At 39.2% G+C, this 72,089-nt stretch overlaps 2 protein-coding genes across 4 annotated transcripts; both read right to left on the minus strand.

The window, feature by feature from the left end:
* Window positions 1-29,202: 29,202 nt before the first annotated feature.
* LOC133778071 (uncharacterized) lies at window positions 29,203-32,330 on the minus strand. Of its 3 annotated transcripts, none has more exons than XM_062217896.1 (4): window positions 32,094-32,330; window positions 31,700-31,859; window positions 30,439-30,549; window positions 29,203-29,861 (listed from the first exon to the last, which is right to left on the minus strand). In XM_062217896.1, exons 2-4 carry the CDS (start codon window positions 31,814-31,816, stop codon window positions 29,622-29,624), a joined length of 468 nt encoding a protein of 155 aa, XP_062073880.1. In that variant the 5' UTR covers window positions 31,817-31,859; window positions 32,094-32,330; the 3' UTR covers window positions 29,203-29,621. The 3 variants fall into 3 exon arrangements, with proteins under 3 accessions (XP_062073880.1, XP_062073878.1, XP_062073879.1); XM_062217894.1 differs by having other exon boundaries at window positions 31,700-31,911; XM_062217895.1 differs by having other exon boundaries at window positions 31,700-31,834; window positions 32,094-32,329.
* A 3,292-nt stretch (window positions 32,331-35,622) lies between these two features.
* LOC133778072 (bax inhibitor 1-like) lies at window positions 35,623-37,879 on the minus strand. The gene is made up of 6 exons (XM_062217897.1): window positions 37,649-37,879; window positions 36,881-37,024; window positions 36,682-36,773; window positions 36,211-36,397; window positions 35,967-36,122; window positions 35,623-35,883 (listed from the first exon to the last, which is right to left on the minus strand). The coding sequence occupies exons 1-6, from the start codon at window positions 37,763-37,765 to the stop codon at window positions 35,833-35,835; spliced, it is 747 nt and encodes a 248-aa protein (XP_062073881.1). The 5' UTR covers window positions 37,766-37,879; the 3' UTR covers window positions 35,623-35,832.
* Between the last annotated feature and the right edge of the window lie 34,210 nt (window positions 37,880-72,089).

Genomic DNA, 72,089 nt, shown 5'->3' on the forward strand with positions numbered 1-72,089 from the left:
AGATATACTAGATTTATTCTGGGTTCAAAATTTTCCCAAAATATTTCATATACTGTAGAAATTCGGTCGGAAATACGAGAATAAAAATGTATCACAAAAATCTTTTTTACTTCACAAAACAAATCATATATTCTAAACAAGGAAAGATACCATTCTTTAAAGAAAATATTTCTAAAAATAATATCATCAAAAAATACTTGTCACATAATTATAATAAGTTATTTAAAGAAAAAAAATCTTAATAAATTAATATTACTAGACTCGTCAATCTGAACACAATATTTGAACTTCATAATCCACAATTTCTTTTTTGAGTTACAAAATATTTTGTCTATTTAACAATAAAGTTTTTTTTTTTTTTTGCTAAATTTTTTAGGCAGCCCTCGTTTTTGTTAGTCACTTTTCTTGTAAAGTAGCTAATAAATTGAGTTGCATACTCTTTGGTTATACAATAAACTTGTTAGATGAAAATGTTTTCTCTATTTTTTCTTTCTATAATGATTCAATTACCTTTACAAAAATAATCGGAAATTAAAGATGTGTAAAAAAAAATTAATATTTTGTCAATTAATTTATTATAATAATAAATTTAATAACACTTAACTAAATAATTAAAAATAGGTAAAAAGAGAGGGGGAGAGATAGAAAGTCTATAGATCCACTCTTTTTAAATGTTATATGGGAACTGTTTAGTAAGGGCACTACTTTTGTTCCTACCGGTAGGAGTGTCTTTATATTTCACACATAAAAAAATTATAATTTATTTTTTTTATCTGATGATGTACATTGTAGTTATAGCAGGTATCCACCAGTTTTTGAAAAATTCCGAATAATTTACAGTATTAAAAACATAGTTCAAATAGTCAGCTGCAAGCGTGTCTGTTTTTTATATCCACGTGTAACTTATTATTTTGAACTCTATTTTCGATATTGTAAATTATTCAGAATTTTCTGAAAAATTGGTAGAATGCCTACTATAACTACAGAGTATACCATCATATAAAAAAAATTGGGTTATAATTTCTCTAAGTTCCAAAAACAATGATGCCCCTACTGATATGGGTAAAAATGGCACCCGACTATAAAATTTCCCTATATATATTATTGGCAAATTTTAGAGTTCACTCCAAAAAGGGACACACCAGTACACCCCTTTGTGTTTTCGACATACGAATAGTTATAATCTCAATTTTTATATGATGATATATATATTATAGTTATTTAAGACATCCTGTAATTTTTTTAGAAATTCTGAATAATTTATAGTGTCGAAGACATAATTCAACAAGTTTGTTATACATGTGTATGTTTCTTTTCATACGCGTGTGAAACAGTATGGTTGGAACATATTTTCGGCATCGTAAATTATTTAAAATTTATCAAAAATTTACAAAATGCACACCATCATATAAAAATTTGGGATTATAAATTTACAAGATGTCCTAAATAATTAAAATACACACCATCACATCAAAATTTGGGACTATAATTATCTTGGTGTTGAAAACAAGTGGCACCGATATGTCTTTTTTGGGTGCACTCTAGAAACCCCTATATAATATATACATATATTTATATTTTCAAACTTAATTTGTAAGTAAAGGAAACGATTAATATGAAAGGTTGATAGATGTAGGTTTTACTTTAAAGTAGGGACTACGGAGCCATATTTTAGTTGACGTTTGCCTTGTTGCTAGGGAGCCATATATCCCTATTGGAAATTGCATTTTTGTCCAATGAAAAACAAATAAGTAAAGCCTTACGTGTATACTTCTTACATCATATTATAATAAGATGTCATCATACTAAAAGATAATTTTAGAATTAAAGATTTTTCCAACAGAAAATAATAGATTGGACTAGTTTTAATCAATAAGAAAAATCTAAAACTATAAAGAGATTATCTTATATAAAAGTGTCAATAATTTGAGCTTCATCCTATTGACTTTTTTAATCTTTTTATTAGTTAACATATTATATCATTTTAGTAATTTTGATTCTATTTTTTTTAGGGGTGTACATGGTTTGGTTTGGTGCGGTTTAGAAGAATTTTGAAACCAGACCGCTCATGCGGTTTTTTCAAAATGAAAAACCAAACTAACCCATTAAAATAAAAAAACCAAACCAAACCATAAATAAACGGTTTGGTGCGGTTTGGTTTGGTTTTAACCATATAACTAAATTATTAAAATTTTAAACTTTTTTTATTATAAAATAATTAACTAAATAATTGTATTTAAATAATAATAATTTTAGCTTTACTTTTAAGACCATAAAAGTCTACAAGAAGCTTATTTTCTTTGTTGTTGTGAGTGTAAATATTTTGAATCATTTTATAGAAGTAGGAAAAAGAAATGTTTACTTTCTAAACAATGTGGGACTTTACATTTCTCTTTTTTTAGTTTTGGAAACTTGTGCATGTATTAAATACTACTAAAAACATATCTTAAACAACTAAATTGTGTTGGCTTGGATGGTTTGGTAGATTTTATATTAACTTAAGTGTAGGGGTTCAAATCTTTGAACCATCATTTCTAAAAATTATTTTTTTTTAGAAAAAATCACGGTCCGGTTAAAACCGAACCATCAAAAACGGTTTCACCGGTTATGATTTTTGGCGGTTTGGTGCGATGCGGTTTGGTTCCAAACCACAGTTTGCGGTTTATATGAACACCCCTAATTTTTTTAATAGAAGACAAAATATATAAATCTTTTACTTTTAAAAAATAATAATTTAAGTGAATGATGCAATCTCTTCTTTATTTTTTTGAACGAACTTTTTATTTGATAAATTATAATGTATACAAGGATGAAGGCAGAGTTTAGATTAAGAAAGTTGGTAAAGAAAATTGAGGACCAAAACATTTTTTTTTTTTTAATTATCAAAATTTATGGATCCTCCCCTCAATGTATATAGTCAATATATATTTATACTAATAATCATATAACGAATATAAATAATAATAATTTTATAAATAAGGGCATACAAATACTAATAGTAGTTATGATAAATAGGGACAACACAAATGTGATATATGTATAAACATAAATAATATTTCAAAATTTTAATTTTAAGAAATAATTAATAGTATTATGTCATGAATAAAAGATAATACCAATAATAATTATGTTAAAAATGATAATGTTATTTTGGTTTTTTGCTATTATATATTAATTTACCATTATAATCATTTTGTATTAGTTATTTTATGGTGTTAGTTTGACAATCTACTATCTCACATTTAGTTAATGAATAATAATTATCATACTCAAAAATCATGGGATGATTGCTAAATAATGAACCAGACATAAAGTATTACGAATTTCCTGCACAAATAAAAGTCAATTATTTTCTAGATTATTAATCAAGAACCTAGCAAAACTTAGAGTGGTCAAATAGAATAGATCTTTAGTTGTCATCTCTTGAATTTCAAGCCATTAACTTATTCAATTTCTCTCCATGAGAGAGCAACATCCTTTGAGGGTTTAATCTTGGAGTTGTAGTTGGCTTGTGAGCCACAACATTAGTTGGAACATGAGGTACAACAAAGGTAGTGCCAATTGTGACATTTTCCACTAGTCAATTTAAAAAAGTGTAATTTCAGAAGGCCAAAAATATTATATTTTCACAGATACCAAAATATGTTATTTTTCTAAAATTGTTAAAAATTATGCTAAATTATATCGCAAAAATATGTTAACTTTCCTAACACAGTAGGGAAAAATCCTACTCTCCCAACAACTTGATAGCACTCTACTAATAATTTCCAAAGAAAACTGGAAAGGCTTGTGTCCTCAAGTTTGGTCTTCTTGAAAATATTCAGTTCCCAAATTGGCTAGAGAGGTGACAAATGGTCCAACTTAAAACTTTGCCTCGTAGATAAAATTTCTTTATATTGTAACTTCCACTATCCAATATTTTGAATTTTTTTGAAAGAATATTATTTTCCACAAAAGTAATATTAGTTTGAAAATCCGGTACATCTCCTACGTCCTTTGAGATGATTTATTTTAATTAGTTATAAATTTGAAAGAAAAAAAATCCAAAGAATTAACTATAGAACTTTTTGAGAGAGATGAGAGAAAATTAGAGAGAATAGAGACCCTAACTCCTATAATGATCATGGAGAACAGTACTTAAACATCATCTTAAAACCCAAAAACATTTTGTAAGTTACAAATTTAATAAAGGTGTTACAAACTTAAAAATTGTAACAACAATACTTTTAATATGAGTGTTGCAAGCTTAAAAATTTGTAACTACAAAACCTTTACAATTTCATAAGGCTGACATATTCTATGCAAAATAAGTAAATGTTGAATTTCAGAAGGCGAATTGATTTGTTACTCAAAATTAAAATGAATATTGGCGGCGATAATATCTAAAAAATTTCAAAAATTACACTTTAATAGCCAATTTCTTTTTGCGATAATAATACATAAATCTACAATTTTTGTGCAACTGTTAGTACTCTTTGTTAACTGTCTGTTAAGTATCTACGTGATACATTTTTATTAGTCTAATTGGCGACGAAAATACTCAAATATTTTCAAAAGTTACACTTTAATACCCTTTTTTTTTGCAATAATATCTAAATCTACAATTTTTGTGCAACCGTTAGTATTCACCATTAACTGTGTGTTAATTATCCACGTGGCACATATGGATATTGGTATGATTTTAGAATAAATTCTTTAAATATTATAAAAATCATTTAAAATTTTAAAAAATCTAAAAGATTATTAAAATCTAATTAACAAAAATAAAATTTTCAAATTCAAAACAACCCAAATTAAAATTGAAACTCAAAATCATCCCAAAATTCATATTATTAATTAATTTTTAATAATATTCTTTAGATTTTTTAAATTTTGAAATGATTTTTATAATATTTAAAGAATTTAGGAAAATTGGCAGTGATAATACCCAAATCGTTTCAAAAGTTACACTCTAATACCTAAATTTACGAGTATAAAAATGTGTCACGTAGATACTTAAAGGGCATTTAACGGTGAGTACTAATGATTGCACAAAAATTGTAGATTTATGTATTATTACTGCAAAAAAAAAATTGGGTATTAAAGTGTAACTTTTGAAAAAATTTAAGTATTATCGCCGCCAATATCCCAAATTAAAATTTCAGAAAACAAACAAACAACTCATAATATATAATAGGGATATTTGCAGCGAAATTTCCCAAGTTATTCAAAATGTTACACTTAAGTACCCAAGTTATTTTTTTTATGGCAAAAGTATATAAGTTTAACTTTTACTTGTATTGTTAGTACCTGTCATTACTATTTAACGACAAAGTTAACTGTCAGTACTAACAGTGCAAGTAAGAGTTGAACTTTGGTACTTTTGCTGCAAAAAAAAAAGGTACTTAAATGCAAATTCAAACAACTTGGGTACTTTCACCGCAAATATTATTTTTTTCATTAACTATTATTATAAACTTATAAATTCATAATCTCAAATTGAATAAACAAACCATTAAAATCAAAAGAAATGTGTTCTTTTTTTATTTAAAATAAAGTTAAATTTTAATGTATTAATCCTAAAAATTAATAAATATTTAATCATTTTTACCAATTTTCTAAAACAAAGTTAATTTTTTTTTACAATGAAAGATTACATAGATTAAGAGGCAAATCCTCAATTACCCAATGGGTATTACAAACAATAATTCACATCTAGTGACATTGACGATGACTCATCTCGAGTATAAAGCATCTCAAAGTCAATGCTTTGTCAAAGAAATGGGCCACATGATCCCTAGACAGGAATCAAATGACAAGGATCACAAGGACTTCCAATCATCATGACAAAGCGACGGAACCCACACCATCAAAATAGAATGGGACGAAAACATCACCAAACATAGTGGTTTATACCCGCCCACATCAGGGGACATTATTAACTGAAAATAAAAGAAACCAAAACAAAACACACTAAAAAACTAAAAAGAAAATAGTAAGGCAACCCCTTAACAACACCCGATCCGTAAGAGCGGCACAACCATGAGCATAACTCTCTCTTCCTGAGCCCACACACCAAAACACCCACAAATGGGATCCGAGCCCAACCAACGAATTTGACCCATATCCCAAACGAAGCCCCACCCCCATGACCGCCCCCCACCAGCCGAGGAAGTCCTTGCATACCCCCTTACGTCTGCATCTGGACCGTTTCCACCAAGCTCAACCCCTCCCAGTGACGGAGAAGAGAAAGAACCAATGCGTGTCACCCACCTCACCACCACCAGGCACAACCAGGACTACCCCAACCCATCGGACGACCTCTCTTGGCTAAGGCACAACGAGACGACGACCAAGTCCGACGTCAACCCTAGCCAAGAGAAGGGGAAAAAACGCACACAGAACCAAGGGTTCTAGGGCCGGCACACCACACGTTAGAGAGAGAGAAACAAAATCTAAAATATTAATTTAATACAAGATCAAAATAATTAATAGGAAAGAAAATAACCTAGCTTTCACTACTTTCCTAATTTATACATATTTGACAACTAATAATATATATTGTTTACCGAGTTTTTTGGAAACTATAAATATATCAAGAAATAAGAGCTGGTAAGAAAGGAAGGAAATAAAAAAGATCAAGGTTTTTTACGTGGTTAGGGTGTTAATGAGGCTTAGTCCACGAGTCACTTGTATTGAGTTTTAGGGAGTTTATCAATGGAGGTTTTTAGCAAGTTCTGTAGCGTTTTTGCATGCATGAAAAGTCAGATCCCTGCTACAGTGCACTAATGACCCTTTTTATTGGTGGTCATGTAGCTTGGGCTGGACTAATCCGGGCTCAATAAGGATATAAACATAACTAGTGGAGCTATAGTACAAATTTATAACATGATTACATGTTGTTTAGTCTAGGCCCACTGGGCCCGCTTAAGTGTGGTAGAGTCTTACAGCTGCCCTTTGTATGTTAATACGGACTGATGTGTGTGGGCTATTAGGGGGATTCTGGGGACATGATCTGTTAGAGTAGTGGCAGTACCGATCCCTAGGAACATTGTACATTTCGTGAGTATCCCTTTTCCAGGTTAGTTCAGGAGACCAACTATTGGATTTCTTGAGGACACACCATTCGGGTGAAGAGTTGGTCTTGTTCCACTAGGACGTATGGTCCGGATTTATTTACCAAGGTCCAGATCCATTTACCAAGACGGACATCAGTTAGTGATGACGGATCGAAGGATGTATCCTGATAGTGTGTTGAAATGCGAGGATGGATCCAAAAGCGCTATCCGGAGCCACATGGTGAGATCTGGCTCTTAGACTGGGACATCCACCGCAATAATCTACTTCCCAGAGGATGGAGGTTGCGGGCACTCATGAAGTTGGTCTAGACCTTCATCTCTGTTATGGGTTCTCGTTACACTTGGATTATTTCCTAGTCATTGGACCTAGGACGGGTCTGGGCCTTCAGGCCTCTAGTTGCTCAGTGTTCGCTGGGCCCTGGCCTCTCTTGAGAATTCATGAGGCCCACTTGACAATGCCACGTATTCTTGGTGGAAAATATGGACAACATCTACAAATATACAAAATATTTTCTATAATAAATACAAATTTTATTTTTCTACACTCCCCCTCAAGCTAGTTAGAAAACATCATTCATAGTCAACTTGCCTACTAAGAAATCAAATTGTCCTTTTGGTAGGCCATTTGTGAATCCGCAACTTGATCTCTAGTGGGCACATAGATCATGCATACTAAGCCTCCTTCTATTTTTTCTTTAATAAAGTACTTACCCACTTCAACATGTTTTGTATGATCATGGAGAACTAGATTATGAGCAATAGAAATGACTGCTTTGTTGTCACATTACATCTTCATAGGGAGTGTGTCTTCAACTTTCAATTCCTGCATAATTCTTTTGATCCATAATACCTCACAAATACCAAGAGAAATTGCTCTGAATTCAGCCTCAACACTACTCCTAGCAACAATATTTTATTTTTTCCTACGCCATGTAACTAAATTCCCACCAACATAGGTGCAGTACCCTGTGGTTGATCTTTTGTCCACTATACTTCCAGCTCAGTCTACATCTGTGTAAGTGATAACTCTACAAAATAAAGTTATTTGACCACTTTTTATGTACTAATTGTTGCTTAATTCTTGAGTTTTTAATTGATTTATTAAGTTTCAAAGTAATTTTGAATTTATTGGGTTTATTTTGATTTTATATATTTTTGTGTGTTTTTATAATTATTTTGTTGTAAAATTTGTAGTTAATTAGTTGAATTATTATTATTTATTTTGAGGTAAAAAAATGTTGTATTATTGAACTTAAATGTTAAATATAAATTAAGTTATAAGTAATATTATTTTATAATTGAAAATATTTTATCATGACTTAATTTATATTATTATGTGTAGGTAATATGTTGCATTTTTGTGCTTGAAGAAGAAGAAATGAAAGAGAGCTTAAAAAGAAGGAAAATTGGCATTTTTGAAAATCAAAAGCTAAAAGTGCCCTTGCCCAGCTCCCACGAGCCCAGCCCGTGCACCACCAGCTGAAGCCCAGCTGCTGCTCCTGGGCCCCTGACCAACTAGACCCCTTCGGTCCTCCTCCCCGCCAGCATCAGCCCATCACCTGCACCGTGGGCCTGTCCCTTCAATTCAGCCCAGCTTCCTCTCCAACCGAAGCCTTCCTTCAGCCAAGTGTCTCCAGCCAGCTGCAAAGGCCCACCGCATCAGCCCACAGCCAGCTTGCTCCAGCCGCCTGCTCTAGCAGTCCACACGGCCCAAGCCCCCAATTCCCATCTGTCACAGCCACAAAGCCATTTTTTCTTGAGCCCATAAACTTGCCCAATGTCTCATTGTCCTCTTTGTCCAAAAATACCATTTTTTTACCCAAACTTTTCTACATTTTTCACCACAACAACATCATTACACCCTATAATTTACCTCTACATACCATATTTATTTTATTTAATTAATTTAATCAATTTACTTAATTTAAGTTGATTATTTTAATGTTCTCATTTTGGCTATAAATATGGAGTTTCAAGACCATTTTAGTGTGCTTATTTTTTAGAGAGGTTACACTACACAAGTTCTACACTTTCAAGACCTCTCTATTAAGAATCTTTTTCTTATTTTTGGTCATTTTTTCTATGAGTTTTTAGAGGAAAATTTTGGGGGTTTTTCCTCCAAATTATCCTATCTATGTTTGTAATTTTTTTGTTTGTAATTTCTATTCTAGTTATGTGCTTCTAATCTTTTTCATAAGATTATTAAGATCATGATGAAGCAACTTGTAACTAGATAATATTTATGTTGTATATTGATTTCCCTTGTAATGCAACAAAAGTTTATGGATTTTTCTTCTTTATATATGTCTTTCATCTTTAATATCTCATATTTTGGATTGTTAGATAATATTGCACTTTGTTCTTCATTTTGCAAAAACATAATATTCTTTGTGTAAGATGTGTCATTAAATTGTACACATCCATGCTTAGAACAAAAATATTATGTTTTGCCTTATAAATAATATTCATTGATTTACTTGTTATTTCATTAGATTGATTTACATTAAATACTTTGAAATTATAATTATAAAAAGTGAAGATAGATCCTATATTTTTATAAAAACTTGTGCTTAAAAAGTGAATAAGTGATGGTTTGATTAATTTCTACTATTACTAAAACTTGGGAATCAATGTACTTTTAAATATTATTGAACTTATATTTTGTGGATTCTATTATCTTAATAATCTTTATTTTACCATCTTGATTTCTAATATTAATTTATTTTTATTTATTGTCTTAAATTTCTTTATTATTGTCTCTTATTAGATTTTATTGTCACAAATTCTCATCAATCTTTGGAACTATATTAGAATTTATTAATTTTGGTTTAAAATAGTTGTCTTTTCGATTTTAGACAACTCATTTGGGTTCGACATCCTTGCTTACATGATCACTATTCTATATGAACGATTCGTGCGCTTGCGATTTATAAATATTTAAAACATACTCGTTTTGGGTCTATCAATAAGCTTCAATCTGAAGATGTCGTTGGGATTTGAAGAGGAGTCATTTACCTAGAGTTCTCTTTAGGTATCTAAGAATTTTGTAAATAGCTTCAAAATGTTCAGGACTTGGTGAGTGGATGAACTGGCTGACTGCAAGCTATATCTGGACGAGTGTGCAAGAGATAAATGAGTCTCCCAACAAGTCTTTGGTATCGCTCTGTGTCTTCTACATCTTCAATCTTGTCTGGTTGTAACTTTACATTCGGCTCCATGGGAGTTTCTGCAGGTTTACAGTCTAACATACATGTTTCTCCAAGTAAATCAAATATATACTTTCGGTGGTTAACAATAATTCCTTCCTTGGACCTTGCAAACTCCATTCCAAGAAAATAATTTAACACTCCCAGATCTTTAATCTCAAATTCTTTAGCTAAATTTTCTTTTAATCTATCAATTTCACTATAACTATCTCCTGTCAAGATGATGTCATCAGCATACACAATCAAGATAGCAATTTTACCTTCTTTTGAGTGCTTGTAAAACATGGCGTGATCCACTTGGCTTTGTGTAAATCCATACCTCTTTACCACCTTGCCAAAGTGATCAAACTACGCTCTAGGTGACTGTTTAAGGCCGTATAGGGCCTTTTTTAGTCTACATACTTTTCCAATCCCAAGTTCTACCTCAAAACCTGGTGGTGAGCTCATAAACACTTCTTCTTCTAGGTCACCATTGAGGAAAGCATTATTTACATCAAGCTGAAACAGAGGCCAATTAGAATTTACAACAAGTGTTAACAAGACTCGAATTCTATTTATCTTAGCTACTGGAGCAAAAGTTTCTTGGTAGTCTATTCCATAAGTTTGAGTAAATTCATTTGCTACTAATCTAGCTTTGAACCTCTCTATACTACCATCAGCGTTTATTTTACTGTAAATACCCATTTGCACCCTACAACCTTTTTCTCATTGGGTAGTTTGACCATCTCCCACATGCCATTCTTTTTCAATGCCTCCATTTCTTCAAACACAGTTAACTTCCACTTGGGTTCATCTAAAGCCTCCTTAATATTTCTCAGCACCATAGGTTAATCTTTGTAGTAAAGGCTCTATATTTGGCTTAAAGGTTTTTGTAAGATATGTATTTGGAAAGGGGATGTCTAGTACAATTTCTGGTTCCTTTTCTTAAGGTTATGGGAAGTTTCAGGTCAATTTCTTGGGTAGAAATGTCAGACATAGGTTCATGAATAATGGTTTCACTAAAATTTTGAATAGAATATGAAGGATTAGGATTACCTGATGCACTCGGATGGTCTTGGCTCAAGGATTCCTCATGGTTGTGTGTTGATTGAAGCAAGGCATCCTTGTTTCTTTCGAGAATATTTTTTCTAGAATAAACCACAAACTCAAGATTAGATCTGTTTTTTTTTCATTCGTAGTATTTCTATATCTGATTGACCAATGTCAATAAAAGGGTTGGTTTTACATATTTAGTAATGCTAGTTACTTTACCAATTTGAGTATATAAAAAAATGTAGTAAAGATTCAGTTTCTCAAAAATTTGATTCTCTTGATTTCTCCCCCTGGATTAAAGTTTTGGAGAAAAAAATGAGATTTTTTCCAAAAAAGTTGCATTCATAGTGATGTAAACTTTCCTATTTGAGGGATTAAAAAATTTAGGGATAATGGCGGCGATAATACTCAAATTTATTCAAAAGTTACACTTTATTACCCAAATTTTTTTTTTGGCGATAATAATACATAAATCTATAATTTTGGTGCATCCATTAGTATTCACCATTAAGTATACACGTGACACATTTTTATTAATCTAATTGGCGGCACTAATACCCAAATCTTTTCAAAAGTTACACTTTAATACCCAATTTGTTTTTTTTTTTTTTTTTGCAATAATATCTATGTTATCCAATAAATTAGCATTTGTGACGTGGCGAATAATCTCTTGACACGTGCCTGACACCTGGAGCGTCTGCTAGAGTATCGACCAGGAGACACACCAGAAGCAGGACAGACCTGTTTTTACCACGACCAGACTGGTCGGTGGTTCCGCTGGCAAAGCAACATTTATGGAAAGATCTTATGTATCCCGAATTTATTTCATGCAATCTTCTGAATATCCCATGATTCAGGGGATAATATCTGTAACAATATTGGGCAACCCTCCATGGGCCTATAAAAAGCAAGAGATGGCTCATGGGAAGGGACCTTTTTGCAGCTAAAAAACCATAGAAATATAGAAATCATCTGTGAAAACTAGTATTGTTTATGAGGAGTGTTGAAACTCATTGAGCCCAAGCTCTCTGATCACACTTTTGTTCCCATATCAATATCATTCTAAGTGGATGTAGGTCATTACCAGATTCTGGGGCCGAACCACTATAAATTACTGTGTTTTCTTTACTTTTGTCATTACGTTATTATCTATACATATTCGCCTATATCATTCATATTTTGACTCCGTGTCAGTTGGCTAAAACGAGGGTCAACATTCTGGTGCTTTCATTGAGAGGGCGACTCATCATTGTTGATAAAACTAATGGCGAAAGCAGGGAAGAAAGCTGCTCAGACCGCCGCCGCTGCACCGTCGAATCCGCCACCTCCTCCTCCCCCAGCAAGCATGGCGGAAGATGAACCGCAACTAGATTTTGAAGAGGAGGAAATGGACGATGCGACTTTGAGGAGCACCTTGGGCACGTTGCAGGAAGAGCTGGCTAGTCTGAGAGCCAATCAAGAGACTGCCGCAGAAGCTATGGCGAGGCAGCAGCAGGAACTTGATAGTCAGAGGGCGGAGTTGAGCGAGAGACAGGCAGAGGTGGATCGCCGCCAGACTGAGGCCATGGCAGCCCTTGAAGCGGCCTTGCTGTTGGCCAGAAATCAGGCCGCGCCTGCCTCGCAGCCTAATCAACCTGAAACTGGGCCACCCCAGGGAGGTCCCAATCCTAGCCCACCAGTCCATCCTTCAAGTCCGCAAAGGCCTGAACAGCCCCAGATGCCCCATGACGACGTCCCACTGGACCCCGAGGCAGATCCACCATCCCACGCTGCTCGAGGTAATCCCCCGCAGCAAAGGCAGAATAGGGCCGAGCGACAGCCTCGTAGTCCTAGACGCCGCGAGAATGATGGGCCACACCAAGCGAACAGGGGTCACTACCCTCCTGGTAACAGGAGAGACTCGGAGTTAGGCTCTGCGGTCCGTGGATCCCAGCAGCATGATAATGCACGGGGACATCGCGACCAGCGCAGGCCACCCCCTAACGCTCGAGGTGTTTCTGCCAGAGACGGGAATAGAGGGAACAACCAGTCTTACCATAGCCAGTCAAAGTTCAAAGATGGCCACGGCTACAACGAGGCTGACTCAGGCAAGAACAATGCTGATGGGAGGAACGGAAATAAAGGTAGGAGCAGGAGCCAAATACCTCAAGATGATCAGCCAAATAGACAAGATGCTGGGGGGCAACCCCGGCAAAATAATGTCTTCAACCGGCTCGGAGGTAGCGAGCAACGGAGAAGAGAGGAAGATCTAAGAGACATACTCAATGATCGTCGAGAGAAGCATGGTGAGAACATCCCCCCAGCAGCGGAGAACGTAACTATTCCTACTGCCTTGCAAGCCCAGATAGACGCACTAAATCAGGCTGTGCAACAATTGGTCGGAGGAAGAACCTCTTATATTGACCACGATAGAAGAAAGGGCACTCCATTTATCCAAAGAATAGCCAACGCAGAGACTCCCGGCAAGTTCAAGATGCCCACGCTCCCGAACTTTGATGGATACGGAGATCCCGTCTCGCATGTGAATAAGTTTGAAATCCAGATGGACATTCAGAAGGTATCCGAAGACGCTCGGTGCAGGATCTTTCCTGCAACACTTTCTGAAGCCGCGCAGGAATGGTTCTTTAAGTTCCCACCTGCAAGCATAGTTTCCTGGGAAATGTTCGTAAGGGAGTTCTACGGACAGTTCTACGCAGGTCGTGTCCACCCGACCGAAGCAAATCAACTGGTTGAGATCCGCCAACAAGATGGAGAATCACTAAAAGATTACATCCAGCGCTTTATGCGAGCGGCAGCCGGAGCAAAGACAGTCGGGGACGAAGGAAAGATGATGGCTATAACCGCGGGAGTGAGACGCCGTTCGCCCCTATGGAAAATTCTTCGTAAGGATGGGGTCAGAACCACCCAGGAATTCTTAGACCGAGCTGATCGATATATCAAACTCGAAGAAGCCATTGCCGATGATGGAAAATCCTCGAACAAGGGCAAGAAGGCTGCCAAACCCGCCAAACCCGCCAATGGCACCAAACCAAATGGCAACGGCAAGGGCAACGGAAACGGCAACGGTAATGGCAAGAATGGTGGAAAACGGCAACCCAATGAGCCTTCCACCTCCGACAATAAGCGAGCCAAGAGTAATCGTTATGAACCTAGGTTCACTAACTACACTGCCCTCGTTGAGTCTCGAGGAGAGGTATACCAGGCCACAAGCTCTAGCGTGCCCTACAAGAAGCCTGGGCCCATTCGAAAAGACATTTCGAAAAGAGACACTACCAAATTCTGTCGTTATCATAACGACTATGGACATGACACTAATGAATGCAACCAGCTAAAAGATGAAATCGAGTTCCTCATTAGACAAGGACACTTGAGAAGGTACGTACGGGCCTCGGGAACTTCCCAACGAGAAGCTCCAGGTGGCAACGAGCAGACGTCCACACGCCAACGCTCGCCACCATTACAGCCTGCCCCCGTAGCCGGAACACTTTTAACCATCTGTGGAGGCCCACACCTCGCTGGAAATAGCGGAAAGGCTAGAGAACGATATGCTCGAACTCTGCGCCACGAGCAGGACATCGAGATGATGACTGTAGAGGACCGAGCGCCGAAAAAGGCCCGCTCAGAGGAGTGCGGGATAACCTTCTCTGAAGGCGATGCCCAACACGTCCGGTTCCCACATTCCGATCCGCTGGTCGTGGATATCCAAATGGCCAATATGATGGTAAAAAGAATACTGGTCGATACAGGAAGTTCAGTGAACATCCTCTATAAATCAACGCTGGAACGCATGAAGCTGTGCGTGAAGGACTTGGAGCCCTGCAATCAAACCATATACGGCTTCTCTGGAGAAGGACTCGCTACAGCCGGAATGATCAAACTCCCAGTGACAACGGGTACAGCGCCTGCTTCAAGGACATTACTCGCCACTTTTGTAGTGGTCGATTGTCCTTCAGCGTATAACGCCGTTATTGGAAGACCCATACTGGTTGAACTGAGGGCCATCATCTCCATGTGGCACCTAGCCATGAAATTCCCAACGGACGCAGGGGTAGGATGCGTTTTGGGAAACCAAAGGGAAGCCAGGGAGTGCTATAACGCCTCGATCACAAAGGCAAAAAGTGGAACATCAAGGAGCGCTACCCCAGAACGATTGCAGATGACGGAAGACAGCAAAACCCAATCAGGTGGAAAAGTCACCAAATAGGGTGTTGCCCAAAGTGAGGATATAGATTTGGATCCTTGCTTTGGGGATTTTGAAGAAAATGTTGGACCCGTCGAGGACCTGGAGGAGGTCCATCTCGATGAAAAAGACCCGACTCGAATCGTAAAGATTGGGAAGAATTTAGAACCTACCGCGAAACAGGCGCTGGTGGAATTCTTGCAAGGGAACCAGGGAGTTTTCGCCTGGTCACATAAAGACATGGTCGGAATAGATCCTGCGGTGATCAGCCATGTCCTGAACATAAACAAAGTCTTTCCACCGGTGCAACAAAAAAGAAGGCTGCTCGATAAAGACAGATCAAGAGCCTTGAAAGAAGAAGTCGAAAGACTTAAAGAAAATGGGTTCATCAGGGTGGCGTTTTATCCATCATGGGTCTCCAATCCAGTGTTGGTCCCCAAGCCTAACGGCAAATGGCGGACCTGTGTGGATTTTACAGACCTCAATAAGGCCTGCCCAAAATACTGCTTCCCACTCCCAAGGATCGACCAGCTAGTCGATGCAACCGCTGGGCATGAGACCCTTTCGTTCATGGATGCGTATTCAGGCTACAATCAGATCAGCATGCATCCCCCTGATGAGGATCATACCAGCTTTCGGACCGATACGGGCTTATATTGTTACAAAGTAATGCCCTTTGGACTGAAGAACGCAGGTGCAACTTACCAACGATTGGTCAACCACATGTTCAAGGAGCTGATCGGAGTAAGCATGGAAGTATACGTAGATGACATGCTGGTAAAGTCCAAGAAGGCTGAAGGACATGTGAAGGATTTGCAAAGGTGCTTTGATGTGTTAAATAAGTACCATATGAAGTTGAATCCCCTCAAATGTTCCTTCGGAGTCGGGTCAGGAAAGTTTTTGGGATTTATAGTGAATTCAAGGGGAATCGAGGCCAACCCCGACAAGATAAAAGCCCTGATCGATATGAAGTCGCCAGAAAAGATCAAGGATGTCCAAAGCCTGACCGGAAGGATAGCTGCCCTTAGTAGATTCATCTCAAAATCAACTGACAAGTGCGTTCCATTCTTCAATCTACTTAGGGGAAATAAAAAGTTTGAATGGACGGAAGACTGCGAGCAAGCATTCCAGACAGTAAAGGCTCATATGTCGCAACCTCCTGTCCTATCAAAACCAATGGAAGGAGAGACTTTGTACATTTATCTGGCGATTACCGAAGTTGCTGCTAGTGCGGTACTGATACGGGAAGAAGAAGGCGTGCAGAAAGCTGTTTACTACGTCAGCAAAAGGCTGATCGGTGCAGAATTAAAATACCCACCGATCGAAAGATTAGCGTATTGCCTAATTCTAGCCTCCCGAAAGTTGCGACCATACTTCCAAGCCCATCCTATCACGGTTTTGACCGACCAGCCCCTTCGGCAGGTCCTCCAAAAACCTGAGGCAGCTGGACGACTGTTAAAATGGGCGGTCGAATTAGGACAGTTCGACGTGACTTATTCACCGCGAGCAGCAATAAAAGGGCAAGCCTTAGCCGATTTTATTGCGGAGTTCACCGAACTCCCCAGCAACGAGTTGTGCGAGAAACCTGAGGCGCCCATGCCTCAAGACAAGACTCCTTCGTGGAAACTATTCACTGATGGATCATCTAATGAATCTCACGCTGGAGCAGGAGTGATATTGATAACGCCCGATGGGCATCGATTTCACTGCGCAATCAGGTTTGATTTCGCAGCGTCAAACAATGAAACGGAATACGAAGCACTCCTCGCTGGACTGAAAATGGCCAGGGAGATGAACATAAAAGCGCTCGATATTTTCAGCGACTCTCAGCTGGTCGTGAATCAAGTCCTGGGAGAATATCAAGCACGAGGGTTAAAAATGATGGCCTACCTTAATAAAACAAAAGATTTGCTAGCACAGTTTACAAAATACACCCTCCAGCAAATTTCGCGAGACCAAAATTCGAATGCAGACGCCTTGGCCAAACTTGCAAGTGCCAAAGATGCTGACACCTTGAACATAGTCCCAGTAGAGAGATTAAGTGAACCGAGCATTGATGCAGCCGAAGCCAGCATGGAAATTCGAGTAGAAGATACATGGATGGCACCTTACCTGGAGTATCTGACAAATGGGACATTGCCAGTAGATAGAAACAAAGCCAGAACTCTACAAAGACAAGCTGCTAGGTACATACTGCTCGATGGTGTTATGTACCGAAGAGGATATTCAATGCCACTGCTCAGGTGCATTACAACAGAAAAGGCCAAGGAACTCATGAAAGAGGTGCATGAGGGCTTCTGCGGAGATCACGCTGGGGGGCAGAGTTTGGCGAAAAAAATTCTTCGACAAGGCTATTTTTGGCCAACGATGAACGAGGATTCAATGGAGTACGTACGAAGGTGTGATAAATGTCAGAGGTTCTCCAAAATCCCACGAGCAGCTCCAAACGAGCTAAAGCAGATGCAAAGCCCGTGGCCTTTCGCAATATGGGGAATAGATTTAATTGGATCACTACCGACAGGAAAAGGAGGAGTAAAGTACGCAGTTGTGGCAGTCGATTACTTTACAAAATGGGTCGAAGCTGAACCACTCGCAACCATAACGACCAAGAAAGTTCTCGACTTTGTCATCAAGAACATTGTGTGCCGGTATGGTTTGCCCAGAAAGATAGTTTCAGACAACGGAACCCAATTTGACAGCGACCTGTTCACCGATTTCTGCAAAAGGCATGGGGTAATCAAGAGCTTTTCTTCAGTCGCACACCCCCAAGCTAATGGGCAAGTCGAAGCTGTAAACAAAACCCTCAAAGACACCCTGAAGAAAAGACTTGAAGAAGCGAAAGGAGCATGGCCAGAACAACTACCGGAAGTCCTCTGGTCATATAGAACATCTCATCGAACAGCCACAGGGCGTACCCCATTTTCCTTAGCCTATGGGTATGAGGCCATGATACCCGTCGAGATAGATCCCCCCTCACACCGGCGTTTAACGTATGATCAAGAGAAAAACAGCCAGCTAATACTGGAGTCTTTAGACTCAATTGATGAGATACGAGAAAAGTCTCAACTCCGAGTTGCTGCTTATCAACAAAAAGTCGCCTGGTACTTTAACTCCAAAGTTAAAGAAAGAAGATTCAACGTCGGAGACTTGGTGTTACGACGAGTCTTCTTGAATACCCGCGACCCCACTGTCGGCGTGCTCGGACCTAACTGGGAAGGACCTTACCAGATTGAAGAAGTCCTTCACCCAGGCACCTACAAACTTGCACGCTTAAACGGAGATCTCGTTCCACGTTACTGGAATGGAGAACACCTGCGCAAGTATTATCAATAAACAGCCCTTCTTAAAGGGCTGGCTTGTTCAAATTTTCCCCATTAATTTTTACAAGTTTTGCAAAGAGGGTTAGCCACGGTGTATGGCTAACTGCTCGTATATGTAAGATTCTGTTTCAGAATCATTCGTAAAGACATGATTAGTCCATTTTTAATACGAAATTATAAGGGACTGTGCTCAGCCAGTCGTTCTTGCCAAACTTTGTGAATTTACATTTACAAGTATTTGTTCATTACGTGTGTTGTTTTGCTGTATTACAAGTATCATTTTTCCGCTCGAACAGTAATGTTCGAACAGGCCATGGTCAAGGCAAGTGACCAAGGACCTAAGAGCTCCTCGATCACTTGGGGGGCATATAAGGCACATCGATAGCAAAGCATACTCTCAAGGTATGTAAACACATGAACAAAATGAGTGAAAGCATGCTTCAAGTACTTAGGGTATTTTTTCAAAATATATGATGCCAAAGTACTATGCTAAGTTCGGTCATACGGACAAACGTTATAATAGGTAAAAATATTATAACACCAAGAGTTAAGCTTTTACACCGCAAGCATTGCTGCTTGGATGTAATTGTTCAAACAAAAAGATTTACTGCCCGTGCAGCAAAGTTTAAAAAGAAATTATTGTCTTTACACTGCGACCCGTGGGTCGCGTGTTTAAAAAGAAAGAAGAACAGCTAAATAAATTAAGAGGCATGGGGGGCAGGAGGATCCTGGGCAACAACCTGGTCAGTCTCTTCCTCGATGGTTTCTTCGTCCAAACCAACGACGCTTGGGGTTGCAGGAGTCGCAGCTCTCGCCTCCTCTTCAGCCAGTTGAGCAGCGCACCGAGCCAACTCCGCAACTCTGACCTCCTCTGAAAGGTAGCTAAAGTCAGCACCCCGATTATGTTTCCAAAAGTTATAGAAACATCGGAGTGTCGCCCTCTTATACTTTTCCAGATTCTTGGAGTTGTCGAGCTCCGACTGCTGCAGCTTGCCCTCGAGAGTGGCAATAGTCTCGTCCTTAGACTTGACTACCCCCTCCAGATGCTTGATCTCGCGGAGATGAGTTTTATTGTACGACCAGTACTCTTCCCTCAGCTTAACCGCTGCATCTTTAGCAGCTTCAGCCGCAGACAGTTTGGTCACCGCTGCATCCCGCTCTTGGACCACTGTCCCCAACTCCTTAGCATGTTTGGCTTCAGCAGCCGAAAGCTCCTCAGCCGCCTTCACCTGATGTTTCTCGAGAACTTTAACCTCAATCTGCTCAAAGTAGGCCTGGGCTCGGGTACGAGCAGTAATGGCAGAAAGTAAGGCCTGTAAACGAAAAAGAAGTCAAGACTCATCACGAGAACTGAAAAAACAAAGACTCGAGAAACAAAGAAATACTTACGCTGGAGATCTCGTTCAGAGTCCTGTTCAGGATCTGATCGACTGGTAGCTCTACTGCTTGGATCATGGCAGCCCCAACACGCTCACCTCTGCCAATCCGTTCAATTCGATCCTTAGCGGATCGAATGGTATGGCTCACGAGCCTGGCCTCATGAGCCTCTTCGCGAGAAAGATGCTCCCTAGCAGGCGCAGGTGGAGGATTAGATCGAGCAGGGGTGTTTTGCTGTGCAGAAGGAGCTGGAGGAGGGGTAGGAGTTCGCCCGGTTGGCGCAGGACTTTGCCCGGTTGGAGTACCCTGAGGAGGGTCTTCTGGTCGACTCTTCTTGGCTGAAGGGCCTCGACTGGTTTCACCAGTTCGTTTCTTTGACCTCCGTTGAAGTTGAGGGACTTCCTCTTCCTCTTCGGCCTGGTACATGTCAAAGATATTGGGAGTCGACATATCTGCATGAAAATAAACACAAAAGGTTAATAAGGGAAGAAAAAGGTGGAAAAAAGTAATACAACAGAAAGAAGATAATAAAGTGAATACCCGAGCTACAACTACTGGTCGCTATACTATTGACTCTATTAATCATATACTCATTTTCTGGCATGAAGAAGTTTGGCCCTAGATTTGGAGCATATGTAAAGTTGCCATCCCCGTCGAACATGTGACAGGGGATTGGCAGACCATTTAAAAGCGAAATAACGTTACCATTGTCATCAGAAGACTCTTCCAAGTCAACAACTGGTTCTTTGGCCTTTTCTTTCCCCTTGCCTTGGGGAGCAGAAGGCCTTTCTGCAGAAGGGCTGCCCGTGGGTTCCCTGATCGTAACTCCTGTTGGCCTCCTCCTTGGAGAGGGCACAGGAAATTGCTGCTCGGGAACCCCCCCAGCAGTGGGTTCGTCCGTTTCGGACCCTCTATTGTCATGGCGAGGAGCCAGAAGGCCAGACGACCTCAAATTATTTTCTTGTGTCAAGGTCTTGACACATTTGGTAGCGGCAGACATCTTGGCCAGAGTGTCAGACCTCGACACCATGTCTGGTGTTGGGGTCAGGCGCAACCAGGGGCCTGAAAAGCAAGTCGAGTTTGAGAAATGACGAAGAGAAATACTCTATGATAAAGTATCGACCAGGGCAAAGACAAAATTGTACCTCCTCTCGCGAAAGCCAAGTTGTTGCTGGATATATCCGGAGTAAAGAAGTACTCCTTGTTGTAATGTCCCACGTTTGATATGTGGGTGGTGCCACTCAAAAACGTCCGGCCAGTTTCCTGATGGCAGAAGTGGAAAAAGCCCGTCCCGTTGTGTTGAGGATTGGACTTAAGATCAAAGAGGTAATTAACCTCATGAGGTGAAGGTTCTGGCCACTTGTTAAGTTTGTACAGGACATAGAGTGCAGCCAACATCCTATATCCATTAGGGGTTATTTGAAAGGGAGACACGCCGAAATAATTGGCCACCCCCACAAAGAAAGGATGAAGAGGGAGATAAGCCCCCGCTTCAATGTGATACCGGGACCAGGCGCTGTTTGCCCCTCCTGGACGGTTAGCCCTCTGCTCCGCAGTAGGACGTGTAATGGTTACCCCCGTTAGGGGGTATTTTCTGAAGCAGTTCGCGACCATCCGAAGGGTCATCGAACTGGCTGGAGGAGTGTACCACTCGACATCAGGCGGATTGCGATGACGAGGACGAGCCCTAGTTTGGATATTGGGGTCAGGAGTAAGATTTTCTCGACCACTGGTCGAGGGAGCCCCCGCCTGTGAGTCAGGCTGGGCAGAAGGAGATGGGTTACTTTCGGATTCGGGCCTTTTCTTGCCAGAGGATTTTGAACGAGCCATAGAAGGAGAAGGGTGCGGTCTGGAAGAGGCTCGTGAGAAGGGTATCTGGTGGATGCGATCGGATATTTGTTCTTCTCCCTCGAGCAGTTGGGCAAGGAGGTCGTCGTCGATGGGTCTCTCACCTCCCCACAAATCTGGCATTAAAATCTGCAAACAGAAGAATGGGGAGGCGAAGTCAGAGGGATCTAGGAGATTCTTAAAGTAACGCTGGTTGAAGTATAAAAGCTAAGCCTTTATATAACAGTATTCTAACTAAGTCTCTCTGCGCAAACAGTTTAAAAAGCGGACCAAAAGGGTGAGAGTGAAAAGTTTTCCTGAAAAGCTTTTTCGACTCCCCTCGCAACGGGAAGAAATTATTTCCAACCGGATTAAAAAATCGAAATGCTACTTTGATCCTACGTCCTAAAAAGTGCTAATCCTGGGTTTTAAACCTACTCAAAAGCATACTTTGACGACAAAAAACATCTTATCTACAGGCGTTCAAAAAACCAGAAACCAAGAGATTCAAACAGTAGACCACTTAAAAGCATGCACCACGAAAGGTTAGAAGCATGGAGTTGCAGAGTAACTTACCAAGGAAAGTGGTCGTGAAGATGGAAATGAGAGTTTCGGAAGTCAATGAGCCCACCGTCTGATCCTACAGCACGAAGGAAGGTTCGCCGGAGAGAGTAAAGCTCTGGTTTTTAGGGTTTTTCGACAAAGAGATGACGTGCGTAAAAAGGAAGAAAATGGCTCAAGTAACCTTATATAAGTTTGTCTTTGGTATTCAAAAGGCGTGATCATTAGTTTTCCATTTTCGAAGTATGGGGAAGCGTAATGGCCGTCAAAATTGTTTCTGGGAAACTGAAAAGCCTTGATTAGACAGGAGTGGTTTGCTTTTTTCAAGAACGCACGAAAGGCTCTGACACGTCAGGAGGGGTTACCGAAGAGTCGTTCGCTCAAAGTTTATTTACTGTTCGTAGTAAATAAACTTTGGGGGGCAAATGTTATCCAATAAATTAGCATTTGTGACGTGGCGAATAATCTCTTGACACGTGCCTGACACCTGGAGCGTCTGCTAGAGTATCGACCAGGAGACACACCAGAAGCAGGACAGACCTGTTTTTACCACGACCAGACTGGTCGGTGGTTCCGCTGGCAAAGCAACATTTATGGAAAGATCTTATGTATCCCGAATTTATTTCATGCAATCTTCTGAATATCCCATGATTCAGGGGATAATATCTGTAACAATATTGGGCAACCCTCCATGGGCCTATAAAAAGCAAGAGATGGCTCATGGGAAGGGACCTTTTTGCAGCTAAAAACCATAGAAATATAGAAATCATCTGTGAAAACTAGTATTGTTTATGAGGAGTGTTGAAACTCATTGAGCCCAAGCTCTCTGATCACACTTTTGTTCCCATATCAATATCATTCTAAGTGGATGTAGGTCATTACCAGATTCTGGGGCCGAACCACTATAAATTACTGTGTTTTCTTTACTTTTGTCATTACGTTATTATCTATACATATTCGCCTATATCATTCATATTTTGACTCCGTGTCGGTTGGCTAAAACGAGGGTCAACAATCTAAATCTACAATTTTGGTACAACCGTTAGTACTAACCGTTAACTGTCCATTAAGTATCCACGTGGCACATATGGATTTTGGGATGATTTTAGACTAAATTATTTAAATTCTTTAAATATTATAAAAATCATTTTAAATTTTAAGAAATCCAAAAGATTATTAAAAAACTAATTAATAATATCGATTTTGGGATGATTTTGAGTTTCAAGTTTAATTTGGGTTGTTTCCAATTTGTAAATTTAGTTTTATTAATTAGTTTCTAATAATCTTTTAGATTTTTTAATTTTTAAATGATTTTTATAGTATTTAAAGAATTTAGGGATATTGGCAGCGATAATACCAAAATCATTTATAAAGTTACACTTTAATACCTAAATTTACGAGTATAAAAATATGTCACGTGGATACTTAATGGACAGTTAACAGTGAGAACTAACAATTGCACCAAAATTATAGATTTAGGTATTATTACCGCAAAAAAAAAAAAAAAAAAAGATTTTGGTATTAAAGTGTAACTTCTAAAAAATTTTGGATATTATCACCGCCAATATCCAAAAAATTTATCCTTTTTTATTTGGTGCATAACCCAAAAAGATACATTTTTCTACTTGTGGATCTAAAATGGGTCGAGATATTTTTGGAAGATAAACATAAGATGTGCAGCCAAATATCTTTGATGGCAGATCCGAGTTTATTCTAGTAGTTAGAAAATTTATTTATAAGCAATCTGAAGGAGACTATATTGTAATACTCGAGTAGACATCCTATTTATCAAATAAGAAGCATTTAAAATTGCATCCCCTACAAATATTTTGGTACATTCATATAAAACATCATAGCACGAGCAACTTCCAAAAGATGTTTATTTTTTCACTCTGCTATCCCATTTTGTTCAGGAGTATCTGAACATGAAGATTGATGTAAAATCCCTTTACTTAGTAAAAAAAAGTATAACATCCCAAATTCCCTAATATGGCTTAGTGCCTGGATTAGGGGGCCGAGAGGCAATAATTGTTTTAATTATGTGTTAATATTGTATGATCATGTTATTATGTGAATTATATTATAACATAATTATGTTTACATGTTTAGAAATATTAAATGTGTATGTGGGCCTGTTTCTTATAAGAATGGCATTTTAGTAATTTGACCCGCTGAGGGTATAATTGTAAATTTGAGTCTGTGTGATTGAGACCACATTATTATGTAGATATATTTGGGTTACTCGACGTGAGGCGATCCTGGTGAGCAAGTTAGCGAAAAAGTCACAATGGGGTAAAATACCCGGCTCGGGGTGAGTTTAGGGATATTTTAGTAATTTAGTACATTGCTGGGATTTATCAGGTAATGGGAGATCAAATAATTATTATTTTTTAGATATTTGGGGGTTTAGAGGAACACTTGAGGATTTACGGGAAGTGGCAATAGACGAAATTTCCCTTGAAGGGCTTTGGAGAGATTGGTTTTGCCTAGGGGTATTTAGGTCATTTGGTGCCTAATTAGAGATGAACTAGATGTTTCTTCAACTGAAGGGAAACTAAGAAACAGAGTAAAAAAAACCATAAATACTTTCTCTCTCTCGCAACTCTCTCTCCCTCTTTTGGTGGTTTGAGGAATTGGAGGAATCAAACTTGGAAAATTGAAGGATTGAGCTTAGGAAACTTGGGGATTAGCTCAAGGGTGTTATCATCTCAGAGGTAAGGGTTTAAATTCGAACTTCTTCTTGATAGTTCTATGGTTTTAGTTGGAGGCTTTAGTTTTTGCATGTTTGATAGTTTGGAGGGTGAATTTTGGATTGTTGATGAGCTTTTTAATCTACTAATTATCTAGGTTTTGTTGCTGTAAAGGAGTTATATTGGTTATGGGGATTGAATTAAATATTTGAGTGTAATTGGGCTGTTTTTAGTTGGGTTCGGCTAAAGGAAAAACCCAGAATTCTGGGTTCGAAGGGGTCGGGTCGCGGCCCTGTTCTTGGTGTGTCACGACCCTCTAGAACAAAAAGGGAGCCAAGGAGGGCTCTGTCGCGAGGGTGCACCGCGACGCCTCTTAGGCAGGGTCACGGCGCGTGTGTGATGTTTTGGGGAGGCTAAGCCTCTGATTGAGGCGAGCCGCGGCACAAGAGCATGGGGCCGCGACTCTTAAGAGGTTTTTGGCCCCCGAGAAGGTTTTGAGTGCAGGAACTCAACCTTATGAGCTCAGCATCAATTCTACTACCATGTTTGGTGGGATTTGATGTCCCGGAGGCTAGGACTCAGTTCGGAAGCCTTTATTCACTCGTTGTTGATGGTATTCTTTATTATGGTTGTGACTAGGTCAACGCTAAAGGCTCGAATCAGGGATCGTACTCAAGAGTCGTCATTGGTAGCTTGCACTTGGACCGAAGGTAAGAAAACTGCACCTAGAATATGATATACATGATTGGGGCTCGACCCGAATGCTGAGTATAATCTTGATTTAGGCGTTAGGCCTGTGAATTCGCATGATTATGATTATGCCTATGTATGTTTGATTAAATGTATTATAATACATTGTATCTGTATATATGTATGATAAATGGAATATGTGACTGTCTGCTGTGACTAGGGAGCTCAGTAACCAGGGAATTGTTGTGATATCTAGTTAAAGATCGACTTATTAGTCGATGGCATATCTGATTTGAGGGGCTCGACTTATAAGTCGAGGGTCTCCGAAGCTCGGCTTATATAAGTCGAGGATCTTAAAGCTTCAACTTATAAGTCGGGGGCATGTTAGGCTTGTCTTATAAGTCAAGGACATGTAGGACTCGACTTATGAGCTGAGATTGGCATTACGCACGTGGAGTGCAGGCCACCATGGTTGGGCCACCTTGGGGGTACGCCAAGCACCTGACTGGCTCAAATGCCAAACAAATTGAAAGGGATTGCGACACACACTTGTGCAACTCTATGGTTGTTGATTTGTATAAGATCTATGCTAGATTCAGTTATTACTGTTAGTCTGATATATTACTCTGTGAATTGTTTAATATGTTTTCTTGCTGAGTCTTTTGGCTCACGGGTGCTTCGTGGTGTAGGTAAAGGTAAAGAGAAGCTTGGCCAGCCATGAGTTGGAGAGCGATAGCAGTGACATGTACATACGCAGTCCGCTCGACCGCCACAGCTGAGATACTCAAGGAAGCTAGGGTTGAACCCAACTTTTGCCGCCTAGGTCGACTTATTATGTAACCTCTGTGTTGTAACCAACTTTTAAACTTGTGTTTTTGGGATCCCGTGTAAAGAACAAAGTTTTTGGTTTAATGAAAATGTTTATGACTTGACCAAATTTTTAGTACCTAAACCTTTAGTGACTTAATCACATGTTTAGTCCAAATGACTTGTTTAGTAAGTCCAGCACTAATTTTAAACACACTTGGTTTCGGACCCTAATTAGCAGGGTGTTACAAAAAGTGTCCAAAAATTTGTTATAGTATTATGTGTCATTATCAGATCTTAAAATGTCGATCTTTGTTTGAAATTGACTTTCAATCATATTGTAAAAATCCTTGAAAATTTTCTCAACCTCATATTTTTCATGCATCAAATAAACCCAACATAGACAAGTGTAATCTTCTATGAAAGTGACAAAGCATTTTTTATTGGAAGCAGTAGCTACCCCTGGGGTCCCCAAACATCACTATGAAAGAGATAAAATGGTTTTAATGGTTGATAAGGTTTAAATAGTGAAGGAAACAAGTGTTTTAGAAAAATAAAACTAGGATGACCCAATCTGAAATGCCAAACTATTATTTAATCAAAAACAGACATAGAACTGATACTACTAAATACTTAAACAATTTTAGAACTAGAGAAAATATCCTCAAAATAGTAAAGACCATTGCTCATTCTAGCACTGCCAATCGTCATCCCCGAGCTCTTTCCTTGAAAGACACATTGAGATTCAAAGAATGTGACAAAAAAATTAGAATCTGTAGAAAGTTTACTAACACATAAAAGATTGCAAGCAAGTTTAGGGACATGGATGAAAGATTTCAGATTAATTTTGTCTGAGATTTGGATTTGACCTTTACTTTAGGGGAATAATTTCCATATGAAATTTTAACCGTTTTATTACCAGACATGGTGAGTGGATTTAAAAAATTTAAAAGGATTGGTCATATGATTAGGGAGGTACCTGAATCTATTATTCATGAAGTTGAAGAGTTATAGAAGGAAGATAGAGCCATTGATTTATTACCAATGTGTGCCACAGAAGCATTATGAGGTTTAGATGATGACCAACCATATTTCATCAATGCAAGAAGGTGCTCCATTTGTTCAGGGGTGAAGGGGTTAGCTTCAGCCTCATTAGCAGTAGGGAAACACCCACCTTTTTCAGACTTGCTCCTCCAATTTGCAGGTTTTCCATGCAGCTTCCAATAGGTTTCACGTGTGTGCCGCGGCTTGTCACAGTAGTCGCACCGTACATGCGGTCTCTCTCCTAGTTTTGGATGGTACCCCTGATTTTTGGATGAAGTATCACCAGCAGCAACTAGTGTTGAACTTTCAGTCGCTATTCCAAGCCCTTTTTTTTTTCCATCATCACATTCCCCTACTTTCTTCTCTACTTACTTCAGAAAATACCTCACCAATCGAAGCAAGGAGCTGTCTTCCAATAATTCTCCCCCTGACTTCATCAAACTCCACATTGAGACCAGCCAAGAATTTATAGATTCGGTCATCTTCCACCTCCTTGTTGTGGTGGCGAGCATCCTCCATTGATTTCCACTCACATATGTTTTGTAGAGATCTATGTCCTGCCAAATTCACTTCAAAGAGTTGAAGTATTTGGTGACATTATCCTCTCCTTGCCGCATCTCACTACTCTTGAGAGGCAATTCAAACATTTGAGATTGATTCCCCAAATCAGAATACATCTGATTAATATTTCCCCAAAGCTTTTGTGTTGTCAAATAGCACATGTAGTTAGAGCTAATATCCTCCTCCATAGAGTTCACTAGCCAAGTCATCACCATGGAATTTTGAGCATCCCACACAACATATGTTGAAATCTGTCTTTGCTAGAGCCTTCACTTTACCTGTCAGGTACCCCATCATTCCATGACCCCTAATGTACATCCTGAGACCAGCAGAGGAAGTTCTCACCATTTAGCCGAACTCTGGTGATTTGAACAGAGTGGGAATCGTTGGTTTTGATTGGGCTGGCAGAGATAATATCAGGAGTATTTTGGATGGTGGTTTCATGAATTTTTGGGATGGTGGTAGTTTCAGATACAGGTGTAGTATGAGCCATAGTGAACAAAAGAATGGAGAAGATAGTTTTGACAAGGAACTTGTCTCTAATACCAACTTAGAAAATAGATTAAAATGTTGTATTTTTCTCATTTCATGGTAGAAAATATATACAATGGCTGAAAATGTAGAATAGGACAGAATATAACCTAGCTTTCACTACTTTCCTAATTCATACATATTTGACAACTAGCAAATAATATTTACCGATATACAAAATATTTTCTATAATAAATACATATTTGATTTTATTTTTCTAAAAAAAAAAAACTGTATCGACCCTAAAATTATCTAATCTCTAAACACATGAATTTGAGAGAAACAAAATAAAAACAACAAAAGCAATGAAAATTATAATAAACCAAACACGCATCACAAGCACTTGATTGAGGATTAATGCGTTTACATAACTGGGAATTAATAAATCGTAAAACAATTTTAGATTGTGAAGCTCCTAATAGAACACAAAAAAATTGTAAGACCACACCTTCCCTCCAGACCAAACCCCTTTCTTCCAAATCTCCCCCAAGCACACCAAAAGTTCCTCACAATCTCACTTTATCATACGGGGGCGAAATAAATCTACAGACAAAACAGGATATCATAATTGCATAGACAAAATCTTATTGATCTGACTCGGTATTTTACCAAGTTTTAACTTGGTTATTAAGAGAACCAAGCAAACTCATGACAAAGCACTATTGATTAAATGAGAATAAGTGTTGGCAAGTAATCTCACAAAATTGAATTCTAAATCTATTATATATTGCATGAGATCATCTCATCTGAGCTTGGTCAGGAGGGCCAGAGGATTCTGATTCCTGGTTGCTTGCATTATTCGTGTCTACATTATGCACCTTTGCATTTTGCTCTGCCTCGGCTTTTTCGAGCAAAGCCTGTTGCTGCATGGCTGTCATCATCTGCCTCATTGTTTTTTCTTCTCCTTCGAGTTGCGCTTTCATTAATGTCTCAGCCTCTTTATCAAGTGGCTTGAAGTAATCCTCAATGGCAGCCTCCTGCAAATTGTGATCAAGGCCATCAAATATTTCCCATTACCAGACAAACGTTTGAATGATATTTTGCATGAGATGTGCTGCACCATAATGACATAATTTATCCCACCTTGCCTAATTTGCACAACCTAGCTTCTGCAACAAGATCACTGGTCTCAGCTAGTTATACACCAAGGCATTTGATGTTAACTTAGGGGTTATATGCTACACACCTTATTCAAATAAGGTTACTCTATATGCTGTTGGATACAGGTATTATACATTAGTTTTGCTCTTATTTTTTTGGTTTTTTTGTTTGGTGGACTTGTATAGTTTGTACGAAGACTGAGGTGTATTATCTGGCAAGAAACTAGTGTTTATTCCCAATTATTTACTTTTTATGAAGTATCTCTTTTCAGTAAATGTTTTCCTGAATAATTAATAATAAAAAATTTATATATATAAAAAGAAAAGAAGAAGACTTAATAACATAGAAGCAAGAAAACAAGAGAAAAAAAGATAACCCGGCAATATGAACAGCATTCAAAGCACTTTTCAACAGAAAGATAAAAAGCATTCATGTGTCAAACAACCAACTTACTGTTTCTTCTAGCTTCTTATTCAAATTTTGCATCTCCTCAACCATTCGGCGAACCTCTGATAAAATAACCTGCTCTGGTATCTTTCTTATGGCTGCCTTCTTTGCTTCTGCCTGGGGAAAGAATGAAAAGGAAAGGTGAGGTGAGGTGAGGTGAGGTACCAAGCACATTGCAAAAAAAAAAATATTACTATTCTTTTAATGCACAAATCAGATCTATGGTCTACCCTAGTAATTGAGAACACTCAATACATAGAATAAAATAAAGCAAGGTCGAGAAAAGAAGCTTCAAACAAGCACAGTGATCGTTTTCAACTTCTTTTCCAGCATAAGAAATTATATTACTATTCTTTTAATGCACAAATCAGATCTATGGTCTACCCTAGTAATTGAGAACACTCAATACATAGAATAAAATAAAGCAAGGTCGAGAAAAGAAGCTTCAAACAAGCACAGTGATCGTTTTCAACTTCTTTTCCAGCATAAGAAATTATATTAAGCTCCAGAAAATCCAACATACTTAATTTATGAGGTAACAAAGTATTTTCATAGCAAAACCATTTTTGCTACAAGTTCACTGGAAATGGTGAAATCTATGATAAAAAAAAAAAACTCACAGTACACATTGTATTCTTTACTTTAATTTTACAGTAAAACAGCATTATTCCAGCAAAGCAATAAGTACATAAGTATCGTCATTTGGTCTGCACTTTTTTAACACCAATTTGGACTATATATATACGTGTGTGTGTGTGTGTAGTAGCTGCAGTTGATTAAGTGAAAAATCTATCTTAAGAATCAGTCTCGTGGTACATATTTGCACATTTTTCAATATCTTATGTATTCTCTAATAAGAATATTGTACTTAAACAATTAACAGATTACAAAAATGGCTAAACACCAACCATTACCTATCTTGCAACATGCAAACATACATACAAGCACAAAATCGAAGGGTCTAAGTTAAGAAATTAACAAGACAGGGGGGTGAAGTTCAATCAACGAAATATATATTACATGAAAGATCTAAAGTAGAGGTTCAATTACAAAAACAACACAAGTAGGATACTGAGAAAACTTAACTAAACTATATTTGCATAAAATGCAAGACCATAGTAGTTCTCATGCCATGCTAATGATAACCTTAACATTGTCGCAATCAATCTAAATGGAAATTCTCGTAATAATTATTCACAGAATCAATACATTGACAAGAAAAAAGGTTATACGTATATACATACAGGTGTGTGTGTAGTATATATACCTGTTTGATGCGGTTCTCCATCTGCAATCTGAAATTCCTGATTCTACGTTCTTCATACCCAGAAAGAACTCTCACATAAAATAAGGCTTTTCTTCCAAATTCCAAAAATTTATTCATACTAACACCTTAAATTTCCTACACGATCACATAGAAACCAACTCTATGAAGGGTCGTCCAGTAGGGAATTTGCCCGCTGGATTTTTTTTTTCTTTCTAAATTGTATTTCCAAAGGAAGAAAACAAAATGAAATCATAATTTTGAAAACAAATATAATTTTTAACAACACATTTGAGAACAAATAGATAATCTTATCATTTGTTCGGGAAATCAGCTCAATCTAAGCTCAGAACTGCATTTGCAAAGTTTAAAAAATAAAGAGTAATTAATAAGATACCTGATAGAGATGAAGGGAAGAGAACCGGCGAACCCAGCTGGGAAGGCGGCAGAGAAAGAGAGAATTTAGGGTTTTTGTGAGAATTTGAGAAAGAAACGATAGCTTTGCCGGAGGAAGCACTGATCTGGAATTTTTTTTCTGGATTTAATAGATGATGAAATCGGGGATCAGTTGGAACTAATATAAATAAGGCTTATAAGGATTTTTTTAATTGAACTATTACCACTACTAAATATTGTCCTAAATTATTTGGCTCGTTAAAAATACTCCTCAACATTTTATATTACTGAATGGTGAAACTTCTGTCCAATTTTAATAATAGAACGGTGATATGATAATACTACAGTGCTACCACGTGTATAATCAAACTATTACCGTTACTTAACTATGCCCCTCAAATTATAAAATTTAAAATTTAAATAATATTTTGAATATTAAAAAATATATATAAATATTATTAAATTAAAAATTCATTTAAATTAAATTAAATCATACAAAATAAAAACTTAAGGCGATATAGGCGACACCAAAGTTAAGGATCCACATGAGCTCAGTCTATGAACGATGTCACTACCCAACCAACTTTGAGTTCATTCTGACACATGCTCAATACCCAAGCCAATTTTTATCACCATCAATTTTTTTTTTAATTTTAATGGTTTTTTTTTCCTTATTTTAATATTCAAAATATTGTTTAATTTTATGGGGAGCACAATTCGATAATAGTAATAGTTCGGTGGGCAATAATCATATTTATTATTTATATTATAAACAAGTTATTGACGTGGCAATAACACATTACCATTCTGTTAGTGAAATTAGACAGAAGTCCCACATTTCAGTAACGTGAATAATTCAAAATAAATTTTAACAAGTTAAAAAAATCAAGAGCACAATTTGGATTGGTAAAAGTTAAGGGAAAAAAAATCATAATAAGCGTATAAATAAATAAATAATGCACTCAAAATTTAAGCCATGACCAAAAAAGAAATATATATATATAATTAATTGATAAAACATGTTATGTTAGTAAGAACAAAAATAATATAATTTTTTTACAAAAAAAAATAATATAAACTTTGTAGTATAAATAAATAAAAAATTATAAGTTATACTAAAATTTCCAATTTATGTAATTTAGCACATTGGTTCAACTTCAAAATTTTGACTTTTTTTAACAAAATAAATAAATCACATATATAAATAGAAAATAAGTTTTTTGTTTGAAATATATATTGAGATTTGAATACTGAATGAAGTAGAACTTATATAAATCGAAATCTCATATATTCTATACACAAAATTTTGATTCAATAAAACTAAATACTCATTTGAAAAGTGATTTTACTCATTTGGTATCTTGTATATTTTTTTTTTCAATACAAAGTATCGTTTTAGTACTTTTTTTTTTAAATATTATCAATGTGACCAGACTGTCATCATTTATATATAATTAAGTAATTAAATTTGAATTTATAACTCATATGATTAAGAACAATTTAATTTAATTAGAAAAAAAAATATTAATTAAATTTGAGTTTAGGGTACGAAATATGTTCGATATCAAAATCCAAGGTACCAAATATGTACAATTTCAAAATATAAGGTATCAAATATATACGAATTTAGAATGCATTGTACCAAATGAGTATTATTGTAAACGCATAATATCAAAATGATACTTTAGAAAAACACGTATTACCAAATAATTACCTACCCATTTGAAATTTCAAAAAAGATAGCAAAACAAATCATCTCCTTCATCATCTTTGACAACTAAAAAGATGGATCTCAAAACACAATTTACTTACTCACATTATAATCAATTCTCCGACAACCATCATTTTTAATAATGGTTACTTATTTAAGACCATAGCCACCAAAATGAAAATTATACTCAATATTATGTTCACATTTTTCTACGATTTTGATCGAAAATCAATCTTGATTATATTAATTTTGTGATACTCAAAACAAAATTAACTTATCTTTTATTTTCAATAAAAGAATAAAGACTCTGACTATTAATATTGAATTAAATATTGAATCTTAATTTAATTTTTAATTTTTCTTTCCAAGAATTAGAAAACACGACACAACAATTAATTACTAATTTTTTTAATTTCAAAGTGAGAACGAGTTACATTTTAAACATCATATCATATTGAAACAAAATTGCAAAGATAGATATCTAAGTTTGTAATTCTCTGTATTTTTGTTGAAAATCAGTTGTAAATTGGTTGATTTTGTATTAGATTAAAAGAAAATAACAAGAACCAACATGGAAAAATAAGGAAAAAAAATCCATAACATGGTTTTGTAAAAACAGAAAGTGAAAAAATTAAAACAATGACAGACAACACAAAATAATAAAAGGAATATCCATAAAACTAATAATTGGAAATGAGGAAGAAAACTATAAAATAAATAATGACCCTCAAGCCCCCTTAATTTTTAGGTCCTTTATATTTTTATTATTATTTAATTTTAAAAAATATATATGAGTACAGTATTAAAGAAATTAAAAATTTATATTTGCCAAAAAAAAAATTAAAGATTTATATACATCATTTGCGCTTAAGGGGATGTTAGGGGTGTTCAGGATCCAAACTAATCAAATTACTCCGAACCAATTTAAACAAATTTAATTACAAAAAGTTGGATATCCAATTACAATTGGATTTGAAAATTTTGATGTTAATTGGATTGATTTGTTTGGCAGATGTAACTATGAAAATCCAATTAGAAACTGATCTAATCCAATTATAATTAATATTTTTTTATATAATTATATTATATATAAAATATATTTAATTAGAATGTTATTGATTTTGGATCCTATGTTAGCACTTTGAAAATATTATTGTTGTTGTGTTCATATTTGGTTAGTATCTAAGTATTTTAGTTATTAGAACACATTAGTTTTTAAATTTGAATGGTTGCATTGTAAATTTAATTCGATGATTTAATGTGGTAATAATAAGAACTTAATTTAGTATTATTATTAAATAGTGTTTAGTTTTTTTTTTTTTTTTTTGCATGTTATTTTTATTTGTTAATTTCTTTAATAATAAAACTCTGGATTCATTACAAATGGATTGGGTTTTGAGATCAAATAAGATTAGATGATGATTTCCAATATATAGTGCTCATATTTTTCACTTGAACAAATAAAACAAAAAAAACTTGAATGAAGTAGTGATGAAGTAATCTTCTCTGATGTAAACTTAGCTTAGTTTCCGAATAAATTTCGCTAATATTTTTTTTCTAGATGAAATAAAATTGGCATACTCACGAATTATAATATGAATTTAACGAAACACCCTTGGATCAAAAAGAAATTGTAGCACTTGGTCCACTGGGAAACCTCGTTGTAGAAGTTGGAAAATCAATTCCTTTCCATTGTTAACCCTTTTTGTGTCAATATCTCTATTCTATATTCTGTTAAAGAAAATGTCAACCGCTCACTTCATAAACAGCTTGCTCAACATCATACTTATACTTGATTATAACTACCAAAAACAAAAGCTTGAGCAAAGAAACAAGTGTCATTATTTCAGATTTACATCCACACGTAAAAACATTAGCAAAACAAAACAAAAAATAGTACATGGTCCAAGTGTTTACAATATTTTTCTTGTTCCTGCAGTTTCTGTTTTCTCAGATTAAAGAGAAGAAAAATAAAAGTTATACACATAAGATCCGTTAAGGCTGCTTACACCCAAGTATAATCTAAAATCTAATCTCTTCTCTTCTTCTTCTTCTCATTCTTATCGGATGAGTTCTTCAACTGCAAGTAGAACTCAAACAGTTAGTTGCTAATCTATAATAAAAATGATTTGTTCGGTAAAGTAAAGACTAGTGAAAACTTACCATGATGATAAGAATTCGAACAAAGACAGCAACGAAGTCGGTGAAAAGGGTCAAGGCATGCTTGACATAGTCCATATCACCCATGTGCGCCTTCTCAATGATGTCCTGAGTGTCCACTACCATGTAGCCCACAAACACCAAAAGACCAAAATACAACTGCAGGTACGTGAGAAGTATATCAAACAACTGCAAAAGCTTGGCTAATATGATCACAAAATATATTAGTAACTAATAATCCACTTACCTCAAACTTAAAAATGGCTGCAGATCCTCCGAAGATGGAAGATGCGAAATGCAACCAGAGAAGCATGGACACACCAGAAGAGAGCAAGCCACCGAGATAAAGGTATTCTCTACGTTTTGCCAACACAGCTGCTCCTGAGAAACAAGCAAATGCCAGTGCAGTACCCACAAACGCGCTGACAAGAATACTGATACAAAAGAAAATGAAAAATCAGCATCCTCTAGGCTCTAAACATCAAACTTAGAATTGAAAAACAATCTACATGCCACATATGGTAAAATGCAGTTGCCAAAATTGATAATCTCAACCACACCCAAGTTATAGCATAAAAAATGCCAAGTGTATTTAAAGTATAGGATTCACCAGATTTTGCTTACCTTATTTAAAACCCCTTTCAAGATATATAGTTCAACAAATTATGTACTGCAGACCAAAGTGACTTAAAAAGATAATTAGTCAATAAACGAATACCTTTGGTCAATCTGGATGGCTAGATCAATCAACGGACCAATAGAAGCTCCTTGGAAAACAGAAGACGCCATCAATATTCCAACCCTCTTTTGCTGCTCAAAAGAAACATAAAATTTCAGCAAAATGTAGACTGAACAAATGAAAGTACCGACAAACAAAACATACAAAGAGCAAGAAACCAAAAGACCAAAAACCATACCTCTTCATAAGGAGGAATGGCGAGCACCCAGAAAATACATCCTATGCTGGCAAGAGTTGTCAGCATGCCACCGATGTTCCAAAGAATATGAAGGTAAGACCCAACGGCAGCAGCGACCAGAGTGCAACATAATGTAAGATAAACCTACAAAAATAAGATGTCAAAACCAAGAATTCAAACTTTGAACAAGCCTATTAAAATCCTCTCGACAATCTAAACAAAAAAAGTAAAGCCAAGAAAAATGAGTAAACATAAATGCTATAATCAATACCAACTACAACCCAAAATTAAGAAAGCAAATCCTCTAGGCACCCAAAAGAGGAAAAACCCCAAACTACAAGAATAAATATGTGGAAATTCTCGAACAAAATAAAAGATATACACAAACATACAGCCAAAATTGTTTGCAACAAAAGCAATCAAATCTGATTCGAAACAGAGAATTGTGCCATTTACTTTTCTAAGCAAAGAAGAAAGAACAACCCTACAATCGGGATTGTATAAACAAAACAAGGCTATCTGAGACCCCGTAACTTCCACAATTGCAAAATCCCCAAATTAAACAACGGTTATCATACACCGTCAACAATTTCTCCTCTTTCCACATTTCCATATCAACGGAAACCCTAATTTCAGCAATCAGACTCTGATTCCTCATGGTCCTTCAAACGGCAACATGTATTCGATCCATCTCGATTAAAAAAGAATACCTAAATTCTTTCATATCATCGTTCTATATTATATTCGTAAAATTTGTGGTTTCTTTACCCGTTTGAGATGGGCCTGGACGTGCGGAGAGATGTGACCCAAATTCTTGAGCGAGTCGTAACTCCATCGGTTTCTGCAACCAGTCTGGGAATCGAAGAAAGAAGCAAAAGCGTCCATAGTTCTTATCAAAGAAAATACAGAAGAGACTTTTCACACCAAATTGCACACAGAAAGTCGATATTTTTCACAAGAAAACCCGAAGCTCGTTTCTTTTTGTATCCATATAATAATGCCGGTAACTATTTATATATGCCTTCACTAATAGCCAATAGGTTCGTGGAAATTTCTAGGTTGTTCAAAATTACTATAATACCCTTCACGCGTGGATAATTACGAAATCACCAAAGATAAGAAACAGAGAGAAGGGGCAAAAAGAGAAGAGAAGAGAATTGTTGGGTAACATCGAGATAATTTACGAGTCGCTATCTTGAAGATGAGACATCTAATTTGGCTTGTTGACTCAGCTCGATGACGTCAGCTGAAACGATTATTGCTATAAGTCGCATCTCTTTGCCACCAAAGCAAGAGATCTATTTTTTTTTTAACCCAAAGAATAAAACTGCTGCTATTGGAGGAGAGGCAAGCTGTTATGTCCCAAGTCCAATAATATCTCGCCAAGTAAGCAAAGTGACACAATCAACTCGTTTTTTTTTTTAACAAAGTCACGATCAACTCTTTAGAATGTTCTAGATTAATAATGTCCGTTTCCCTTGTTTGAATGCTCAATAAATAGTTCGTTGAAAGGTTATTTCAATATTAAATTCTCGAAAGAAATTTTTTTGTCTCCTTAAAAAAAAATTAATAATAATCGTGTCATAGTTTAAAAAAATAATGAATGAGGTTTCCTCAAATTGTTTTTAGTAAATTTATTTTAATATATTTATAATATTTCAAAATTTTATATAATGATATCATATTTAAATTTTATTTTTGTTTTAAAATAATATTCTTAAGAATTCATATGAGCCGGCGGCAAAAGCATAAATGGGTGACCACATCATTATTGGTGGGGTGGTACGGTTGAGGGTCCAAACCCTCCTAAATCTATATTCCTCATTGTAACGAGATTTGATATTCTTGCTTATTCTTCTTCCTAGGCTCGTGATGGTATGGCGAGATTCCATACTCCTCTCTAAAGTTATGCCAAAGATGTACTCGGGCTAATGTCGGGTTGGAATATATTGGGTGATTATTTACATGTTTGAGTTATTATAATGTATATTATTAGTAAGGATATTAACGGTGATAATACTTAAAAAAAAAATTAAATGTTACTTTTTAATACTCAAATTATTTTTTCGATAATAATATATAAATATATAATTTTAGTACAATCGTTAGTACACACCATTAATTTTCTATTAAGTATCCATATGGCATATTTTTATACTCTTAAGTTAAGGTATTACGATTTGGTTATTACCGTCAATATTCCTAAATTTTTTAAATACTATAAAAATTATTTTAAATTTTAAAAATCTAAAAATTAATAAAACTAAAATTTACAAATTCTAAACAACCCAAATTAAAATTAAAACTCAAAGGCATCCCAAAATTCATAATATTAATTAGTTTTTAATAATATTTTAGCTTTTTTAAAATTTAAAATGATTTTTAATAATATTTAAATAATTTAATATAAAACCATCCCAAAATCCACATGTGTTAGGTAATATTTAACAGGCAGTTAACAGTGAGTACTAGCAGTTGCACCAAAATTGTATGTTTATGTATTATTACCGCCAAAAAAAATATTTAGTATCAAAATATAACTTTTGAAAAAAATTAGATATTATCACCGCCAATATTTATTATAACATGATATATTTTCAAACAAAAAAAAAGGCAGCCCTCGTGCTCAATCCTTAAGACTTTATTTTAAATTTAAATTTTATTAGAATTTTATGAGGTGCTAAAAACCTTAAAATATATATACATATATGTTCTCTTATCCAAATTAAACTCCTATTTTTTATTAGGAAAAATTAATTCCTAACTTCATAATTAAATATATATATATTGTTATATATCTTTTAATTTTGTCGCATAAGTCACTACGTGATTGGTGTAGTGGTGGCCTCGTAGCTTTGTAATTATTGGATGCAGATTCAATCCAAACCCAAAATAATTTGTGTAATTTTTTTCAGTTATAGTCCTCGTTCTTTACACTTTGTAATACTTAGGTCCTGACAGTTGATTTTGTATCAGTTAAGTTCTCAATATTTTCAAATCGTATCATTTAGATCCATAAATGTTATTTTTATTTCTTTTTTTCTTTTAAAATACATAAATAAAATATAAAAAATGGTGAATCTATCTTAAAAAATTGGACCACTTAATTTATAACAATACCAAACATGACATTGAAAAAAACATATTTTCATGGCATTTTAAAAAATATTTATTGGTTTTATAAACTAAATTAATGTTTTATTAAAAAAATTCTTACCTATAAATTTTTAATATTAATAACTCAACTATCACAAGATTATTAATAATTATAATGTACATATTTTTTTTTCTATAATGCTACTTATAATTAATCATATATATATGGAAGACTTCTCAATAGTTATTACTTATGGATGGTTACCATAAATCACTAAAGAAATTTTTGATGAAGAATGATTATAATGATGATGAAAATAAATAAATAAAATACATAAAATAAATAAGTTAGAATCTTTTGGATTAATTAAGCAATAAACATTAGTTAGAAATATAATTGTCACATTAATTATTTTCATTAATTCCAAAATGATTTTTTTCCCATGGAATGGATAAAAGGAATGAATGAAGAAGGAATGGAGAATGAATATTAAATAACATTTTTTTGTTCTTTGATTAACAAATATGCGACTGTCATCTCATGAGGGTGCCCTTCCAAAAGTTTGAAAAAGTCAAATTTCATTTTTAGAAATATTAATTAACAATTATACATATAAATAATTGATATTAATCCAATGATTAATATTCAAGTAACCATCCATGGGTAATAACCATTAAGAGTGCCCTTGTAACGTTCTCCAAATCTAGGACTGTTACACTGTGTAATTTAAATAGTGCTTAACTCGCTAAACGAGTCATTTGGGCTTAAATCGTGTAATTGAAATTAACCACAAGTTTAGGTACTAAAACTTTCGGTCAAAAGTCAACCATTTCATTAAAAGAGTTTGACTTCCATACATGAGATCCCAACATAGTTTAAAACGGTCACAAACCCAAAAATGTATACAAAAGTCGTCCTAGGCGGCAAAATCAGAGTCCAACCCTAATTCTAAATGATAACATCAGTCGTGGCGGACGAGCAAGCCGCATATGTACGCCCCGTCCCTGAAGCTCTCAAACTCATGGTTGGTCCAGCTTTTCCTTTCCTTTACCTGCACCATTTAGCACCCGTGAGCCAAGGCTCAACAAGAAAACATAATCATGCTTATAAGCAGTACATTATCAGATCACATATTCATAATTAGCATGCCTAGCAGTAATAACCCTACCCATGCATGCAATCGATCCAGATAAGTGACTATAGAGTCACACTAGGGCCTATTGCCCAATCTCTCATATAACCAGCCTTAGAGCTGGCTAAACAGGTCTGATGCTTAGCATTCCAGACAACCTTAGGGGCGTTCAAGCGTATATCTCGCTTCTAGGTTAGCTTAACCCTATCGGCCAGCATTTAGCACGCTATTGCTGCCCTCGACGACTAAGCCGAGCATTTAAACCCTTGACTCATAAGTCGAGTCCCTTAACCTTGTAACGTCCCAAATTCCTTAATATGGTTTAGTGCCTTGATTAGGGGGCCATGAGGACAATAACTGGTTAACTTAATTGTATTATTATGTTATTATATGCATGATCATGTGAGTTATATTATTATATGACTGAATTGGCATGAAGGTGGGCCCGTTTCTTATTAGAATGGCATTTTAGTAATTTTGGCCCGTTGAGGGCATAATTGTATATGTGTGCATATATGTGATATATGTGTGAGACCACATTATTATGTGGATATGTTTGAGATACTAAGCACAAGGCGATCCTAGGAAGTAAGTTAGCGGTTTAGTCATAACGAGGTCAAATATTAGGTTCGGGGTGAGCCTAAGAATAATTTGGTAACTTAGTACATTACCTGGATTGAGCGGGTGATGAGAAATTATTTGGTAATTATTTGAGGATATTGGAAGTAACGGGAATTGTGATACGTTAATTATGATTAACGGGGTATATGGCAAATGACAAAATTGCCCTTGAGGGGCTTTGAGAGAGAGAGTTGGCCATAGGGGCATTTAGGTATTTTGGGCAAAAAGTATTGACTTAGTCACTTTCTCCCTTGGCTGAAGGAAGCAAAAATAGAACACTCTAGATCCTTCTCTCTCTCTCTCTCTCTCTCTCTCTCTTGATTGTACTCTTCTTCCTCTTTCTCTCTTGATTTGATTTTTGGAGAAAAGTAAAGAATCATTGAGGCTAAGGTTTGGGAATTGAAAGCTTGAGGTTAGCTATGATTAGCTGCAGCTAAGGGAGCTTAATTCACAGCTGAGGTGAGGACAATCTTGAAGAGGTTCTTCTTATTCAGTAGCAAATTCGGATAGTGATTAGTACCCCTCTCGTTCTTCCCATAGAAAGTTTTTTTTTCTATGAAAGCAACTAAAGTAACTATGTTTTTAATTGTATTTTGCTTTGGTTTTGTTGTTCTTGAGCTTGAAAGTTCAAGGTTTTGGATTTAGTTTTTGGTGGTGTTTTGAGTGTGTTAAAGCTTGGGTTTAGTTGCTGAATTGGTGTTAATGCTATGCTGGGATTGAGGTGTAACTTTGGGATTATTTGGAAAGGATTTTAGTGAGTTTTTGGGTTGAGGAAAACACGGGTTCTAGGTTCGTAGGATTGCGTCGCGACCCTGTTCTTGGGCGTCGCGACCCGTGTGAACCTCAGACCTAGGAGGGGCTCAGTTTCGGAGGTGTGACACGACTCTAAGGGGCAAGTTGTGGCCCGTGTCCTGGTTCCAGACAGGGGGCTTTCTGTCTGGGAGGCGTGCTGCAACCCTTAGGTCAAGTCGCGGCCAGCCTAGGCAATTTTGGCCACTTTAGGTTTTAATGATGGGAATTCAAACCTAAAGGCTCGGGATCGATTCTACTACCAGGTTTAGTAGAATTCGAGGTCCCGGAGGCTAGGATTTGGTCTAGAAGCCTTTATTTGCTCGTTATTGATGGGATTCTATATTTGGTTATGACTAGGTTACCTCTAGGGGCTCAGGATCAGGATCATGCTCGAGGGTCGTTCTTATTTTACATTACACTCAGACCTGAGGTAAGAAAAGTGCACCCAATACGTGATGTACATGATTAGGCTTGGCCCGAATGTTGAATATAATCTTGATTGGGCGTGGGACCCTGTAAATGTGCATGATTATGATTATGCCTATGAATGATTGATTAAGCACGTTGAATGCTCTTTTTATGGATATTTGTTATATGATGACTGCTTGTTAGCATTATATAATTTGGAAAAGCATTGACTTATTAGTCAAGGATGGCAATAGCACTTAGCACTGGTCGAAAAGCATTGACTTATGAGTCAAGGGCAGAAATAGTGCACTGAGCGTTGGTCGATATGGTTTGATATAATCAGGAGCGCATCATACGCTTGTCTGACCCAATGGTTGTGGAAAATTAAGCGTTAGGTACACTGAGCCAGCTCCAAGGCTGGTTATACAGAGGATAGGACAATGGGCCCCGGGGTGACTCATTAGTTCCATACCCTAGTGCTTTGAGTCCCAATATGACTTATTAATCATGTAACTTGGGCAATGGGTCCCAATGTGATTCAGTTAATCATTTTATTTAGGGCAACTGGCCCCATATGACACTGTAGTCATTATATGAATGACATGCATGCATGAGTAGGGTTATTACTGTTGTGCATGCTTATTATGATTTGGTAATGTGATATTGACTGCTTATGAGCATGTGTTAAGTTTTCTTGTTGGGTCTTGGCTCACGGGTGCTATGTGGTGCAGGTAAGGGGAAAGGAAAGTTGGACCAGTTATGAGTTGGAGAGCTTAGGTGGCGATGTATACATATGCGGCTGTTTGACCACCACGACAGAGGAACGAGGGTTAAACCCTATTTTTTCTGCTTAGGTCAGCGGGTTGTAACTTTTGAGTTGTAATTACCCTTTTTGTAACTATAAACAACTTTGTAAACGTTTAATATGGGATCCCATGTACAACTTAACATTTTAATGAAATATCTGTTCCTTTTGACCGAAATTTTTAACCCTGGACCATTAATCACATTTAGATGCACGTTTATAGTTAGATGACTCATTTAGCGAGTTTAGCACTGTTTAAAATACACAGTGTAACGATCTTGGCTAACCAAAGCGTTACAACTTGGTATCAGAGCATGCCAAGGTTAAGGTTTCCTAAAGATAGGTTGGGAATGTACACTCGCCACTAAAGACAAGCTTGATTTAGGGTTCGGTAACTATTTATGTGGTTATGTGCTTAACTGCTTAAATAGGATATAAATGTCATATATGCATGCCTTATTAGGTAGCATGAGATATTCTTATAGGGTCTGGCTCTTAACTGCTGCATAATGAATAAGGACGTGCTTATTAGCAATGATATTGCTTGTGAATGCAAAGGAAACACTCATTAGCGTTGTTATATGGACATGTAGGTCAGGACACGCTCGTTAGTGCTGTCATAGATACATGTATGCTATAAAATATTTATAAACATTGTTATATGGTTATTAGTGTTAGAAAATGCTTATGAGCGTCACTATAGATTATGAATAATAGAAGGTGCTTAATAGCACCATACTTGGATATGAACATGAATCGACATGCTTATTAGCATGACTATTGAATGTGAATGATTATTTGCTTGGCCTTGGACCGTGAGGCGGCAAGAGGTTTAGTTATTACTACCTAATTGACCGAATTGATTATTGCAGCAAGGTATAAGCTTGGAAGTATGCTTCAAAGGCAGATAGAGTCATCAACTGGCCAGGAAGATCAGGGCCAGAATGACAAACAAGGTAAGGATAATGATCAGGGTCATACCCCTCCACCAGCTCCTGAGAACTAGCAGCAGGTGCTTACTGATTTGCAGGCCAGGGTATTGAGACAGGAAGAATAAATCTGCCTCCTGAGACAACAATAGGTTCCTAAAGGGAACATTTTTCCAGAGGCACCACCTATGATGGTGCCAACAGTTGATCAGCCGCCAAAGGTTGGGAACAGATGGGAACCTCTTTATGAAAGGTTCAGGAAACAACACCCTCCAGTTTTTTAGGGTAGTGCAGATCCGACTAAGGTCGAACAGTGGATGAGTATGGTTACCACCATCCAAGACTTTATGAGGGTGGCCTGTGCCACGTATATGTTTCGGGAGGATGCCCAAATTTGGTGGGAGGTGATATCCTAGACTAGAAATGTTAATGTCGTGGATTGGGAAGAGTTTAGAACTTTGTTTAATGATAAGTATTATAATGATGCCATCAGGGCTGCAAAGACTGAAGATTTCAGCAGGTTACTTCAAGGCAACATGTCAGTGACAAATTATGCCTTGAAATTTGACAGATTAGAAAAGTTTGTCGGGGAACTGGTGCCCACTGATGGGACCAGAAAGGAGAGGTTTCTCCAGGGGCTACAACCTATGATATCTCGGGATATTCATATCACCACTGTGCCAGGAGTGACTACTTACGCACAGGTTGTTGAGAAGGCACTCGCTGAGAGCGAATGAACACAATCTGGCGCGAGAACGCAGCCAGAAGAGATACTAGGAAGACGGAACCTCCATTTATGAGTTCAGGTAGGGGTGGGGGCCCTAGTTATAACGACCCAAAATTACTAATAGGGCTTAAGGGCCTTGATTAGTGTGCCAGAAGGGCATAACTAGATTATATGTGATTTAAATTATTAAAAGCATGTTTATATGATTATTTTGATTTTTGTGATGCATGACTATGTGTATTAGTATGCATGTAGGCCCTGATTAGGTTATAAGGGCATATTCATAATTTTGGTCCGTTGAGGGCATAAATGTAAATATCTGTGATAATTGTTGAGACCACATTATTATGTGGATATATTTGTAGCTTGTGATTCGAGGCGATCCTAGTGAGCGGTTTAGCGAAAAAGTCACGACGGGGATTTATACCTGGCTCGGGGTGAGCCTGGGGGTATTTCTGGGAATTTAGGAAATATATTGGAGTCTATTTGATATTGAGAAATATAATTGGTGATTAGTTAGGTGTTGGGAAGTAAGCGGTAAATATTAGAGACACTCGAGGAATTAGCGGGAATTGAGAGTAATGACCAAAATGCCCTTCAATGGTTTAATTATTATTGGGAGGGCAATATGGTCATTTGGTTTATAAGGGATGAGAGTTATTTCCGCCTTTAAGGCTTAGTGGAATGTTTAGAGTATAGTGGAAGCTGAAAGAAAGAAAGGAAAGGGACAAAAGGAAAAGAAGGAGGAAAGAAAGAAAAACAGAACACCTAGAGCTAACCCTTTTCTTTCACTCGGTTGGCCATTCCTCTTCATTTCTTGAGGATCTTCTGGAGCTATAACTCAGGGAGATCTTGGGCTAAAGCTTGGAGTTATGGACCTTGATTAAGCTTGAGGAATAGCAGAGGTTACTCATCCAATTAAGGTGAGTTGTCAAGGTTTTCTTCAGTTTTGGTTTTGGTGTTGAACTGGATTTCTGAACTAGGTTTGATGGGAATTATAGGGAATTAAGGCTGAGGTTTTGAGGAGGGAAAGCTAAGGAATTGTGGAGGATATCCTAAGGTCGAATTTCTCTATTGAAGGTAAGAAATTCTGAACTTGGTCACTTGAATACTGAAGTTTCTGTTGTTTTCTGTTGAGATTTTGAGTTTCAAGCTCAGTCATGGATTTTTCTTGGTTTGATGATGCATGTGGTTGAGTTTTGTATGGCTGGGTCATATGGGGTGAGATATAAATGTTGGTAGGCTTGTTTTGGAGTTTGGTTGAGGTTTGGAAGGATTTTGGAGGGTTTTGGCTCGAGGAAGTTCGAAGAGGAGAACTCAGGGTGTTCTCTGGCTGTGACTAGCGCTGTAGCGCTAGCCTTAGGGCGCTACAGCGCTAGGCTTGGGTGCTTGGGGCATTTTTGGCTCTGTTTTTAGCGCTATAGCGCCCTCTTTATGGCGCTGTAGCACTACCCTGTTTCCAGAAAAGGGTTTTTGGGATAATTCTTAGGGTTTTTGCTCGGGGGCTCGGGGTTTGATTCCACCACCCCGTTTGGTGGAATTAGAGCTTCCCGAGGGCTCGGGATTGGTCCCGAGGTTAGGTTTTGGAATTGAAGTTTGGTATGGTTCTAACTTGTGACCATGACTAGGTGTACGCTAGGGCTCGGAAGGGATCGTGCTTGAGGGGTGTCACCATTGATCAAAGCTACCAGAATCCAAAGGTAAGAAAACTGATGTACCCGTAGAGCTTGTGTTGCAAGGCGTAGCCCTTTGATTGAGTTTATTCATGTTTAAGTGTATGCTTAATTATGCTATGTGTGCATATATGTGAATGAACAATAAGAGTCGGGAACGTCGAGGGCCGAGAACAGCGAAGGCCGGGAACGGCGAAGGCTGAGAACGGCAAGGGGCCGGGAGCAGCGTTTAGCACGCGGAGTGCGAGTTGCCAGGACGAGACCCTATAGGATACCTGGGATATCCTCACGGTGTGGACCGCAAACCCAGGGCCTGGTAAAGCGCTTGGGACAGCATGGTCGTATGTGGTTAGCCTGGTAATGACTTGCTTATATGTTAAGTGTTTGATATGCATATGTTATCTGCTTGTGAGGGTTTTTTTGCTGGGCTTCGGCTCACGGGTGCTCTGTGGTGCAGGTAAGGGCAAGGGAAAAGTCGACCAACCTTGAGTACGAAGAGCCCAAGTAGCGCGTACATGTTTGGCCTGCCTAGCTGCCACGGCCAGGGGTATTTTGGGAGATGATTGTACTAAACCCAGATTTTTTTGTTTAGCCGACTTTAGTTATATTTTTTAGTTGTAAATATTTCTAAACAGTATTTTTGGATCCCAAACGTTAAACGCTTTATATTTTTCAGTAAATGGAATTATTTTAAAAGTTTATGACTCTATTTATGGCTTAATTACACTTTTGTCTTAAAACCTCGGTTAGCGAGTTAAATGCACGTTTTAAACTCACTTAGTAACGGCTCTAAGGCAGTAGGGCGTTACACTAGTGATCAGAAAAAGAAGGCTCATGATGTCTTTCCAGCTCCAGGCCCTGATAGGAGATCACGTGGTATTCAGATAGGTCGTCAGGGCAGCAATGAAGGCTGGAGGATTTTTCCTTAGTGCGCCAGATGCAAGAGGCGCCATATAGGGGAGTGTCGGGCGAAGGCCTGCTTTTTGTGCGGGGTAGTGGAACACTTAAAGAAAGATTGCCCGAAGGCAAGAAAGCAAGAACCGAGAAAGGTGGACAGCTCGACCCCAGCTCGAGTGTTCGCATTGACACAGGTAGAAGCCTCAGTAGTCACAAGTCAACTTTTTAGTGCTGGAACCCCTTATATTGTTTTGATTGATTCTGGTGCTACACATTCTTTTGTTGCTAGTAGAATTATTGATAGACTATGTAGACCATGTGATTATTATGCTTTGGGGTTCGGGACCTTATTGTCCACTGGGGAGTTAGTAGTATCCAGGAGATGGGTCAGATCATTTCCAGTGATAGTGGAGGGCAGAGAGTTGTCACTTGATTTGATAGAATTGGTTATGACCGACTTTGATATGATTCTGGGTATGGACTGGTTAGTGAAGTATGGGGCAACCATAGATTGCAGAAGGAAAATGGTAACCTTTGAGCCTAAAGGTGAGGATACTTTTGTATTTGTTGGCACTGTGCCTGGACCCCATGTACCTATGATATCTGTATTGAGGGCTAGAGATCTATTGCAAGGTGGTTGCATAGGATTCTTAGCCAATGTGGTAGATACCACTCAAGTTGTGCTAGTGGGACCAGAGGAGACTAGATTAGTCTGTGAGTTTCTGGATGTCTTTCCAGAAGATTTACCAGGGTTGCCGCCACACAGAGAGATTGAATATGTTATTGAATTGGCACCAGGGACAGAGCTAGTGTCTAGGGCACCTTATAGAATGGCCCCAACGGAGTTAAAAGAATTAAAGGTACAACTGTAGGAGCTGTTAGACTTGGGTTTTATTAGACCCAGTTTCTCACCATAGGGTGCACCAGTCTTGTTTGTAAAGAAGAAGGATGGTTCTTTGAGGATGTGTATTGACTATAGGGAATTGAACAAGTTAACAATCAATAACAAGTATCATCTGCCAAGGATAGATGATATGTGTTGACCCTGATTTTGGTCAACGACACAGAGCCTAGGAAACGACAAGAAAATGATATAGAGCTTGAAAATAATCTAATGGAAAGATAAAGAACACAGGGATTTATAGTGGTTCGGTCCCAGCGATTGGTAATGACCTACGTCCACTTGGTACTATTATTAATATTGAGCTCCCAAGGTGTGATCAAAGAAGTAGGGTTCCTGAGTTTCATAGACCTTTGAAGAAGAGAACAATACAACGATGGATAATAGTAATATAATTTTCTAAGCAAAAAAGGTCGATCCCCTTCCTTGAGCTATCTCTCGTGTATTTATAGGCTCAAGAAGAGTTACATGAACTAGGAAATAATATCTATCCTTAATGATCGGATCTGCAGGTCATAATGAAGAGATATTCTCGGATATCATCACAACTGTGTAGATATTTACATAAATGAACGAATATACGACCAGGCTGGTCGTATATAGAACTTGATCTCTTCGCGCAGAAATAATGTTGGTCGATAGGCGAGCCGTATCTCTGCTACGTGTCCGTCACGTGTCGAAAATCCTTGCCACATCATCAGCAACTAATTTATGGATAAACATTTGCCCCCCAAGTTTATTTATCGCGACCAGCAATAAGTAAACTTAGGAAAATAACTTTTCGTATGCCCCACGAAATCTGTCAGAACTCTCGTGCGTTCTTGAAAATAGTGACCTAATCACGTCCAATCATGCCTTTTTAGTTTTCAAGAAATCATTCTGACGGCTGTTACACTCCCCCATGCCTTGAAAAAGTAACCCATGATTACCCATTTTCGGCACACCTCAGTTCTATAAATAATCCCCACATTTTCCTTTTAACTCTTTACACGCCATCCTTTTGCCAAGAACTCTCAAGAATATATTCCAGAGCCCAGGACTTTAAATTTTTCAGACGCTTCGCCGAGGATATCTCGCCTGCAAACTCAAAGTCCCTCCTTTTCAAGATCTTCAATCTTCACTCAAGTAAACTTTCTTCAACGTTTAACCCTTTGAGATGCCATGCATGTTGTTTCTGTGCTCTGAAACTTTTTGTGTTCTTGGGTAGAAATTTGTGAAGATTTTGCATATACTGCTTGATGCTTGATAGGGTAGTGTACTTTTACTCTATATAAGTTAGGAATCAGTTTGATAGTCAGGATCATGGGTTTAGGGCGTAAAATCGAAGTAAAAATTCGATTTTTAGGCTAGCTGAAAAACTGGTTGTAACGCCCTACTTCCTTAGAGCCGTTACTAAGTGAGTTTAAAAACGTGCTTTCAACTCGCTAATCGAGGTTTTAAGTCAAACAGTGTAATTAAGCCATAAACAAAGGAAAGACTTGAGAAATAGTAATTTCCATAGAAAATTATAAAATTTTTACACTTGGGATCCCAAAATACAGTTTATAAATATTTACAACATATAAATTGAACCAAGTCAGCTAGACGACAAAATCTAGGTTTATTTACAAGCATCTCCCAAAATCCTCTGGCTGTGGCAGCCAGGCTGGCCAAACATGTACATGCCGCCTCACGCCTGCTGTACTCATGGTTGGTTGATCTTCTCTTTACCCTTACCTGCACCACAGAGCATCTGTGAGCCGAAGCCCAGCAAGAGAACCCATAAACAGATAACACAAGCAACACATATATCAAGCATATAAAGAGGCCACCAATGGCTAAACACATACGGCCTAGCCGTCCCAGGCGTTTACCAAGCCCTGGGTTCGCGGACCATGCCGTGAGGATATCCCAGGTATCCTTCTAAGGACTCGCCCTGGCAACTCGCACTCCACGTGCTCAACGCTGCTCCCGGCCCCTTGCCGTTCTCGGCCTTGCACTCAACGTGCCCAATGCCGTTCCCGGCCCTTCGCCGTTCTCGGTCTACACCGCTCCCGGCTCAAGCCGACCATTCACATCATAATATACATATCATAACAAGCAAGTATCGAATTCCAGAATAATCAGATAAAGGGATACGCCCTGCAATTCTATCATATTGGGCTCGGCCCTGCATATCAATTCTATTCAAACACATTGGGCTCAGCCCTGCACACAAGCTCTATGGGAACAAGGGTTCTCTTGCCTGAGTTTCGAGCTTTCTGAGCACCGATGCCCCGAGCACAGTCCTCTAATGTGAGCCTCGCCGAAACCCTAGTCACAACACATTAACAATGTCCATCCATCACATTCTAATCCAATAAATAACTTAGAGCCATAACCCTAACCTCCGGGTCCTTGAATTCTATCAATCCGGGTGATAAAATCCATCCCGAGCCTTACCCCTTGAGTTCCCAAGCCTAAAATACCCTTAATACTCAAACTGGCACAAAGGGCCACGACCCCACCCATAAGAGCCGTGGCTAGCCTCGAAACAGAGGCTAGCACCTCACTGACCCCCACACGGGCCGCGGCACGCATGAGCTTCTCGGCCTCCCATGGCCGCGCGTGCACACGGGTCGCGGCGCACCCCTCCTAGGGCCGCGGCTCTCACCTCCAAACCTAGAATTCCTCATCAATTTTCTACCTTTTCTTCAAGCCAATCCTCACCAAAACCAAACTAACAATCCTAGATAATTAACACCATCATTCCAGCTCAATAACAGCACTAAAACCCCATTGAATCCTACTCCAAAACTCAGCTAAGGCACCCAAAAGTAGACCAAACTTGACCAACATGCAAACCTCAAAACCAGCAGAAATTCAAGACCAAATCTTAATAATTAGAACTTACCTCTTACTGAATTAAGCTTCTGAACCAGTTCCCCCTATGCATCAATCTTCAAACTTCAAGTTCCCTTAGATTTCCCCAGCTAAAAACCTTTAGCTTTAAGTTGATTTCCCTTAGGTTTCCCTTGAGTTTTCCTTAGAGAGTGAAAGAGAGAGAGAAGTAAGAACTATCTTCAGTTGGGAGGAAGTATAAGTCGGTTTCTAAAGTTTCTAAACTATTACCTTATTTTGTTTTACCTGACTTAAGTCTAAAGGGTTACCTCAAGGCTCGGGGTACCAAAACGTCCCCGAGGGCAAAATGGTAAATTTCCCCAGTATTCCCACCTAAACATTTTATCCTCAAATATATCTCCAAATATTTATTTTCATGTCCCGATAATCCCATAACACACCTAGTACCCAAATTACCCCTCGACTCACCCCGAGTCCGAATCTCAACCCCGTTGTGACTCTCTGGCTAAGCGCTCCCCAGGACTATCTCGGATCGTGCTGCACAGACATATCACATATATAACATTTATCACATTCATGCCCCTAATATCCAGACGGGGCCCACATGCACATTTAACTCACTAAACATGCATCACTATCATATATTCACATTAATTCACCCATTAACATATTAAAGCATATTAAATCATTTATTGCCCTCCAGGCACACTAATCAAGGCCCTAAGCCCGATTAGCAAATTCGGGTCGTTACACTAGGTTTTTCCCACCCCTTTGGAGTTGAAAAAGCTTTTTTCAGAAAAACTTTTTACTTTCACTTTTTGATCGGTTTTTCAAACTGCTCGCATAAAACTTAGTGTTTCGGTTAGAATGTCGCTGGTCGATAGACGCGAGCAACATTATTCCACCTTTCAACATAAGCTCACAGGATGTGCGTCTTATCTCCTCCTTTGTCTGTTTGCAGTTTATATGCAAGACCCGTGGGGAGGAGAAAGACCCATCGACGATGATCTGCTAGCTCAACTGCTCGAGGACGAAGAACAACCCTCGACATTGATACCTGATATTCCCTTTTCTCCTATTAATCCAAACATTTCCCCAGTTTTGACCCGAAACATGGCTCGCACCAAAACCAAGGCCCAGAAAAGAAAAACCTTCGAAACTTCTCATCAGCCTGCTGCTACGGCTGATGCTCCCTCGACCAGTGGTCGAGATGAAAATTCCCCTGATCCAAACATCCAAAGACATGCCCGCCCCCGACACGTTTTTCAGCCGGATTTCGAGTGGCATGTAGTCTTTGAAAGTAGGGTGACGGTCAGAATGATCGCCAACTACTTAAAGAAATATAGCCTGCCACGGGTTACCCTTGTCAAGCCCAACCCATACCAAAGGGCTAATCTGCCTGGAGGCGCCTATAGCGCCTGGTCGCGGTTTCATATTGAGGCAGGGGCCACCTTGCCTCTTCACCCATTCTTTCAGGGGGTAGCCAACTATTTTGGAGTTGCCCCCTTTCAAATTACCCCAAATGGATATAGGATGCTTGCTGCACTCTATATCCTGTACAGCGAGAAAAAATGGCCCGAGCCATCGCCTCATGAGGTCAACTATTTGTTCGACCTTAAATCTAACCCCAACCATGAAGGCACGGGGTTCTTCCACCTTTTTCATCAGGACGCACTTTCCTGACTGACACGACCCACATCTCTAACGTGGGGAGGTACTATCAAGAGTACTTCCTTACGACGGACTTGGTCATGGACAACCTGGCTTTCACACAAGGAGGTAAAACTTTCATATCGCTGGCTGACTTCTTCACTTAGTGTTTTCCTCCACAATGTCTTAAAATTTTAATGTCTTCCAGGCCCGTGGCTGCGACCAAACCCAACTCCGGGAATGGAGTCAAGATCGACACTCTTAGCCAGCTTGTCAGATGCTGAGAAGAGTGTCAAGAATCTAGTTACAGAGGCTAACCTTAGGTTGGTTGGCCTCTGGGCCCCTCAATCAGATACGAGGGGGCCTTTGGCAGGGAGTGTTCGCGCCGAAGGGGAACTCGAGCAGCAACCTCAAGCGTTTCCTCTGTGGAGGAGACCGACTGGGGTCACGATCAGGGAACCTGCTAGCACTTCTCGAGCAGAGAGGCCCTCAGCCCCTTTAGGAAAAGGAAAGCAGAAGGCCACCGAGCCTGTTGACCTCTCTGACGACTCGTCGGATGACAACAGTATAGTAATTTTGCTTTTAAACAATTTTCCAATTCCCTATCATCTATTCGACGGGGACGGCAATTTTAAATATTCTCCACACTTAAGGCCAGACTTCTTCGTGTCAAAGAATGAGTGTAAGACTAGTAGAGTCTGTAGTGTAGCGACCAGTAATAATGGCTCGGGTATTGGACTTTGCAATCCTTTTTTGTTTTCTTCTTCTGATGTGATGTTTTTGGTTGTTCATGCTATCTCATTGTTTGACTTTGTTATCGTTTTTCAGTCATGGACTCCACCAACGGGTTCGACCTTTACAGCACCCCAGAGGCTGCTGTTGCCCCTCCGAGCAAAAAGAAAACCAGCAAGAGACATGCTGGGGAGAGCAGCAAAGAGCCCCAGACAAAGAAGGTCCGGAATGCAGGCCCTTCAGAGGACGGTCCCTCGGCCACCGTGACTCTGCCTTCCCCCTGTGAGCAGCAGACTCCATCTGCTGCGGCCGGGTCGACTCCTTCTCATGCTGCCCCCTCTGACCAAACCCAGCAGGAAGCTCCTGCCTCAACCGGGAACCTGATGGTTGGTCGTTCCTTTAAACTGATCAAGGAGAGGCTTACCAAAATCGCCAAGCATGATTGCTGCCGAGCGGCAATGGCGGCTACGGAGATGATGGGCATTGACCCAATTCTGAACTGAGCCCTGAATGAGTTCACCAGTGTAAGTTGTCTCCTTTGTGAAATTAGGCTTTTGGTAATTTATTGTTTGTCTAATTTTTGTTCTGTATGCAGGCCATGCTAACCCTTACAGCTGGCCGCATCCGCCTGGGTGCTGTCACCGAGGAGGCTAAGACCTCGGATCAACGGCATGAGGACGAACTCAAAGCTGCCGAGGCCAGACATGCTGATCAGATGGAGGTGGTGACTGCAGAAAAGGCCCAACTGGCCAAGGAGTTGTAGGAGAAGTTGAAATCTCTGGAAAAAGCCCGTGAGCTGAGGGACCAATACAAGGAGTCCAACCGCTCTAACTATAAGGTTGCTAAGCAGCTCGAGCTGGACTTGATCGCGAGCAGGCTAGAAACCAGAGACATGGAGGACCGAGTTAAGGACTTGGAGAAGACTAATGCTGCCAACATAGAGAGGTACAAAAATGCCACCTTGAGGTGCTTCTATGACTTCTGGAAGCACAATCAGGGTGCCAATTTTGATTATCTTCCTGAGAACGCGAGGGAAGCTGAGCTGGCTCGCTGCGCGACTCAACTTGCTGAAGAATAAGGGTCGAGGGTTCCTGCCTCCCCCGAAATCTCGCTGGCCGCCGGGATGGAGGGTGCAGATAACGAAGCTGTCAATCAGAACCTTCCCCAGGATCCTCCAGCTCCTTAGTTTTTTTTTTCTTTTATATTTCTTTTCTAATTACACGACCTACGGGTCGTGATGTAAATACAATATATTTTTTTGGTTTACTGCAAGGGCAACTTTTACTTTTATTTTAAACAATTACATCCAAGCAGTTATTGCTTGCGGTGTGAAAGGATCGCTTTGATATTACAATATATTTGCATATTATTATAACATATAATTGTTCGCATGACCGAACTTAGCATAGCACTTTGGTTTGATTCAACAAAATATCAAAATTTTGAAAAATACTCTAAGTGCCCTAGCATGCTCTCACTTATTTTGCTCATGTGTTTACATACCTTTTAACAATATGCTTTGCTTACTTAAACCTTGTATGCCCCCCAAGTGAGCGGGCAGCTTTAAGGTCCTCGGTCACTTGCCTTGACCAGAACCTGCCCAAATGTTACTACTCATAGCAATGCGATTAGAATTATAATACAACAAAACAACACACGTAATGAGCAAATACTTATAATAAATACAATAGTTGGCAAGAAATGACTGGCTGAGCACAGTCCCTTTTATTCTCGTAGTAAATGGATTAAACATGTCTTTACGAGTGATTAATAAGATCTTACACAAAACTTGTAAAAAGTAAAATTTATACAAGCCAATTCTTTAAGAAGAATTGTTCATTGATAATACTTGCGCAGGTGTTCTCCATTCCAATATCGAGGAACGAGATCTCCATTTAAGCGGGCAAGTTTATAAGTGCCTGGGTGAAGGACTTCATCAATCTGGTAAGGCCCTTCCCAATTTGGCCCGAGGACTCCAGCAGCTTGGTCGCGGGTGTTAAGAAAAACTCTTCAGAGCACAAGGTCTCCAATGTTGAACTTTCTTTCTCGAACTTTGGAGTTGAAATACCGGGCGACCTTGTGCTGGTATGCAGCTACTCGGAGCTGAGCTTGTTCTCGCCTTTCATCAATCGAGTCCAAGGATTCCATGAGTAGCTGGCTGTTAGAATCCTAGTCGTATGTTAATATGCGGTGAGAGGGCGGATCCAACTCAACAGGCAACATGGCTTCATACCCGTATGCCAAGGAAAACGGGGTATGACCTGTTGCTGTTCATTGGGAAGTTTTGTACGACCAGAGGACTTCAGGAAACTGTTCTGGCCATGCTCCCTTCACTTCTTCAAGTCTTTTCTTCAGTGTATCCTTCAGCATTTTGTTGACTGCCTCGACTTGTCCATTTGCTTGGGGATGAGCGACTGAAGAAAAGCTTTTAATAATGTCGTGACGTTTGCAGAAATCTGTGAATAGATCACTGTCGAACTGGGTGTCGTTATCTAAGACTATCTTTTTTGGCAATCCATAGCGACAGATGATGTTTTTGACCACAAAGTCAAGAACTTTCTTCGTTGTTATGGTTGCGAGTGGCTCAGCTTCGGCCCATTTGGTGAAGTAGTCGACGACAACCATTGCGTACTTTACACCACCTTTCCCCGTAGGCAAAGATCCGATTAGATCTATTCCCCAAACCGCAAAGGGCCATGGACTATGCATATACTTTAACTCATTGGGAGCTGCTCTCGGGATCTTAGAAAACCTTTGACACTTGTCACATTTTTGCACGAACTCCATGGAGTCTTCATTCATTGTTGGCCAGAAATATCCCTGCCTTAGGATCTTTTTCGACAAGCTTTTCCCCTCAGCGTGGTCTCCGCAAAAACCTTCGTGTACCTCCTTCATCAACTCTTTGGCTTTCTCCTTTGTAATACACCTGAGAAGTGGCAGTGAGTATCCCCTTTGGTACAGAATTCCATCAACCAGGATATACCTAGCAGCATGCTGCTGAAGGGTCCTAGCTTTGTTTCTGTCCGCTGGTAGCACGCCGCTTGATAGATAATCTACATATGGCGCCATCCATGTATCCGCCATCTGGATGACTAAAGTGGTTTCTGTTGTTTGGATGCTGGGTGTGGGTAGTCGCTCGACTGGCACTATGTTCAAAGTATCAGCATCTTTTGCACTTGCCAACTTTGCCAAAGCGTCTGCATTGGAATTCTGATCACGAGGCACTTGCTGTAGAGTGTATCTGCCGAACTGGGCTAACAGATCATTTTCTTTGTTCAGATAAGCGACCATCTTTAATCTCCGTGCTTGATACTCTCCCAAGATCTGATTCACGACTAACTAAAAATCACTATAAATGTCAAGCACTTTTATGTTCATGTCCTTGGCTAACCGCAGTCCAGCGAGCAGTGCTTCATATTCAGCCTCATTGTTAGAGGCAGTGAAGTCAAATCTTATTGCAGAGTGAAATCGATGCCCTTCCGGCATTATCAATATCACTCCTGCTCCTGCGTGGGATTCGTTAAATGATCCGTCGGTGAATAATTTCCACGAGGGTGCTTGGGTTTGACATTCAGGCTCACTAGGCTCCTTGATCTGCTCGCCACCCGCAGGCTCTGTAAACTCGACGATGAAGTCAGCTAAGGCTTGTCCCTTTATTGCTGCTCGTGGCAGGTAAGATATGTTGAATTGCCCGAGTTCGACTGCCCACTTTAGTAATCTTATGGCAGCCTCTGGGTTTTGCAAGACTTGCCGAAGAGGCTGGTCGGTCAATACCATAACCGGATGGGCTTGGAAATAAGGCCGCAACTTCCTAGAGGCCAATATTAAGCAGTAGGCTAACCTTTCAATGGGGGGATATCTTAATTCTACTCCGATCAACCTTTTGCTTATGTAATAGATAGCCTTCTGCACACCTTCTTCTTCTCTCACCAGAACAGCACTAGCAGTGTAATTTGTGATTGCTAGGTAGACGAACAAAGTCTCTTTATCCACTGGCTTTGACAGGATGGGCGGCTGCGCCATATACGCTTTCAGTGCTTGAAAGGCCTGTTCGCATTCATCTGTCCATTCAAATTTTTTGCTGCCTCTGAGTAGATTGAAAAATGGGACACACTTGTCCGTTGATTTTGAAATAAATCTACTAAGGGTGGAAATTCTCCCAGTCAGACTTTGGACATCCTTAATCTTCACTGGCGACTTCATCTCGATCAGGGCTTTTATCTTCTCGGGATTAGCTTCAATTCCTCCTGAGTTAACTATGAATCCCAAGAACTTCCCTGATCCAACTCCGAAGGAACATTTAAGGGGATTCAGCTTCATCCTATATTTATTAAGGACGTTGAAGCATTCCTGCAAATCCCTTACATGTCCTTCTGCCTTCTTTGACTTAACCAGCATGTCGTCGACGTAAACCTCCATGTTTTCCCCGATCAGCTCCTTAAACATGTGGTTGACGAGTCTTTGGTAAGTCGCACCAGCGTTTTTCAAACCAAAGGGCATCACCTTGTAATAGTAAAGCCCTGTATCGGTTCGAAAGCTAGTGTGATCCTCATCAAGGGGATGCATACTAATCTGGTTATACCCAGAGTATGCATCCATAAATGAGAGGATCTCGTGTCCTGCAGTGGCATCGACCATGTGGTCGATCCTCGGGAGTGGGAAGCAGTCTTTAGGGCAGGCTTTATTGAGGTCTGTAAAATCCACGCACGTACGCCACTTTTCATTCTGCTTGGGCACGAGTACGGGATTGGAGACCCACGATGAATAAAACGCCACCTTGATGAACCCATTCTCCTTCAGCTTCTCGACTTCTTCCTTCAAAGCTTTTGATCGATCTTTGTCGAGCAGCCTTCTTTTCCGCTGCACAGGTGGAAAGATTTTGTCAATGTTCAGGACATGGCTGATGATTGCAGGATCTATCCCAACCATGTCTTTATGCGACCAGGCAAAGACGTCCTGGTTCCTTTTTAAGAACTCCACCAGTGCTTGTTTTGTTGTTGTTTCTAAGTTTTTACCAACTTTCACAACTCTGGTCAGATTTCCCTCATCTAGTTGGACTACTTCATGGTCCTCGATGGGGCCTACTTTTTCTTCGAAATCCCCAAAGCGAGGATCTAAGTCTCCATCCTCACTTTGGGCAACACCATATTTGGTGAGATTATCACCTGAGCGGGCTTGAACATCAGATGCCATTTGCAACTCTTTTCCGATGGCATCCCTCGATACACCCTTTTTTGCCTTGGTGATCGAGGCATTGTAGCATTCCCTCGCCTCTCGTTAGTTTCCCAGTACGCATCCTACTCCTACGTCTGTTGGGAATTTCATGGAGAGGTGCCATACAGAAGTGACGACTCGAAGGTCAACCAGAATAGGTCTCCCTATCACGACATTATATGCCGAAGGACAATCAACCACTATAAAAGTGGTGAGTAATGTCCTGTTAGCAGGCGCGGTACCTGCTGTGACTGGGAGTCTAATTGACCCTATCGGGGCGAGCCCTTCTCAGGAAAAACCATAAATGGTTTGGTTGCATGGCTCTAGGTCCTTGATGGACAGTTTCATCCTTTCTAGCGAGGACTTATATAGGATTTTGACCGAACTTCCTGTATCGATCAACACCCTTTTCACCATCATATTTGTGATTTGGACATCCACGACCAGCGGATCGGAGTGTGGGAATCACACAAGCTGGGCGTCGTCATCAGAGAAGGTGATCGGTTCCTCTTCTGTTCGAGCCTTTTTGGGTGCACGATCCTCCACACTCATCATCTCGATGTCCTGGTCGTGGCGTAGGGTTCGAGCGTATCGTTCCCTCACTTTTCCACTATCTCCTGCGAGATGTGGGCCTCCACAGATGGTGAGTAGGGTACCTGCCATAGGAGATGGCTGTAAAGGTGGCGTGCAGGCGCCGAATCGTTGCCACCTTGAGCCTCTCGTTGAGAACCTCCCACGGCTCGTACATATATTCTTAAGTGTCCCTATCTTATCAGGAACTCAATCTCGTCCTTCAGCTGGTTACATTCATTGGTGTAGTGCCCGTAGTCGTTATGATAACGACAGAACTTTGTCGAATCTCTCTTGGAGATATCCTTTCTTATAGGCGTGGGTCGTCTGTAGGGCACGCTTGAGCTAGTCGCTTGGAACTCCTCGGCTCGGCTTTCGACAAGGGCGGTGTAATTGGTGAATTTCGGTTCATACCGATTATTTTTGGGGCGTTTACTCTCGGAGGTCGAGGGTTCACCATTCACCCTCTTTCCACCATTTTTACCGTTGCCATTACCGTTTCCTTTGTCATTGCCATTGGGCTTAGACCCGTTGGCGGCTTTGGCGGGTTCTTCTTTGGGCCCCTTGTCCTTTGCTGGCGATTTGCCTTCGTTGGCAATCGCGTCCTCGAGCTTGATGTACCGATCAGCTCGATCTAAAAACTCCTAGGTAGTGTTAACCCCATGCTTCCTAAGGCTACTCCAGAGAGGATAATGGCGCCTAACCCCAGCGATTAGGGCCATCATCTTGCCTTCATCTCCCACAGTCTTGGCTCCTGCTGCGGCTCGCATGAAGCGCTGAACATACTCCTTCAAAGGCTCCCCTTCTTTCTGGCGTATCTTGACCAGTTGGTTTGCCTCAGTGGGGTGCACACGACCCGCATAGAACTATCTGTAAAACTCCTTCACAAACATTTCCCAGGATATTATGCTTGCAGGAGGGAACTTAAAGAACCACTCCTAAGTGGCATCAGAGAGGGTCGCTGGGATGATCCTGCAGCGAGCGTCTTCAGAGACTTTCTGAATGTCCATTTGTATCTCAAATTTGTTCACATGAGACACCGGGTCTCCGTACCCGTCAAAGTTTGGCAGAGTCGGCATCTTGAACTTACTGGGGGTTTCTGTCACAGCAATCCTTTGTATGAAAGGGGTGCCTCTCCTCCAATCATACTCGATATGTGATGTTCGCCCCCCGACCAGCTGCTGCACAGCCTGGTTCAGGGCATCGATTTGAGCTTGAACGGCTTCAGGAATTGTTGGGGCCTCTGGTGCTAGGGGAATGTACTCATCGTGCCTTTCTCGGCGGTCGTTGAGTACATCCCTCAAGTTGTCGTCTCTTCGCCACTACTCGCTGGCTTCGAGTCGGCTAAAGATGTTGTTTTGTCTGGGTTGCCCCCCAGAATTACGTCCTGCTTGTCGGTCTTCTCTAGGTGGTGGGCTTCTGCCTCCACCTCTCTCCTCGTTTCTCCGACCAACATTCCCTCTGCCTGAGTCGACCTCATTGTAGCCGTGGCCATCTCTTAACCTTGACTGGCTATGGTGGGACTGACTATTTCCTCTGTTGCCTCCTTGGGCTGGAACTTCCCGAGCGTTAGGGGGAGGCCTGCGCTGGTCGGTGGGTCCTCGTGCATTGTCATGCCGTGGAGGGCCCCTGACCGCAGAGCCTGTCTCTGAATTCCTTCTGTTGGCAGAAGGACGCTGCCCCCTGCTCGGTGGGTGTGGCTATTCACCCCCTGCGCGTCTAGGGCTGCAGGGTTATTGCCCGGTCCTATTCTACCTTGGACGCAGGGGATTGCCTCGACCAGCCTGGGATGGAGGCTGCGTCTCAGGCTCCTTAGGTGGGACATCATTCTGAGGCATTGGTGGCTGCTCCGGCCTTTGAGGGCTTGTTGGCTGGAGCGGAGGGCTAGGATTGGGACCTCTTTGAGGTGGCCCACTCGGGGGTTGATCAGGCTGCGAGGCAGGTGCAGCCTGATTCCTAGCCAACTGGAGGGCTACTTCAAGGGTTGTCATGGCGTCCCTTTGACGACGGTCCATCTCTGCATGTCTCTCGCTCAGCTCTTGGCGCTGACGCTCTATCTCCCTCTGCTGTGACGCCATTATCTCGGCGGCACTCTCTTGATTGGCCCTTAGAGCGGCCAATTCATCTTGCAACACCCCCAGTGTTGTCTTGAGGGCCTCAGATTCCACTTCCTCCTCATCGAACTCCAAATGAGGTTTGTCTTCAGCCATGTTTGATGGAGGAGGCTGGGATGGTGCGGCAGCAGCCTGTCCAGTTTTCTTGGTAGTCTTTGCCATTAGATTTTCTCGGATTCAAGTCTCTCAATGAAAAGCACCAGAATGTTGACCCTGATTTTGGTCAATGACACGGAGTCTAGGAAACAACAAGAAAATGATATAGAGCTTGAAAATAATCTAATGGAAAGATAAAGAACACAGGGATTTATAGTGGTTCGGTCCCAGCGATTGGTAATGACCTACGTCCACTTGATACTATTATTAATATTGAGCTCCCAAGGTGTGATCAAAGAACTAGGGTTCCTGAGTTTCACAGACCTCTGAAGAAGAGAATAATACAACGATGGATAATAGTAATATAATTTTCTAAGCAAAAAAGGTCGATCCCCTTCCTTGAGCTATCTCTCATGTATTTATAGGCTCAGGAAGAGTTACATGAATTAGGAAATAATATCTATCCTTAATGATCGGATCTGCAGGTCATAATGAAGAGATATTCTCGGATATCATCACAACTGTACAGATATTTACATAAATTAACGAATATACGACCAGGCTGGTCGTATATAGAACTTGATCTCTTCGCGTAATGCTGATCGATAGGCAAGCCGTATCTCTGCTACGTGTCCGCTACGTGTCGAAAATCCTTGCCACATCATCAGCAACTGATTTATGGGTAAACAATATGTTTGATCAACTGCAGGGCAAGATGGTATTCACAAAGATAGATGTTCGATATGGTTATCACCAGCTGAGGATTAAGGAGGCAAATATACTGAAGACTGCCTTTCGTATCAGATATAGGCATTATGAGTTTTTAGTCATGTTCTTGGGTTTGACTAATGCCCCAGCTGCTTTTATGGATCTAATGAATAGGGTGTTCAAATATTATCTAGATCGGTTTGTGATCGTCTTCATCGACGATATTCTGGTTTATTCTCAGTCAGAGTCAGAACATGAGCAGCATCTCAGGTTGGTTCTACAAAGACTGAGGGAACATAGACTGTTTGCAAAGTTCAATAAATGTGAGTTTTGGTTACCTCAGGTAACTTTTCTTGGTCATATTTTCAGTATGGACGGGATCAAGGTGGACCTAGCCAAGGTTAAGGCAGTTAGAGACTGGCCAAGGCCAAGGAATGCCTCAGAGATTAGGAGCTTCCTTAGATTGGCAAGTTATTACCGGCGTTTTGTGGAAGGGTTCTCAAGGATTGCTATTTCATTGATTGAACTGACACGCAAGAATCAGAAGTTTGTGTGGTTAAATAAGTGTGAGAACAACTTCTAGGAACTGAAGCAGCAATGGATTACAGCTTCAATTCTGAGTCTTCCAACAGATCAGGAGAAGTTCATGATATATTGTGATGCCTCACATCAGGCTTTGGGTTATGTTCTTATGTAGTCGGGGAAGGTTATTGCATATGCATCACGTCAGTTGAAAGAGTATGAAAAGAGGTACCCCATGCATGATCTAGAGTTGGCAGCAGTGGTTTTTACTAAAAGGTATGGAGGCACTACCTTTATGGGGAGAAATGTGAGATATATACTGACCACAAGAGCCTGAAGTACTTTTTGACACAAAAAGATCTGAACATGAGACAGAGGCGTTGGCTGGAGTTGGTGAAGGATTATGATTGTGAAATCATGTATCACCCAGGGAAGGCCAATGTGGTGGCAGATGCCTTAAGCCGGAAAGGTCCAGGACAAATATATAGTGCGAAACAGATATCCAGAGAGTTGGCAGAGGACATGACCAGTGCTGGTATAGAGTTGTTGGTGGACCAGTTGGCCAATATCACGCTTGTAACGCCCTGGTTACCCCAGAACAGTTACGGTGAACCGGAAATTTGACTCATTGCCTGAGTCCTTTGGTTAAAAACGTGTTCTAAGTGTTATTAACAGGTTAAGGTGAAAACCAATAAAAAGGAAAGGATATGTTTTATTGATACATAAAACTGTTCATGGGCCCACAAGAACAATTACAATTTATTTACAACTCAAAAAGGTCAATATTGTTCCAAAATTATAAACCCGTCGACCTAAGCGGCAAAAATAGGGTAAACCCCCTAGTTCCTCTGAGAACTCCTTGGTCGTGGTGGTCAAGCGGCCGCATATGTACACATCACCACCTAAGCTCTCCACTCAAGGCTAGGTGAGCTTTTCTTTTCCTTTACCTGCACCACATAGCACCCATGAGCCAAAGCCCATCAAGAAAACATAACATTATATGTAAACATTATCAAATGATTATCATTATAATCACACTGAGCTCAAAGCTCTCAAACAGATGAGTGAACATCACATGAGGTCCTGTTAAACCATATTGAGTGACTGACAAGCAAGTCACTAATTCAAATGGAAGAGTGGCTGCTAGGTAAGCCACTAGCCTTCAACAGGTTCTGGTAAACCATACTGAGTGACTGACAAGCATGTCACTGTTTCAAGAGGGAGAGTGGCTGCTAGGTAAGCCACTAGCCTCCAAGCGCTTATATTATTCATCGACCTTGAGGTCGGTCTGGCATTAATGCTCTTTGAGTCATTCAATGCAGATAGTCGATTAGATCTAATCTTTGTTGGCTTGCGTTAACACGCTAAGGCCATTCTGACTAATGAGTCAGTGCAACGTGACCAGTGCCCAGTACCACTGCCGAACGTGACTAATAAGTCACAGCTTCACAGTTTATATTAGCACCTTTGCCAAATCTGACTAATGAGTCGGTACCATGCACAAGTGAGCAACATATGCTATGTATTCCACAATCAATTCATGTCCATATTCGTTCAACCAACATGCCTCATGAATAACCATGCATGTCACATTTGGGGTGCAATTTTCTTACCTCTGGTTCGAGCTAGAATGAATAAAAGAACGACCCCTGAGAACGATCAACCTTTTGGTCCTTTGGCGGTTACCTGGTCATAACCAATTATGGGATTCCACCAATAGAATGAATAATAAAATGTTCCCAAACCAAAACCTACCCTCTGAGACATCAAACACTACTCAACCGGGTAGTAGGTTCAACCCCGAGGCCTTAGGCTTGAATCCCCAAGCCAAAAACACTTTTCTGGCCAAAAAGATACTAAGGGCCGCGGCGCGCCCCTCAAACAGAGGCTGCCTCATCCTGACAAGCACCATGGGCCGCGGCTTACCTATGCCATGTCGCGGCTCAATACGCAAAATAGCCCAAAAACCAGCACGCACCAGCTCGACATCCCCTGCGTTTTCCCTTGAAACCAGCCCTTCAAACCAACCCAAAACACCAACCTAACACTCAATTTAACCCCTAAACTTCATCTACAACTCACCCTCATCAAAACCCAAGTAAAACATCAACCTAACTCCCCTTAATAACAACTTTCCACCAAAGAATCACAAGTTGAAAACTCAAATCTAAAACAGGGTATAACCAGAAACCAATGGCTAAAACTCACCTCAAATCCGAGCTTAGACCTCCTCCAATGGCTGAACCAAGTCTACAACCTCAGCCCCTTGATTTCCTAGCTTGAAACCTCACTTTGAGCTCAAAAACTCCAAAGAAGAAATAAGGGAAAATGATGTACGGGAAAGGAAGTCCTTGCTCTGTTTTTGTTCTGTTTTCTACAGCCATCTAAAGCTTCACATATATCCAAACCAAATGACCTAAATACCTCTAGGTCATTTAAGGCTTCTAAAACCATTTCAAGGGTAGAATTGGAACTTTCCACTTATCCTGTTAATCATAATTAACGCTTCCCAATTCCCTCTAATCTCAATATTCTCAAACACCAATAATTCACATCCCGTTACCCTTTAATGCCCGATAACATTCTAATCATTAAAACACCCCGAGACTCACCCCGAGCCTCGAGCTTAAGCCCGTTATGACCAAATTGATAATTAACATACCATGATCGTCTCATGCCGAATGGCTCGAACAAACCCACATTATAATGTGGTCTCAAAATATATCACCAACATGCATCCAAGTAAACCATTTACCCTCAACGGGCCAAATTACCATCACACCCCTGTAATTAAAAATATGGACTCACATGCATGCATTTCACATCATATTATAATATAATCCACATATACATGCATTTTATCAATTAATAACATAATTAAGCAAGTATGGCCCTCCCGGCCTACTATTCACGCCGTTGAACACATCGGAGAATTCGGGGCATTTCAACGCTACAGTCTACGCTGTTAGAGAGGATAAAAAAGGTCAGTTGGATGATCCATAACTGACAAAGATTAGAGGGGACATCTTAGCGGGAGTGTCTAGGGATTATGCAGTGCTAGATATGAGCTTGTTGAGATACAAGGGTTGGATCTGTGTTCCGATGGACACTGTTATCAGGCAGGAGATTCTGGATGAATCTCATACTACCCCTTCCTCCTTGCATCCAGGCACCACGAAGATGTATCAGGATGTGAGAGCGCTATATTGGTGGCCTAGGATGAAGAGGGATGTGACATAATATGTGGCTAAGTGCTTAACATGTCAACAGGTCATGGCTGAGCATCAGAGACCAGCAGGGCTATTACAGCCTCTGGACATCCCAGAGTGGAAATGGGAGGACATCACAATGGATTTCGTGGTGGGGTGACCCAGGACTGTGGGTCAACATGATTCGGTGTGGGTTATTGTTGACTGATACACCAAATCAGCTCACTTCTTACTAGTGAAGACAACTTATACAGTTGACCAGTACGCAGATCTCTATCTGAGAGAGATAGTGCACCTTCATGGGGCCCTGAGATCGATTGTGTCAGATCGGGACCCCACATTTACTTCCAAGGTTTGGGGAAGTTTGCAGAAGACCATGGGTACACAGTTGAAGTTCAGTACTGCCTATCACCCTGAGATAGATGGGCAATCTAAGAGGATGATTCAGATATTAGAGGACATGTTGCGAGCATGTGTGCTGGACTTTGGGGTCCTGGAGTAAGTATTTGCCTTTGATAGAGTTTTCCTACATTAACAATTATCAGTTGACCATTGGGGTGGCTCCTTATGAGATGTTGTACGGTAGGAAATGCAGATCTTTCATTCATTGGGATGAGACAGGAGAAAAGAAATACTTGAGTCACTACAAGAAATATGGCATTTACCTACCAATTCTTAAGTGTAGGTAAAAATAGCTTATTAGTAGGTAAAACCCTTTACTTACCAATTTCTACCAATACCTTAATGGTAGGTAAAGATTAGTGGGGAAAAGTACATTTACCTACGATTGACATATGAGTTGGCATGTAATGTGGCATGCGACGTGGAGTGTGACATGGCGAGCCATGTAGGAGAAAATGTGGCACATTCTTATTTGTCCAAGTGTCATCTTCTCATTATGACACGTGGCATCTTTTCAATGGTCCCTGCGACATATCTTTATTGGGCAATATGGCACATTTTAATTGAGCTACTTGGCACACTATAATTGAACCACTTGGCACACTATTATTGGGCCACAAGGCTCATCGTTATTAGGCCACATGGCAAACTATTATTGGTTACATTAACTCTTAAAATTTTAAAATTATTTTCATAATTTTTAATATTAATAAATAAAACTATGATATAAATTTAAATATTAAATAAACAAAATTTTATTATAATATGTTTTACATTAATTATCATTACAAAAAATTCAAATTTAAAATTACAACAGTATAAATTTAAAATATAATTAATACATTAAAAAATTCAAAATCTTTATAATTTTCTTATTCATGTTGCTACAACTTATAGCCTAACTCGACCTAGCTCATTAACTTCTTCTCTTATCGTTGCTGAAAAAAATGGTCAATCAGCAGCTTTTGAAACACAATAGAACCTGTGAGAAAGAGTTATATTAACTGCACACCAAGCGGAAAATTACAGTCTCTTGTGTATTCTTGGTTGGGGTTGAGAGCAGTCGCTGGTAGAAACAAAAATGTTTTTTAATTCACCATATTTACAAAAGCTAGTAAATACCAAATCGTGAATTTCAGTACTAAATCCAAGCTCTATAAGAAACAAAATATTTCTTAAGACAAAATATAAATTGAAGCAAATTAAGAACAAAATTATATGTCAAACCAGTTTTGTTAATGTTATAGATATATAGAATGTGTCCTGCAAATATTTTCACCAAAATCATATGAAGAAAAAAAACTAAAATTTCATATATAATGCGTAGTCCTTTAATTCCAATAAACATTCATATTAAGAAAGAAAAAAATAGATTGTATAAAATATTCAATCCATACACCAATATAGCTAGCTTAATTATTTGGTCTAAACTGCTTAATTTTCAAAGAGGCTTGTAGAAGTAAGCTTCTACTTCATTCATTGTGACAACAACAAAGGGACATTTTCAATTATTTTATTATCATATCTAGTTCTTCACAAAGGAATCATAATGTATTGTCTTGAAAGTTTTCCAAAGTGGTGTTGATTATCATTTTAACAAAACAAGTTAAAAGTTTTCATCAATTCAGATAGAAATAAATAAGTTTACATGAAAGAGTGGGTTTTATGCAACTCACATGGTGTTTAAGGACCACATGGTGTTTAAGGAGAAAGAACAATATGCTTTTTCATAATCAGACATTTTTACTTGCTTGGATGGATATCATCCCATTATTGAAGAATAACTTGTACAAAAAATAGTGTACACTTTATTAAGTGTACCACATGTTCAATTTCCACATCTGTTGCAGTTTTGTATAACATAGTTATGAGTTTGTTCAATCAAAACTGATAATTTTAATATATAAGACATAGAAAATTAAGAAAACTTGACAAATCTCTAATCCATTTTGTATATACTAAGCAGATGCTTGAGAACTTACAAGCAATCATGGACTAAAAAAATATAATAACACAAATATCACCCTTTTTATTATACAATAAACTAGCTATAGAGGGGTGGCAATTTTATTAATTGGTTTGTGAATGAATTGACTTGAGTATTAGCAGATCATGTAAGCATTTGATATTATGGTTTTGGATGGGTCGTAAGCTTTCAAAAATAATTTTATCCCAATATCAGGTATTCTTACTGAACTCCACAATCTTTGGGTGACAAGAAAGTCTAGCAAATTTTAAGTAGCCACATAAGGAACGAAACCAACTACATTGTGGATCTGCCTACTCAACCTACCCCACATGGGTTAAGACTTACAAATTCTTTTTTTATTCGTTAGTAAAGATAATTTACTCCTTTAATATAGGCTTCAAGCTTTTTTTATGTATTTGACACGTAGGAAAAATGTTATATTCTGTAGTTTTAGAGGGTCAGTTAATCTGCTAATTTTCTCATAATTATCATTTCAATCATCATATATAATCATTGTCAAAATTAATTAGAACATAACATATAATAGATACAAATAATTAAGACCCCATCTTTTCAGCATTAAATCACAAATCACCAAAAGGTGACCAATTCAAAATAGTTTATGTGAACAACTTTCTGCGATTAAGAACACGAACAAACACAAAAAAAAAATTTAAAACAAAACAAAAACAAAATGGTCATTCACTCAATTTTTTTCCATTTCCAATCAACATGTCCATACATTTATATAAATATATATTGCAATACTTTACAAAATTTTAAATTTTGATATTGTCAATTGTTGATGCGGTTTTTCTCCAACAGTGAATTATGAAAATAGCTGGAATGAATTAGTGTTTAATGATAAACCGCAATAAAAAAAATAATACTCAAGAGCACCAGAAAAGAACTCTCAAGAACACTCATCTTTTTTACGTGGTTCGGTGGTTAAAATCCACCTAGTCCACGAGTCTATATAATTACTGTTTCTCTCTCTAAATTTTGACAGAGTTTTTGTATTACAGAAAAAACTACCCTCCTTTCTCTATTCAAGATCTTAGTATTTATAGAGAAAATCTATGGATAGGCCTAGGGGTCATCACGTGACTTAACCATCAGTATAATCTATATCACACTAATTATAAATATTACAATTTATCCTTAGGTGTGGTCTGAACATTAGGTAAAACTGATCATGGATCCTCAGAGATAATCGGACATGTCATGCCTGACTATGCATGATTATCTTATGTGTCCGGGTTTTTAGGGATCCGCGGACATGCTATATCTGACCATGCACGTCTATATAACATATTTGAGTTTCTAAAGATCCAAGGATACGTCAAGTCTCTAGCGTACCCCGAGCTGAATATATCGTGAGCTCGTGTCACGGGTGCTATGCCTTATAAACATTACAAGCTCGTGCTTATTACTTTGCATTCCCTAGCTCGTGTAATTGTTTTGGGGAACCGTGCTATCTTCGCAAAGAAAATACAGACTTATGGATCATCTGTTACAGTTCTTTATTCGCCAGCTGTACACAAGCTAAAAAAAAGACTCATGCTGAATTTTAGGACGTACATTTGCCCACCAAGTCCCTGCTCGTGTTCTATGACGTCACCTTCTGACTTACACGGTGGGGACTTTTAAACTTCCGTCGGGATTATCCAGGCTTGCCCAGTACTCAAGTACTGGACACGTGGAACATGACGATTGGCGTCTGTTCGGGTTTCGAGGACTGCATTAATGGTCTGGCCAACTTTTTGTCGTCGTTTTGCCCTTCGAAGCATAGCCCTTGGATCTGGTTCTGACCAAATCGGGTGGCTCACGCTGATCTATGCCATTTACATATAAAAAGGATAGACAATTCTTACAAATCACCATCTTTCATTCGAAAATTTTCTCAATTTTTTACCTTATGCGTTTTCGAACCTCCTCTCTTCTCAGAGAAAAGAAAGAACCCCAAAACCCTTTGTTCCAAAGTCTTCCGGAGACCCAGTTGTTCAGTTGCTCAAGAGTGAGTCCTTCGGACCTTACGAGATACACCTCTTCTATCGACAATCATATTGTAAGTCCTATCACTTCACATGGGCTCTATTATTATTATTTATTATTTTTTTTATTGCTTTCTGCATTTTATTTACCATGCTTCGCCGTAGTCGATATTAGGGTGTCTTCTTGATTTTTTGGCACATAGGTTTCAACTTTAGGTTTATACAGAAGGTTTGGAAGCTTTCCTTAAATTATGACACTTACGATATAGGATGTTTTTTGGATAGATTTGGGTAACCTTAAAAAATACCCATTTGGTGCATAGAAGATGAAAGATTAGGGTTCAAACATTAGATTGCTTAGGGAACACGCTTTCTTGGGTGGTAGTGGCTGGATTTTCTAACACACGGATCTCTGAATGTCAGGGGTCTGTTGGGAGACCTAGGCGCGTAGTGTAGGTAGCGTGTGGCACCACGCAACGGGCTGAGATTAGCTCAGCTCGGGCTTCAAAATCATTACTTCCTTTTGTGCTTCCTTTCCTTTGCCTTTATAAAAATGTTAGGTCGTCTACTAAGTGACTCGTCATTCTTGTTCGCTAGGCAATCTAATGGCACCCAAGAAAAGTGCAGCCGACTACTCATCTCGACAAATCAATAAGGGAAAGGAGATCGCCTCCGAATCTCCTATTCCTCAGTTTGGCCCTGTGGTGGAGAAGGAGGTCATGGTTGGTCCTAACGCCTTCTTCATTGCAGAAACAATCATCTCCAAGATCACGACCCAAGGAAGGGTCAACAAGATAATGTTACCCCATAACATTGAGGTCGGGACTGGTGTCCTCATAGCCCGACCTCCGTATGAAGGGGAAAGGAGTTGTGCGCCTCTCCAGAATGACTTCACGGCCTAGAGCGACGAGCATTTGAAGGTGGGGGCCTTCCTTCCTCTGGACCAATACTTCACTGACTTCCTCAACTATGTAAAGTTGGCGCCGTTCCAGCTTCCCTCGAACTCATACCGACTATTGGCAAGGTTGAAGCATCTCTTCCTGAAGCATGAATGGGAGGTCCCCACTCTAGTGGACATCCTTTACTTTTTCTGCCTCAAGGCCAGCCCAGAACAACGAGGGCGAGGTGATGGGTTCTATTACTTGACCCGATTCCCAAACTCACCCTCGGTCATCGAGCTCCCCGGCCATCCCAATGACTATAAAGATCAATTCTTTATGCCGAATG

This window comes from Humulus lupulus, chromosome 5 (genome assembly GCF_963169125.1).
Source record: "Humulus lupulus chromosome 5, drHumLupu1.1, whole genome shotgun sequence".
Lineage (NCBI taxonomy): Eukaryota > Viridiplantae > Streptophyta > Magnoliopsida > Rosales > Cannabaceae > Humulus > Humulus lupulus.

Bases quoted from the DNA above. Each gene is read 5' to 3' on its own strand.
- LOC133778071 (XM_062217896.1), bottom strand. From the start codon at position 31,816: ATGAATAAATTTTTGGAATTTGGAAGAAAAGCCTTATTTTATGTGAGA. The intron at 30,550-31,699 runs GTATATATACTA...TTCTTTCCCCAG, and splicing joins TGGAGAACCGCATCAAACAG to GCAGAAGCAAAGAAGGCAGC. The intron at 29,862-30,438 runs GTAAGTTGGTTG...CACAATTTGCAG, and splicing joins ATAAGAAGCTAGAAGAAACA to GAGGCTGCCATTGAGGATTA.
- LOC133778072 (XM_062217897.1), bottom strand. From the start codon at position 37,765: ATGGACGCTTTTGCTTCTTTCTTCGATTCCCAGACTGGTTGCAGAAAC. The intron at 37,025-37,648 runs GTAAAGAAACCA...TTATTTTTGTAG, and splicing joins TCCAGGCCCATCTCAAACGG to GTTTATCTTACATTATGTTG. The intron at 36,774-36,880 runs GTATGGTTTTTG...TCTTTTGAGCAG, and splicing joins CCATTCCTCCTTATGAAGAG to CAAAAGAGGGTTGGAATATT.